The sequence below is a fragment of the Triticum aestivum genome, chromosome 1D, assembly GCF_018294505.1.
Source record: "Triticum aestivum cultivar Chinese Spring chromosome 1D, IWGSC CS RefSeq v2.1, whole genome shotgun sequence".
NCBI classification, from domain to species: Eukaryota; Viridiplantae; Streptophyta; class Magnoliopsida; order Poales; family Poaceae; genus Triticum; species Triticum aestivum.
In genome coordinates, this window is record NC_057796.1 from 321,832,656 (window position 1) to 321,902,524 (window position 69,869).

Consider the following 69,869-nt stretch of genomic DNA (forward strand, 5'->3'; position numbering starts at 1 on the left):
GGTATCGAAAATATACTTCACTTAATGTTTGGTATCTCATGGTTATTTAGCTTGTGGACTCCTGGACAGGTGAATCTTCTCATAGGGGATTTTATCTTTATAATGATAAGCGACAAGCTTCTCCAGATCCTGATATCAAAAAGTATGTTGAGAAATCAAGAAACATGGCAGGTGTTGCACAAGATCCTAAGGTCATGTTATATCTAACTTAATTATCTACTTCTGGTTTATTAAAGAATGATTTGAAACCCCCCAAAAAATCTTGTTATCGATACATCGCCTGCATGAACACACATCAATCTCACAGATGTATTCGTCTTAGTTTCGCAGGATACCTTTTTCTATCCCTGGCCTGTGTCGTGTCTTCTTTTATGTGTTCATTTTCTTTCCATGGTCTGTAAGATGCAGAAAATTTGGCTATGATATAAACCCAACTTAAATGATTAGTTCAAGTCCAAATTAACTCAGGGCCCTATTCAGTGCACTATAAGCTAGTATATGAGAATTACAAGATGTGAACATTGTACCATATCACAATTAATCAAGTACATATTGTCTGCGTGTGCATCTTTTGTCTATCATCGGTGTACATACCAGCCTGTCGACTCAGTCTTTCATTGGTTTTGCTCAAAGAAATCTGACAGTCGATTTCATTTCCCTCAGCTGATGAAATTAACAGACAAGGACATTGTAGAGATGGTCTTCTTTCCCGTGGTGAATGAGGCCTGCCGAGTGCTGGATGAGGGAATTGCACTGAAAGCATCTGACCTTGATGTAGCATCCATTATGGGAATGGGCTTCCCTTCTTTTAGGTCCAACTGCTTACCCCTGAGCTGATATATATTTATCCTAACTGATATATTTATCTTAACTGATCAGTTCTATGTGATCTCTTTTTACACCAGGGGTGGAGTGATGTTTTGGGCCGACTCTCTCGGTGCGGAATACGTGTACCGCAGACTGGATGCGTGGTCCAAGGATTACGGAGAGTTCTTCAGACCCTGTGAATATCTAGCTGCCAGAGCTAGTCGCGGCACATCCTTGGTAAGATTCTGTTGCATTTTCGTGTCGTTGATGTAGCTTTGGGATCCTGAACGGCGCCTCTTCTCATTCTACTGAATTTTGTGCCCGTGGCATCGCCTGATTGTGCATCCCCTGAAAACTGTTGCAGGCTGCCACCACAGCTGATGGCACCAAATCGCGACTCTAGATCGTGTACCTGGGTGTGCTGCCGTGTCCAGTCGGGATGGAGGAGCTGCAATGTTCCGGATACAATCGTGTGTTAGATGTAATAAAGTGCACGGCAAAAATGCTAGGTTGGTTTTGAGTGTTGGTGGGTGCGGCTTTTTTCCTTCTGCAGCAGCTGCTGTGTGATGTGTTGCCGTGGTCTTACCCACTGTGCAGTAGTTTTCTGCATCGCGGATTCCCCTGGCGCGCTGCTGCGACGTGTCCGCGAAACCTCTATGGGCGTGTTTGGTTACCGTTTGCTACAGTATCTACATCGCATACACTTCTCAATCCAGTCTGGTTGAGCAAAAACAGGCCCTAATACGCCATCTGCAACTTGTTTGAGCAAAAACAGGCCCTAATACGCCATCTGCAACTTGTTTGGTTGCCTGCATCTAATGTCTCTGCATTAGGTAATACGCAAGTGCATTTTGTTTGGTTGCATGCATTGGCTCAAGCGGCACATGAACACGGCATTTGGTTGCATACGACGTACATGTTGTGCTTACCTTGTGTACCCTAGTTGGTGAGCTTACCCACACCTAGCACACCAACGACACATCACATCAATGGCGATGAACTGGGCGAAGATGATGAAGTTCTTCAGCTTCAACCCAAACTGACGATCCACCTTGACACCTCCAACCTTGCCACTGTCAACACTGCTGCCTCCGTGCTGTCGCACCCAGTCGGAGTAAGCTTGTTTTGCTGCTTGTCTAGTCTTGAACCCTCTATAGGTGCTGTTGCTATATGATGCTACTTGTGCACTGGCTTCTTCCCATGAACTATAAACCCCTGAAACCTTACCGATGAACACGGCATACCACTTGCCTTAGCAATGCACAAGAGTAAGAGTTGAAGCAGCAAATCAATGAAGCACACAAGTAGCAAGCAAAGTAGCACACAAACAACAATGGAGCAGAAGAGAAGAAGCATGCATGATCATACAGCACAGCAAATTCTTCCTAGCACTACCTTGGTGTTAACCTACCACCACATCCAAAAAAGGGTGTCGTCCTACCACCGCAAGTTCACCATCAGCGTGAGGGGTTAGTATATACCACCTCATCAAAATATACAGACTATCAAATAGTTTTTGAGCCCTAGCTACACAAAATGTATGTCGTCGTCGTCATCGTCGTCGTCGTCGCTACCGCCATCGCCGTCGGGGATCATGCACGCTCACAGGCAGCACTACTCTAGTAGTAGTGCTTGCCCAGCCAGCTCGTGAGCCACAGCACCCTGTGAGCGTCGGCCATGGCAACGAACCCAACACCCTGGGCCTTGTTGTCAAGCAGGTGGCTGAGAGCTGCCATGAGAGCCTCGTCGCTGAAGCCACCCTGGGTCATGACAGCGCCATACAGGTCAGGGTGGACGTCGTGGGGCTTGCACTCCCTGATGGCTGTTGCCACCTCCTTCACCGCCTCAGTCATGCTGCAAAAGATATTGATCTCCTCCTCCATCAGGCCTCCTCTCTTCCTCTTTCTATCATGGACGGGGTCAAATGGCTTGTCGAAGGGCTTCGCAGCTGGCTTGTCAGGGCCATCAAGGACCTCGACTTCCGGGGTCCCAGGGAAGTCTGGCATGGGAGAACCAAAAGGCTCCCCCGAGCCCATGACATGCTTTCCAGTTGCCATCCCGAAGGAGAAGATGTGCTGCATCTGGCTGTAGTTTTGTATGGGTGTGTTGAGGAACTCGGCGTCTCTTGGGTGGTCCTAAGAATGAAACACAAGTGTTGTTAGTTGCGATTAGGAGTAGACAATGGTGGACAGTATGAAAAGGAAGAGGGCTGTGAGCTAACCGCGGCATGGCCGGCGTAGTGCTCTGCCTCCAGAACTATGGAGCAAGTTGTTCTCATCCCATGAGGCACCGCTAAGGTCTCTTAGCTTGGACACTTGGATCCATCGACCTCTCCATTTCCTCAGGTGGTTGTACACCTGGGTGGCAGACACCTCCTGCCCACAGAACTCGAACACCTGCTTCGCAACGGTGTTCAAGTGCACCTCCTTGAAGCCCTTGTCAGTCCTAAATCCACTAGAGATGAGCTCACACATCTTGTTCAGCACGAACGTGGACATGGACGGCTGCCACTTCATGTTGTTCGACCTACCATCTTCTTCGCCTTTGCTGCTGCTACCTTGAGTGCAGCGGCAGCAGCAGCAGCAGCAGGAGTTGGCTCAACGAGCACTACTGGCACATAGAGGGAATCAGACGCGAACACCTCTGAATCAGGTGCCATCTCGGACATAGGCTGCGAGTCCTCGACAAACGATGGAGCAAACTGGTTGTCGGACAGGACAAGGGCCTGAGTAAGATCTTGCGTCTGCGTGGTCATGTCCTACAATCGTAGCATGCATTGATGGTAAGCATAGCACACAACATACCGGACAATCCATGAAAGCAGAAGCATACATGTACATGGTTCATCACTATCATACTAAGCACATATGGTTCATCGCTATCATACTAAGCATACCGGACAACCTATGAGCACGAACATACATTTACAACAAACAACATGCTATAAATGGACCACCAATAGGTATAAATCGCAGATCTAAGCACGAATCAACACAAGCACAAGGTTCAACTTCAAACCCTACTACTAATCTAGCCTACCACATGTTTGAACATCTAGCCCTACCATAAATTGCAACCGCAACATAGCAATCAATCGTATCAGCTCACAGATTAGACCACTAATCAACCATGCATCTAGATCAAACCCTAGCTGCAGCTCAGATCTAGCTACAGGGAACAGAGAGAAAGGGGGATTGAACTCACAGAGGCCATGGCTGCAGCTCGAGGACGAGGGGGGACAGTCGTGGAAGATCAACGCCGGCCGGTGAAGGAGCGCTGACGCCGTGGACCGCCAGCCGATGAAGATGCGCTGCTTACCTGCTCGTCGGTGCCGATGCGCGTTGGCGAGAAAGCTCGAACGGAGGAAGAATGGTGGCGGGAGTTGGGGCGGTGAGGGAGGGGGCTAAATAGGGGTGGACTCGGCGGGAGGTGAGCTGAAATCCTCCCGCCGATTTTTCGGCGACGCGGGCGAGCTCGCGCCATCTCCCTGCTCGCACGAGGGGAGAAGCGCGTCGCCGTCCCCTGCCTCGCCCGAGCCAGGCTCGCGAGCTACTGCCGATTCGTGCGTTTCCTCTGGATCTGGCTTGGACATGCTTTAAGTTCCATGCGATGCGGGCCGCACAGTGAACGCGGGCTACCAAACGGACTCAATCTTTTTCGCACAGGCCAGGCTGGACCATATGCCAGCAACCAAACACGCACTGTGTGTTTTTACAGGGCCAGGGATAGTGCATGCGATCCTTGGCAATTCTGGAAATAAAGTGCCGACCCTGTGTCGTTTCCTTGCGTTGATTTCATATATACCAGACCTCTGTTGAAGCGCTGTATTTTTGCGACTGCGGAAAACGGAAATGATGTGCTGAAATTTTCACCGGCCGTATGCAGATGCAGAAAATGATGTGCTGGTTCATGTACCGAGAGCAGAGGCGTGCAGCACGTATGCAAACAAAAGCGGAGCCCTCCACGTACCGGACCAGCTGTGGTTCCAACGTCGACGTGTCCAAGAGGCGTTTATCCCCTTGAGCAAAGCAAACCTAGGAACTTCCCGGTCCGTAGCTACTGAGGCGTGAATTTGTGCAGGGTGACGAGTCCCCCTGACTCCGCGCGCTACGTGGATGGACCTCCACGGCCGCCGGCACTGACACATGCTCCGGCCGTTTCCCGAAGGCGCGCGGGCGACGATTGACAAGCGGGTCGTGGTTGTTCGTTTGGCCAACGCTTCAGCAAAATATCTGGTGCATCGAAGCTTGTAGTGCTACCGGTGCATCGAGCTCATATTATTTTTTTAAAATATTTAGAAAATTCTGAAAAAAATTAGCACACTTACACAGCATTAATGTAGGTAGTCACAAAATTTCAAATCAAAATTTGAGACATAACTTGACAAACAAAAATGACAAATTCAACACTGAATAGTAGTAACATAACTTGGGTTTTATATTTGGCCCATTATCACACTGATATCAAATTTGTTATTTTTGTATCTTAAAAAATATTTTGAAAATACGAAATGTAGTGACATCCTACATTGATGTTGTGTTAACATGCATTAATGTAGGTAGTCACAAAATTTCAAATCAAAATTTGAGACATAACTTGACAAACAAAAATGACAAATTCAACACTGAATAGTAGTAACATAACTTGGGTTTTATATTTGGCCCATTATCACACTGATATCAAATTTGTTATTTTTGTATCTTAAAAAATATTTTGAAAATACGAAATGTAGTGACATCCTACATTGATGTTGTGTTAACATGCTAGAATTTTTTTTAGATTTTTTAAAAATATTAGGACATATGCCCGTGCGTTGCAACGGGAAGGATAAATTGGCTGCATCTGCAAGCACAACACCTTGTGCTTCGGTACGAAGAAAACACTAATTGCCCGATCCTTCAAAACGCCCACCCACGCGGTACGACATCCGGACGGTGCCACCGCCGGCAGGCAGGGGCACGAATCGAGGTTTAGAAAAATTGTGGGGGTCATGTTATACTCTCTTTGCAAGGTATTATTAGACTGGTGGACCACTTGGTCTCAGTTGCACAATGATCACAAAATGAGTTTTTTGCCGATGGTAAAGACATCTCCAATGCGAGGTAATACATATTTTGCCCTTATATAGTTTTGGAGCGTAATACACACGTTCGAACCGAAATGCCTCAGACATTTTTAGGACTCTCATGCTACTTATTTGTCCGCTCGGCTTGCGGTTAGATCATGTTTTCTCGTCTCAGTATTCCACTGTCAACCCACATTACCCAAAAAATAAGGATTATGTGTGTTAGAGGACCTCTTAGGAAAAATAGTTTTTTTTGGCAATCGAAGTTTAAATGCTCTACTGTTTGCAGCCCCGAAATCCTGGAATGCATCCTTTTCTTATAGAAACATCCTTCCATCTTTCCTTTCATCTATGGCAATATCCTTCCTTTCATAGCCCGAAATTCCTTTTTTTACAATGCACGTATGCAACGTCATACACCTCATTTTCCTTTTAATTATCCGTTTCGACCGTCTAATCCCAGACCTCATCTTAGGGCTTGTTAATTGTCTACATACCGACGTATATAAATTGGTGCGTTCTGATATACTATAGCGAGGTGGGACTATTGATTCAGAAAAGAACATTATAACACAAGGAAAAGCTAGCTTGCTGGTTGCCTTCTTAGAAAGGACGAAGAGGTTGTGAGTTCGATACCTTGCCAGCGCAATAATTTTTGCCTAAGCCCACTCTCCTATTGCCGGGCTGCCACTTCAGCTCTGCCCGAGGCCCACGAGAGGAGGGAGATTTAGAAACGGAATAACCTAAAAGCTGGGTCTCGGAACAGAATTTGTACCTCACGAAATATTCTAGTCCTTTTGCTAACGTGGACTCTTGGCGTGTTGGTATGGCATGTGTCTCATGTTCTGGTCGGGGGTTCGATTCCATGACCTTTTCTTTTTCTATCGGAACGAAACGTTTTATCTCTTCGCCACTTAAAAAACAGTCAATTATAAAAAAACACAGAGACCTTTAGTACCACCTTGAATATGTTTTAAATTTAAACTGAAAGCGTAAAATCACGGGAAGAAGCGTATTGTGACAGTGAACCCGACAAAGTCAATCCGTGCTTTATTATTACTATATTATATAGTAAAAATGCCCGTGCGTTGCAACGGGTATAAACAAAAAAATGTATGTGGTGAATTTTTATTGAGCAAAACTGTATTAAAAATACTTAAAAGCACCAAATGTGATTTTTGAAAACAGGTACATATCATTAACGAGTACTTTTGAGTATTTTGCAATAGGAGAGGCTTTTGAGTATTTTTGAGTAATTTGCAATAGGAGAGGCAACGGGTATAAGCCTCTCCTGAAAGTCTAAGCCTCTCCTATTGCAAACCCTGAAAGTCTAAGCCTCTCCTATTGCAAAACCATGTAAGTTCAAGTAGGCTTTCCTTTACTTTGCTTGCAGGGGCATCAATAATTTGTTTTTTAACTTGATCTTCCATATCATTATCCAACCTCTCAACCTGTTTGTCTTTGTCTTATTTTTCAGATTTGTTTCGGTGGTTGCAACAACATCACTACTCATTTACCAAAACTGGAGCCTGCTTCTTTGAGCATCGCATTGTTCTCATCTTCTCCTTGACAATGTTGTGCAGCTGCCTGGTTGGATCTAGCCAATTAAGCTCAAAAGTTGATTCTTTCTCTTCATTAGGCCCAGCAGAGTTAGGAAGGAACCCGACCACAGTCTATATCACGTGCTCGTCAAATCAGCAGGGAACTCACCTAGCGACGCCAACCTGAGCCTCTGAATCTCCTGCTCCTTCTCGTCACACATAGGAGGCAAGTAAATAAGCACGAGAAGAGAAGCATCATCTTGGCGAGTAGGCCCCACGCTGACCTCTCTTGTACGTTGCTGAGCAGGCACTTGCCTGTAGATCATGGCATGTAGAGGCGGCAGCGACGACTACATGTACTGTGGCATCGGGGGTGGGATCGCTCCCTAGTGTTTGATGATTGGCATGCCTAGCACGCGCCTCTGTGTCCGTCGTCTCCAATGATCCTGCCCCTTTGTTGGCTCATGCGCCGCTGTAGTCGGTGTCGACTTGCTTCTCTCGTTATGCTCCTCCAAGGCGGCGCCCTTCTTGGAAGAGACGTAAGTGGCTGCTGCCGCTCGCCTGCACGGCAACCGGACTTTGAGCCTGAGGCGTGCCTGCGTTGCTTGCGATAGAGCTTGGAGACGATGTGTGCCCCTGATGCACCAGAATGTTGTCGTTGTTGTTCTCAGGCACCACCAGCTCAGGGACAAGTACGCCTTCAAATTCGAATCTGGCGTCACCGTAAAAGAGGAATATGCTAGAAACTCTCACTTTAGTCTGAAACATTTGACTGTTTATTAGATAGGAATATGCAATGTTGAACTGGAATTTAAATGTTTTGGTTGCAAGTTAACTCGGGACCACTCTTGTTGTCAGATATTTGTGATGTGAGCAAAACCATTGTACTACATATATAAATTGCATCAATACAGTTTATTTTACAAAAGCACACAATACAGTAATTTAGGATATAGACCAGAGGTTTCTATATAATCTAAGCATTTAAAGGAACATATTTTCACTCATGCTGCCATAACAATTTGACAATAAGAACTACATTTTCGGCAATATAATCGAGAAATTATCAATCGCTAAGACCCTAGCTAGAACCCAATAATGATTTATAACAAGGATGGTCAAGCAAGAACAAGATCAACACCATCTTTGAAGTTTCGTCAAGCATGTGATGTACAGCAACCAACAATGGTGGAGCAAAGTGAGTTGTACCTGAATAGTGCCCGACCGAAGCGACTCGGTGTGAGATTTCGTAGCCACAACCATGGCAAGCGTGCACAGCCTCACCATGAGAGAGAGAGGGCACCAAAGCCATTTTGGCTCAAATAGGATGAAGGTGTTAGTGGTAGGAGAAGAATATGCCCCCTGGTCGTTGCGTAGACAGCTCTGTGCATGCAAATACAATACAAAAAAATGTTGAAATTGTCAGCTGAATAGCAAATTCAGTTAGAATTTCGTGTCAACATAAAACCCCAATTTAATGGGATCAAGAAATCTTCTTTTTACAAAAATAATAAACGTAAGCGCTAGAACAATAGTTGTACCTAAATAAAGTTTATAGATGCACATGAATAGATCCACACGAACAGAGCCAAACGAAGGGTCGAGTCAGTAACCTCACCATGATCCCGAGATAATTGCTATCCATCTGGAGGTGACTCCATCATTGCTATGGAGTAGAGCTACAGAACCGCAGAACAATATCTCTCCTCATGAAAACCGGGGTGAGAAGAACATGTAGAGGAGCATCATATCAGGTCACATAAGGTGCGATGTCAGGCACGCCAGCAGCCGGCAATGGCATGGAGAAGAAACATAGCAGAAGCAACTGAGCGAGGATGTAGTGGATCAATGGGAAGGTCAACGCAGCAGCTTGGACCAATTGAATTGATGGCCATTAGATAGGTCGGTGAAAGAGAATTGGGTGGCGCTTGGCTAGGGTCTTTCTTTGCAATGTTCTTCTTCTTCGGGATTGCACTCCATCGCCACACTTCCTCGTGGTCTTCTCCATCCCCCTAGACCCCCCCCCCCCCCCCCCCCCCCGCGCGCGCGCTTCTTCTCACGCCGTCCCGCGGTCTCGTGTCGCTCGATGGCCTCACTGCTCGGTAGCTACTTCACTGTAACAATGGGAACCAATCTTGTTTAGAGAGAAGTTTTTGTCAGTGAAAAGTACAAAATGCATGGATCATCATGAAAACGAATAGCAGTACATCATAACCAAGTGAAGAAATAAATAAGTGAAAGGAACTTGCAGAAATCAATTGCTTATGCAAGGATAATCTGCAAAATATGTTTGTTAAGACAAATCTAAAAACCAAACTGCTTGTGTGACTCTAATTACGAATTAAATTGCTGAACCAAATATGTTTGTCAATACAAATCTGAAAACCAAACTGCTTGTGTGACCTTAATACGAATTAAATTGCTGAACCTCAGTAATAGTGGAAAATATATTAATAACCTACAGGGTAAGACTTCCAATCCTATTGTTTGCTAGCATGCATAGCAATGTGACTCCCAGCATACACCAACAATGCAAAAAAAAATTAGAGCTGGAAAGCATGAATACCTAATACAAAGAACATAATGATGAAAAACTAATCCAAGCTGAACAGAATCAAATCCTACAGCTCATCCATCTTATGAGGAAAGGATTCCTGCTTCCAAAATCTAATTGTCTCTGCAAATTCATATGACCATTATAAGAATAATTAATATATCTCACCATGAGCGCCCAGATCTTATTGGAGCTGCTGTGTCTAGGCATAAAAAGGGCAACACCTAACTGTAACTTCTTTATACGATTGAAGAAAATTTGATATACATTTGTCAAACAATAGGAGCCGGCATACCCATGTGTCTTGAGATTCCACATGATGTAAATTAATTAGCAACCCATTATTCTAGTAACCCAATTAACTCCCACCATCATACAATTTTTTGAATCATATGGAAGGAGAGTTAGTCTCATATGTGGGATTTACCTCAAGGATCTGTGACTGAAACTGGCTAGGACAAACACACAAACACCTTGTGTGCAAACAATAACTGAGGACATCCACAAACACATGTGCGTCTAAATTGAGGTGGAGGGTGGTGCAGAGGGGGCGGAGAGGTCGCGGGAAAGTGCAGCGACGACCGGCCGGTGGTGGCTCTGGTAGAGCGACGAGCGCGAGCCCTCCCGGGCGGCATACAACGAGGAGCTCAGGCGCGCGAAGGAAAGGAGGAGATGAAGCAGACTCGTGGTGCAGGGTGCTTCGATCACCTCCGTCATCCATCGGCCGGCGGCCGGCGCGGCACCGGACCAGCTGGCGGTGGCTCTGGTCGAGCGGCGAGCGCGAGCCCTCTTGGGCGGCGTACAACAAGAAGCTCGGGCGCGCGAAGGAAAGGATCAGCTGAGGCAGACCGGTGGTGAAGTGTGGTCCGATCACCGGCGTCGGACATCGGCAGGCGGCCGGCGCGGCACCGGATCGACCGTCACGCAGGTCGTGCGCCTCCTGGCGGCTGGGATCAGGAGGAAAGGGAGAGAGAGGAGAGCCCGTGGTCGTGTCTGTTCCTGGGGACGAAACGTTTTTAGTACACATTGGAAAAAGACTGCGGGTTTAATAAAAAAAACAGCGGGGAGTTTTTTTTTTTAAATCTGCGACGGTGAACCCGACAAAGTCGATCCGTGCTTTATTATTAAAATTAAAAATAGGGAAAGATAGCAAAAAGGGCCCGTGCGTTGCAACGGGTAACAAAACCGTGGTCTTCAAATCAAGCCATTGATGAGAACATAGTAACTATATGAATCATGCATGTGTGTTGCAACGAGAAAAAACATCACACGCTCCTATCCGCAGAAGTATGACGCAAGACTCTCTCCCAAAAAGAAAACATCACACGACTCTAACACTCCATCCACCCGCCCCGGGCGCACACACATAGGCACATGTCCTCCATTTCAACATGTTACCTCACCCGTGTTGCTGCTTGTCCTCCTCCCCGTCGTAAAAAAATAGGTTAATGTTGGTGTTGTGATTTACCCAAACGATAAAAACATAAGAAGTAACATGCTCTAAAAATTCAAAGAAAAAAACAGGATTGAAGCATACACGGTTGCTATACATTGATTTGCTGAAAAATTATGTATTTTGTGGCAACGAAGGAGAAACTCAAAAACCTAAAAAACCTACGAACAGGCAAATCAATTACATGACTAACATATGTCGAGACTCAAGTCGAATCTACAATAGCAGATCCAATTTCATTGCAATAAATAATGCGACCATATCGACATTGGCAGTAATTAAAATCATTTATATGTTCGAGATAAAGATTAGTATCCTATTTGCAATCCACATACCCATACTAAAATATACTCCTTCCGTTCCTAAATATAAGTCTTTTTAGAGATTCCAGTATGGACCACATACAGAGCAAAATGAGTGAATCTACATTCTAAAATATGTCTATATACATCTGTATGTAGTTTGTAGTGGAATCTCTACAAAGACTTATATTTAGGAACGGAGGGAGTATTACGTTTTCTCATGTTTTTGTTATTATGAGTTAGATTGAAACGGTATATTTTATCTTTGTTACATTATATCTAAAGAAAAACATTCACACTCGATCACTCCCTGTTAGCATTTCTAGATAAATGTTGTGTTGTTAAATCCACATGCATACAGTTGAAGATGCTATCATGTGGAGCCGCAGGGTCTCATACAGTTGGTGTAATACAGATGGCATTGGCTTGAGGTTAAAATATCATTTAATTTTAATAGGTTTCATACCTTGTACGCTTTTGCACCAACACCATCTAAATCTCTTCGAGCATGATACTTCTGGTCAGAATCAACCGATACCCACCTGGAAATTGCAAATCAGCTAAAGGTAAGTAGTGAAGAATAAGACATGATGGCAGAATTCTAAAAAAATTCAGCAGAGCAGAGACTTGATGGGAATTTTGCCAAAAGTCTTACACTGCCTTATACGGTTATATTGCCAATTTTCTCAGATTAATCGGCCTTTGCCAACACCAGCAACATCGCCAATAAAAAAACTGTGCTCTATCACCAGTACGGAGATGATGAAGGTGCAGCTGGCATACATACAACAACAATAAGGATTTACAGGAGGTGTGATGGTACAAATAAAATAATAGGCAAATCATGCATGTACACTACCCGACAAACTTAAACTATTGTCTCGATTTGTATGCATCGTGCAGTTCCTGGGTTGAGTGACTGTTGTTGCGCCGCTTAGGGACAACGTTATACTGGCGTGCTCGCGCACTTCGTCGTCTCCTCTGCCACTCGTTGTGGAACGTCGGTTAGTGCTGAGCGCCCCTGGCGCCGATGGTCGATCCTGAGATCGTTGTTGGCCGGAGGCCTCCGTCCGTGCGCCATGGAGGGCCATGCCAGGAGGGGCACCCGCTCAAGGAGTCGCGTCTGCCTTGGATAATGATCCTGACGCCGTAGCTGCCTAGGGCTGGAGCGCATCGAAGCTCGTCGTCTAGCGCGCACAGCCTCCGTTTCAAGTTCGGAGCGTGCTCTGCCTCCCGCTCGTCTCTGCCTCCGCTCGCGGGTAGCGCTGCTGCGCCCCGGCGATTCCAACTTCGATCGAAGAAGTAGCCCCGCCACGTTCCCGTCGTCGTCCGCCTCCACCTCCAGTGCGCCTCCCACCTCCTTCGTCGTTCTTCAGCAGCTTCGGCGACCAATGCCAGGATCTCCCCTGTCCTTGTGCACACCGTGAGCACAAGCAGGTCCGACCCCGCGCTCGCCTTAGGGGAGGACAGAGCTCCGGGCAGAGCGCGTCGTGCGCGACGACGATCGAGATGTGTGCCATCGATGATGCCGCCGAGTAATGGCCTCCAACCGCGGGCACGAAGAAGACGATCTTAGAAGCATCAGGCCCCTCCCCTCTCTTTTGTGCCCGGCTGTCGTGGAGGGCTTAAAAAGGAAAAGAAAACAGGAGTCAGGACTTCGAGTCATATTGGACTGGAGCAAGGACTAATTTAACGCACTGGTGGGCCGGGTGAAGGCCCAATGAAGAGATCACGTGAGCTGGTACACAGACCGAACGCAAGGAAATCGAGCTTGGCAATAGTACCACCTCGTAGGAACCGCCCAGAGAGACCACGTACGGAAGACGTGAAAAAAAAAGAGAACGACGGTGAACCCGACAAAGTCGATCCGTGCTTTATTATTAGGGAGAGATTAGGGAAAGATATATATAGGATAACACTATTCTAATATCAGGATTAAAATAGTTATTTGAATCACCGTCACAATACGCTTTTCTTTTCGTGAATTTACGCTTTCAGTTTTTTGGTGTGCTTGGTTTCCACCGATCAATTGCTAGGTATGGGCCGGCCCATTTAATTAGGATACTAATGCGATGATGCGTGGATATTTTTGTTTGAATAGTCCCACCTCGAAGAATCAACAATGTTCTTAATCGAAGAAGAATTGAAGAGCTAAGTACTAAATTACTAAGACATAAGGAGCTGTTAATTAGTACCACCTCGCCTATATGTCTAAATTCAAACTGAAAGCGTAAATTTACGGGAAGAAGCGCATTGTGACGGTGAACCCGACAAAGTCAATCCGTGCTTTATTATTAGGGAGAGATTAAACTGAAAGCGTAAAATTACGGGAAGAAGCGTATTGTGACGGTGAACCCGACAAAGTCAATCCGTGCTTTATTATTATTACTAGCAAAAATGCCCGTGCGTTGCAACGGGAGAATGCAAGGTGCGAGAATCAAGCTAGTGGCATAAATATTGTATTGGTGCAAATACTTATCATGTATTTTTTTACCATTAAATCACTATTCTTTCTTAATTACAATATACCATGAATAATATTTGCTCTCCTCCGTAGCTCAGAAATAAATGGTTCAAACTAGCAATTTAGTTCGGGAAATCAGCCAAATAAGTTAATAGTACTCCCTCTGTTTCCTTACGTTTTGGTGGTTCAAATTAAACTACCAAAACGTCATATATTTAACAATGGAGGGAGTACTTCTGAAATTATGTATAGGAAAAATTGCGCCCTTGTTGACATGTTTGTTACCACAAATTATTTTACAATGTAAGATTATACAAACAACAATATATGTCCCAGCCTTTTTCCAACAAATGACAGAGTGGAGGCCATGTACACATTGTTAAAGAATGAGAATATCAGACTTATATATGGTTGGATGGATTGTACCTACAAAAATTCCCTACAAATAAACATATCTTCTTTGCTGAATGTAACTTCACCAATCAAACCTGAAGAATCCCAGAAAAAATCAATCATAGACTTCACATGGAATCAAACTTTTTTTTTCGAAACGGAGGCATAAGATTTCCCTCATCTATTAAATAAGGAGAGAATAGAGTTAGAGTTTTACAGGACACCCCATACAAGCGACATGACAATTACTCACACAAAATTATAGTCCCTAGTTTCTTTGCGCCGGCAGTAATCCATAACTTTGCCTCTCCAATGATGGTTTGGAGGAGAATAGGTGGTGGCGCAAATTTTTGCCGAAATACCCTAGCATTTCGCTCGTTCCAAATGGTCCAAGAGGTGAGCATGATGAGAGAGGTCATGGCATGCCAATTCGGGTTTGGGTCATCGGTTCTCTTGACCCACCACTTCTTGACGGAGTCATCAAGATGCCATTCGGTAATGTTGACGTGAGGTAGCCCAAGCTTCTCGATGATAGATCTCCAAAGCCTAAGTGTGACACGACACTTGAAGAAGAGGTGTGGCCCCGTTTCTTGCTCTCTCTTGCATAGTGGACAAAGACCACAATTGACCCAACCACGCTTCTCCAATCGATCGGCAGATGAATTGATGCCTAAAACTGCTAGAACGAACATGTTCAACTGAATTGTTTTCGGCACTGGATCAACTCATAATCTTACTTATACATTAAAATGTATGATGCTTATAAACCGAGATAATTTTTTAGAGCAGCTAAAAAATAATGTACAGGGACTGCCCGTAGCATAATTGATGGTTACATGAAACATCTAAAATTTTAAGAATCAAACATGATCCAAGGAAGTGACACACATCTGCAAGTATCTAATAATAAAATCCATATGAAAGATAACCTCCACTGATTGAAAAATTGTGAGTTCCACTCCTTTGCTTCAATAGCAACGGCCACTTAGTCCAGCACATCCCCATTGTCATAGATCAGTAGAAGGCAAAAATGGATACACATCTATATGGGCCTACTCCTATCATAGTTTATACATAGCAACAAACTGAGATTACATATGGCTACATAATAAGATTCCTTTGCATCATAGTGTTCTTACTTTGAAATATGGTAGCACCAAATTGGAAGATTTTAATTTGTTAGTTTTGGCACAACGGAAAATTCAATGCATATACCTACTCAACACCAGGATCAAGCAGCAGCACGTTGAGTGAAACTAACAAATTTCAGTCACTGTCTGCTGGATTTTTTTAGCCATAAGAGTAAGGAAAGCATCTGAATAGATCTCAGTATTCAAAATTAAAATTAACAGACCTACAACATGCATGTTTATGTATAACATGTCTGCAAGCAGTATCTTTTTTGAGGATTACATCAAGACTTAGGCCGACGTCAAGGCTGCATTGTTTTCCTTCCAGAGCTGATCATGGAGTTGGTCCGGGACACCATACGCAACCACAAGGTCTCCATGAGCTTTAGCATCATTGGCTAGTTCATGAGCCAGCCCATTGTTTGTCCCTCTTGACAGTTCTGATGTGATAATGCCTAAAAATTACTCAGCGCAGATTTAATATCAACAATAATTGGGTAGGACAACGATCTGCTTACAGAATCAGCCCCTAGCTCATTTCCCCACTGCGTAGTCGATCTCCACCACCAAGGAGCCTCAGAATACGTTATACAATTCCTTCAGTCCAACTGTAATAGCGCTGGCTTCGGCCTCCTTGACAATTATTCATGCATCCAGAAATGCAAACACGCCACCAAGCTCTAGCACCTTCGCCTCCGACATGGCAATCAAGCATACTCGGAGCCCATGCAATGGGCCCCACGATGATCTTGCACCCTTGTGGCTCAACCGGCGACGTCGTCGGCGGGTCAAGGCAACGGCAGAGCAGGCGTGACATAGATGCCACGAGCTGCTTGGCCGCCTTTCCTCAAAATTCAACACAACAACAAAGAGAACTTGGCTAGAGATTGCACTTGAACACTTAGTTGCAATAGAAATGATTAAAACTTTCAAGAATACAAATTTGGCTGTCCGTTACAGTGGGAGATGCAGTGTATACGACGGCGAAAACAGGCAAGGAAAAAAACAGAAAATGGTTAAATGTGCTTTTACATTCTGACAGCATCCTTTTGCCCTGCATCACATATAGTAATGATGTCACAAGCATGCTCTTGACGAGAACGATTCACATGTGCTGGCGACCTGTAGAGGATGGAGAAAAGGACAGAAGAGGGAGGCTTGTATCTATCAAGCATAAATATTTACTGAATAAAATCGATCTGATCCGTACCAACTTGAGCAGGATTGTCGAATAGCTTCCTCTTATATAGCATCTACATCAGAAAATCCGGCACACCAAATATATACATATGTTCAGAGATGACACAGATATCATTCTGACAATGTAAACCGTAATAAGTTACAACCTCCATTACACATGTAATTTTATCAAATTGACAAGGCAAGTTATAGGAATCGTAGCCTCAAAAATGGTATGTTCCTGTTTGAGATCTTTTATAGAATCAATAAGGTATAACGACATTAGGGATGAAGCATCAAAGATCAATTAATAAAATCAGGGATTAGGGAATCATACTTACCTTGTTAAGAATGATACTGATGGAATTAGTGAAGGGATGTGTGGTACGCAGGCCAATGGACCCGTGCATCCTTGATGCACACATGTACGTACACGAAGGTTGCTGGGTTGATACTTGAAAGGAGATCGATTCATCTGTCAGCCGGACATACACGAACACGATTTTGTTTTGTATCTTTCGGGAAAGGCATCCTTTCTTGACTATGTATCCATTACTAAATGAAAGTTATTTTCAGATTTTTTAACTTGGAAGATCAATAATTAGCCTCGATCCATATCGAGTATGTAGCAGTCCCCTGTTTTCCTTGAAAAAGCAAGATTGCGATTGCACATTTTTTATATTTAAATAGTCAAATTAATACATTTTGTTAAGAAAAAAATCCTTTAGGTGTGCCTTTTGTTTCTCGAGGGTCCACTGGTTCTGTAGTATTTGTGTCTAATTTTTTCTAGAATTCATTTTTTACTTTTTGTGTGGTGTATACAGTCAAACTAACTAACATATGCGTTCAATAGTGATTAGAAGGCACTTTCAGTCAGTTAGATGGATAAAGATCAAGCTTGGCACCACAAAAATTGAGAGGAGAACTGAATATGAATTATCCTCCATTAATCATTCATATGATCCTTAGATCATCGATCTACCAGTACTGGCAGTACATGAGTCTAAACAACATACATCTTGTGTGAGGCAAAATAAAATAAGTTTCATGAGTATCTTATGGCCATACCTGACACATAACATTATCTCACCAAATTTATCAAATCCATGGGAAGCACATTTGAAGAATAACAGGTTGAGGAAAATAAGTGCCAAACCAAATTCTTCTGAGATACTCAATTTCATGAACACAGCACTCCCACTCCTCCCTATATTTGCAGCAAGCAGTTCATGAGAAAATCAACATGCAGTAAATGAGAGGTAGTTGAAGAAATATATCAATAACTTGCGCTGAATATAGCTATCTGATATGGATGTGTCGATCCAACATGAGTTATCTCTGTCTCATGCACTGACTATTGTGTTATAGTTGAAAAAGTCAATTGTGAACCCCATAAAACTAACCACTTGTCATTGACGGGAGCAACTTGAGGCCAAAGTCGGAATCAGCTCACGTGTTCTAGCAAAGGAATATGTGATCTGAACAATGGCAGAGAGATCAGTCCTAGATTTTTTCAAGCAGAACAAATACAAAGATTGCAGAAAAAAGGTGCAGTACTTTCTGACCAGACCAAGAAGAACATTACTTTTTATGACTGTAGATGAAAATTTTACAGAATAATTTGGCAAAAGCTAGTACATACCTCTGGGGTAGCATGTTCGGCAGGGGATGTTCTTCCGGCTCAGATGTAGTACGCTTGGGCGGCGGATTTTCTTCCGGCGAACTCGGCTGAGACGATCCTGGACGACTCTTCAAAAGTTGCGATATGAAGCGATTTAATGGAGATTCCGGTCGAGGGCTCCTTCTAATGGCAGCCAAGTCCCTCTGAAATCTGGGTCGGGCACGCCATGGATTCGTGTTGCAGCACTTATCCTGGGGGAACACGGACTCCGATCCAAATCGGAGACATACGGCAGCAGGAGGTTGAAGATCGTGGTGGTGCGGGAGAAGATTGAGATGGATAGGGAGGGGAACGAGAGCAGGGCGGCGGCGCCGCCAGAGAGGAACGGGCGCGCGGCGGCGGCCCTACCGTACGCATTGAGGAGCCCGTGCTCCTGTGTCCTACACGTATTGTTTTTCTGCAGGCCCATTAAAAAAGCCCCAATCTGGAACGAAACACAAACTTTAAATTGTACTGCGGGTTAATTACCTAAAATTACAGGAGGGTTAGAACGAATCAGGTCGAACGGACGGACGAACATGATATTAGTACCACCTTGTTTATATTACGATTTTGTTCATATAAATCGTAAAAACGTATTATGACATGAGAAAAAAGCGTATTGTGACGGTGAACCCGACAAAGTCAATCCGTGCTTTATTATTATTATATATATTATTATTATATTATTATATTATTATTATTATTATTGTTATTAAAGTAGCACCGTGCGTTGCAACGGGGCGGCATTCAAATCAATCCATCGAGAACATAAATATCATTTGGTCAAAAAAAGAAAGAACATAAGTGGCTGGGAGCACTTAAGAAATAGTCGTGCTAATATAGACAAACTAGAGAGGAGGGGCGCCCGGAACAAAGGGAATTGTATGTGTCTAGGACACCCCTCTTTAAGATATATAGGTGGTGGGGGGGGGGGGTGGCCGACCTGGGGAGGAGGATTCCCTCCCCTTGGCGCACCACCAGGGAGGAGTCCTCCTCCAACTTGGTTTCGCCCCCTCCCCCCCCCCCCCCAAGCTTGTCTAACAAGATGAGAGGGCGCCACTCTCCCCTATTAGGCCTTTAGCTAATTCTATTAGACCACAACCCCTAAATAAATACTAGGAGCCTCTCAATCAATATTAGAGCCCTCTATTATTTATATTAGGTCCCCGAAAACAATTTCCGCCTATATATATATATATATATATCATTTTTCGGTATTCCCCGAAACATTTCTGGTAACCCCAAAGTGCTTCTGGTTTCTCTCGAAACTATTTCTTATGTTCCCGAAACTATTCCTAGAATATTTTCTCATAACTCTCACTCCACAAACACTCAATTAATTGTGATTCTCTTAAGCGTGTGACCGTATAGGTTCCATAAAACATAGACCTGAACAAAACTCCCTTTTGTTCAATGATCAATAGCAGAACCATGGACATCCATATTTAGCCCTACGAATACACGAATGATATTCGAGTGAACATTTGGTTATCATATGCTATTTCCTTTGCTTCATGATACTTTACAAAACCCGAGGTGAGATATATCGGTATCCTCTTCAGTCATGCTCATGCTCACTATACCGGTCCCCTTGTTACCGGTTTTGTTCTTCTTTCTCGTTGACATCTTCTGGCATCCCTGTGACACGGTCACCCATGCCTGTCCAGACGACGACGGATGCCTTCACATCGAGAGGGCCCTAATAATATATCGACGAGCAAACCCCACTCTTGAGTCATCTAGCTCCTTGTCCAATGAACCTAAAAGTTGTCATTATGATCACCGTGTTACAAATGATGTTTGAGCAACCTCAAAGTCCATCGTCCAGTATGAAGTACTATGATACTCTCATGGTCTAAAGAACTAAAGCATACGTTAACTCTTCATGTTATATCAATAGACTTGTGACGATTACATCTCAAAATATAACAAACAAGTTGGGTCAATTGAATATAATCAGTCTTCTAACACCATACTCTCAATGTTGTTTGGTACCCTTGTTACACTTGACCAAATACCCATGATCAGAAAAACATGATCACACAACACTTGAACTAGTCCTAGAGGCAAGACTAGGAATCAGATTTTACCGTTCCAGGCTATACAACATGGCAACGCGTCTAGGCTATACAAACGTGTTGATTATCAAGTTACATCAGTGAATGAATCCATGAATTGACCAACATATAGAGTAACAAGAAGCAAAATTTATGATCTCCATGATTGACGATCATGATGGCCATATTGTCTCCACTCATGCAATCACACTGCAAAACTTCATGATGAAGTTGGAGATGGTGTACCACCGATGCGCTAGGGACTTTACATTGCGTTCATGGATGATATGCATGTCATAGGGCGTGAAGATTCTTTTGCTCGTGAAATGAAGCATGCACATTTTGCCAAACGGCCCAGCCTTCGCTCATGCCTACAAAGTCTGCAGATACGGCTAACCACGCATCTCACAAAAAGTCATCATCGATCACCGAATACCCCACCATCGTGCCTGCCGGGCGTGATGACTGCCATGGATGGCGTTGGCAGGGGCCGGAGGGTACAACTACAGAGGGAACCTGGGTGGGCGACGGCGTACTCCAAAGCGGGCAGACGCGTAGGTGGGGATTGCGGATGTCCAAAGATGACTGGGCAGCTGCCAGAGAAGTACAATGACGCAGCGGATATGGCGGGTGCGAATGAAAGCAAAGGGGAGCAAGACGGAGTAAAAAAAAGTGGACCGAAAGATGGATTTTAATGAGCCAGGTTGTCAGAGTCCTACGCCGCTTCGGACTCCCGCAAAGTTCCCTCAATTGGCTTCCAGTTAGTGGAAAAACAGACAGCCAGTCTTCAACAGATCAAAGCAGGGCTGCGGTGGATGACAAAACTCGAATTTGAGAGTTCACGTTGAAGATGCCCTGAGCACGGCAAAAGACCTCGTGTCATACGGGATGGGGACGAATCCATCCAGTACCGGATCAGGCGATTTGTTTTTTCTCTCCGCACCGTGACCCTTGGTACACTCCGTGCTTATCCTCTAGAGTCGTCGCTCTCAGAAATCTACGTGTTAGGAATTAATTAGTAGATTAATTAGCACATGCTAATTAATGAATAGTCATTAGAAAAAGGTGTGTCCAACCCCGAACAGTCATGTCCCCTCTCTCTTTCTATTGTCAATACTAGCAAAAGTGCCCGTGCGTTGCAACGGGAGAAACAAATTATCACCCCTAGTGCTTCCCTCCTTGTTGCCACTTCTTTTCTTTATTATCATGTCAGTCACGATGTTCACTACACAGCGAACGTTCCACCTGAGCTTGGAACCAATACAAAATTGCATCGCCTGCATGGAAAGACCAGCGAATGGTCGCGTTTGAGATCCCGGACACATCTGCACAATCTAATGCTTGCGCCTTGTGTTTGTGTTATCCGGATTTACATGGTAATAGTTAAGTACCAGTCCGTGAAGGACACAAACAACCATCAAATTTAACTTTAGTTTAAAACGATCAACACCTTTTTTTGCGGGCTAACACGATCAACACAAAAAACTGTGCAGGTTATGAGTTAGAGGTCAACGATTTTTGCCTCATATCCTAGACGGGATGTCGGGTTTGATTTGTTGGGCCGGGTTGCACGGATAGGTTGGCAGGGCACTGTGTTTTCTATTGGTGGAATGCTACACGGACCAACGGGGCAGAGGCCAAGTGGCCCAGGACAGATGATCGGTAGAATAGCCTAGCTCAATATGAAAAATGCCATGGACATACGAAATGGGAGGACCAATAAGATTATACCTCCATTTATATAAATATAAAAAATAGTACAGATGCCCATGGGTTACAACAGTTGAAACAATTGACATAAATTTAGCGGGGACTGTATGCGCAAATATAACGTTCAATGTGTTATAAATTTGGCGCAAATTTAGTAAGGATTATAAGTGTAAGGAAAATATGTCACACTCTGTTGCAACGAAAGAAAAAATGGCATGAATTTAGTGAGTATCAAGCACGAAAAAGACGGCACGTCGTTTTATTCATAAGATATATGCCACGAGCTGCTTGGCCGCCTTTCCTCAAAATTCAACACAACAACAAAGAGAACTTGGCTAGAGATTGCACTTGAACACTGCAATAGAAATGATTAAAACTTTCAAGAATACAAATTTGGCTGTCCGTTACAATGGGAGATGCAGTGTATACGACGGCGAAAACAGGCAAGGAAAAAAACAGGAAATGGTTAAATGTGCTTTTACATTCTGACAGCATCCTTTTGCCCTGCATCACATATAGTAATGATGTCACAAGCATGCTCTTGACGAGAACGATTCACATGTGCTGGCGATCTGTAGAGGATGGAGAAAAGAAGGACAGAAGAGGGAGGCTTGTATCTATCAAGCATAAATATTTACTGAATAAAATCGATCTGATCCGTACCAACTTGAGCAGGATTGTCGAATAGCTTCCTCTTATATAGCATCTACATCAGAAAATCCGGCACACCAAATATATACATATGTTCAGAGATGACACAAATATCATTCTGACAATGTAAACCGTAATAAGTTACAACCTCCATTACACATGTAATTTTATCAAATTGACAAGGCAAGTTATAGGAATCGTAGCCTCAAAAATGGTATGTTCCTGTTAAGGATATAGACCTTAGAGTCACCCGCCAGGAGGGGCCGGGTTACTCGTACGGTTATTGCCAGAAGCCCGGAGCCAAGTTTCAAGAGATGGGACCGAGATGGGCTGAGACCCGGATATGGCTTAAGGCTCGTAGTTATAATTATTATTATAGTAGAACTTGTAGCGTAAGGCAAGTATAGTTTAGAGTCCGGGCCGGATACTCTTATAAGCCGGCCGGGACTCTAAGGGCTACTGGGCGTCAGCCTCCTTATATAAAGGGACGACCCGACAGCGGTTTAAGGGCGACAACAATCTCATCGAGAGCCGGGCTTAGTGGTTTAACTCCTGGCGATCGTAACCCTAATCAATATCACCCCAAACTGGACGTAGGCTTTTACCTTCACTGTAAGGGGCCGAACCAGTATAAACCCTCGTGTTCCTTGTCCCGCATAACCCCTTCAAGCTTCCTAGTTGTGATGGCTCCACGACTAAGTCCTAGCTCAAGGACATCTGCCGTGACAATTCCACGACAGTTGGCGCCCACCGTGGGGCCAGCGCACGGTGGATTTGAGTTCTTGAAGGGCAGCTTCGAAGGGCTCAAGGGATACGTTGTGGGCCGGATGACCAAGAGTCGTCGCGGCAAGCTCTACATCGATGATGCGGATTGGGGCCCCGACGCCGGCTCAATTGAGTACGGGTACCGGGTCCCCTTTGGCGGAATTCATATCTTCATTGGCAAGATTGGTGAGCCGGGCCCCGAGCCGGACCTCTGCGCCGATCTCATCGAAACGGCTCAGCGTGCACAACCCGCCCGGGCCCGGCCTGCCTTAAGGCGCACCTTTGTGGGATGCATCCATGGAGGGCCCTCTGATCCATCTGGGTCTGGTGACGAGGCGGCCGCCGGCTCAGACGGCGAGTCGGCCACCGATGAATCAAACTCGTTGTACCAACTTCAAGATGGCAGGCTCATGGGTTGTTCCGACGGCGACAGTATTCCGGACCCTTTTGAGCCGCCAAGTCAGGTTGGAGTTTTTATGGCTGGTGCGCAGCCTGTTCAGAACCCCGCTGCTGGATCGGGAAACCCGGTGCCTTCTCCGGCTCAGGTGCTGATGGATCTCACGGACAAGATGACGGCCCTGTTAACCACCGCGGTTGACCCGGCGAATCAAGCTCAGCATGACGCGGAGGTGGCACAGTTAAAATTGGATTTGATAAAAGCTAAAGAGGATCTTGCAGCGGAAGGGATCAGGCTGGCTGCGGAGCGGGCGGCTCTCGACGCCCGGACTCAGCTGATTCAGGCGCAGTCCTTCCAACTCACGATGGATCAGAACGCGGCCAACGAGGTCATGAGAAGGAGGCATCAGAAGGCCCAGTCTCGACTCCCACCGGTCTACGATCCACGCAATCTCTTCAACACGCCGGGTGCAGGGTCTAGTAACCCGCCAGGGGTCATTGAGCCCGGGTCTGGACCCCTTATTCAGCCACGAGTGATGGGGCCTCCCCAGGTGCCCCCTGCCCCGCCTCAGTATGTGCCAATACCCCCGGGTCATTATGATAACCCGCTGGAGAACATGGTGGCTGCGGCAGCACGACTGGCGGCTCTCCCCGTTGACGGCGACTCTCCGGCGGCCATCGAAACCCGCCGGGTCAGGGAACTCCTGCATACGGCACTGGCACAGCAAGAGGCGTACTCTTACAGCCGGGACAGGATCCACTCGACCCCTCGTCCAGGCCAGAGCCCGAGTTACAGCCGGCACATGGTCTCAGCAACCGGTTCAAGTAATGTCCGACGCCATGACCCGCCCCCTGGCCATGGCCCGGCTCATAATGGAGCCTTCTACGCAGCAGACCAAGCACGGCAAGAGGCAGAGCAGGTGCCTCAATTAACGGCTTACCAGACCCCCCCGGTTTATCCGACGACTTCCGTTGATGTGGGTATCCCTACCAGGACCGGGGGTGTCCCTTGTTTGGTGCCAGCTATCCGTAATGAACGACTACCTAAGGACTTCAAGGGCCCTAGGAAGGTGCCTAATTATACAGCTGACTTACAGCCGGCAGCCTGGATTGAGAGTTATGAGATGGCTATGGAATTGCTAGAGGTCAGCGAGGCGGCTATGGCCAAATATTTCACCATGATGTTAGATGGAACTGCCCGCACGTGGTTGAAAGGGCTACCACCGAATTCCATTGGGTCTTGGGCTGAGCTGAAAGCCCGGTTCATTCAAAACTTCAAAGACACCTGTAGGCAATCTATGTCAATTGTGGATTTGACTAACTGTAAGCAGCAGGAGGGTGAGTCCACGACCCATTGGGTTCGCCGGGTCAAGGAGATCATACATTCATCAGATAAGATGGATGCCGGCTCTGCAGTCTTAATGTTGGAACAGAACTGTCGCTTTGTGCCCCTTAAGATGAAGCTCGGGCGGCTCAAGCGCGACTGCACCGATATGGGTACCCTAATGGCGGCTCTTGTCAAGTACGCCGATTCCGATGGTACCAAGGATCCCCCTTCAGATGATGAAAGGGCAGGGAAGGGAAAGAAGAATGGCAACGGCAAGGGTCCTCAGTTTAACCCGGGGAACCAAGGAGGAGGCAAGCGTAAGGCCGATGGCAGCCTAGAGTTTGTAGCCAACGCCAACTCCCAAGGTAATAACCAGCGACGCAAGGGGAGGCCCCCTCCCCGAGGCGGCGGGTCAGGTCCAACGCTGGAGCAGCTGTTAAATGAACCTTGTCCAAGGCATGGCTCTAGAGAGAAGCCAGCGACTCATCTGTGGAAGGATTGCGCGATCATGAAGGCCTTTAAGAGCTACAATGGCCCGGGCGGCGGCTCAGGCGCCGGCGGCTTTCATGGCCCGGGCGGCGGCTCAAATTCCGGTCCTCAGAACGGTCAAGGGGGCTTTAATCAACAGTCTGGTCAGGGTCATCAACAGCAGCAGGGGGGTTATCAGACCAACCCAAAGCAGCTTAGCGGTGGACAGTATCATGTGTTCACCACTAGTTTGTGCAAACGAGATCAGAAGCTTCACAAGAGGGCTGTTAATGCTGTTGAGCCGGCGGTTCCACGCTACTTGCGGTGGTCTGAGCAGCCTATAGTGTGGAGTAGGGAGGATCACCCTCCCCGGGTGGATAACCCGGGCCACTTGGCCTTAGTGGTAGCTCCTCAGGTGGGAGGTTATAAGTTCACAAAGGTACTCATGGATGGAGGTAGCAGCATCAACATCCTCTATTATGAGACTTTTCGCCGTATGGGGCTGGTTGATAAGAACCTCAGCCAGTCAAACACTATCTTCCATGGTGTGGTACCTGGTAAGTCGGCTTATCCAGTCGGCAAGATCGAATTAGAAGTGGCTTTTGGTGATGAGAACAACTACAGGGTGGAGAAATTGACCTTTGAGGTGGTCAAGATAAGAAGTCCATACCATGCTATATTTGGACGGCCGGCTTACGCCAAGTTCATGGCACGGCCGTGTTATGTGTACTTACAGCTCAAGATGCCGGGTCACAATGGGACCATTACGGTTCACGGCAGCCGGAAAGTGGCTCTCGAGTGTGAGGAAGGTGATGCAGCTTATGCAGAGTCTGTTTGTGCAACAGAGGAGTTGAAGTTTTACAAAGACAATGTTGACCCAACAGACATGACCTCTCTAAAGAAGCCGACTACGGAGACTGAGCCGGCGATGAAATTTAAGTCGGCTGATGAAACTAAGCTTGTTGATTTTGTTCCAGGAGATTCATCTCAGCAGTTTAGTATCAGTGCCAATCTGGATCCAAAATAGGAAAGCGCGCTCATCGAGTTCATCCGTGAGAATAGGGACATCTTTGCGTGGAAGCCTTCTGACATGCCAGGTGTACCTAGAGAACTCGCTGAGCATACTCTCAATGTTGATCCAAAATTTAAGCCGGTCAGACAGTTCCTTCGACGGTTTAATGAGGAGAGGCGGAAAGCCATTGGTGAAGAAGTGGCCCGGCTCTTGGCGGCCGGGTTTATTGTTGAAGTTTTTCACCCAGAATGGTTGGCTAACCCGGTGCTCGTACTCAAGAAGAACGGCACCTGGCGGATGTGTGTGGACTACACGGATTTGAACAAGGCGTGTCCGGCTGATCCTTTTGCTCTCCCCCGTATTGATCAAATCATTGATGCTACGGCAGGTTGTGCACGCTTAAGTTTCTTGGATGCTTATTCCGGGTATCATCAGATTAAGATGGCAGTTAAGGACCAGGAGAAGACGGCGTTCATCACTCCCTTTGGAGCCTTCTGCTATGTGTCTATGCCCTTTGGACTCAAGTGTGCACAGGCGACTTACCAGCGTTGTGTACAGAATTGTCTTCATAAACAGATCGGGCGCAATGTTCACGCTTACGTGGACGATATTGTGGTTAAATCCATCAAGGAGGAAACCCTGATAGATGACTTAAGGGAAACCTTCGATAATCTCCGGGTCTACAAGATGATGCTTAACCCGGCCAAGTGTGTTTTTGGTGTTCCTGCAGGCAAACTATTGGGTTTCTTGGTTTCTGACAGAGGCATTGAGGCTAACCCGGAGAAGATCAAGGCCATCACCTCCCTAGCTAAGCCGGCGTGTATAAATGATGTTCAGCGTTTGGCGGGTCGCATCGCTGCTTTAAGCCGGTTTATAAGCCGTTTGGGTGAGAAGGCTATGCCCTTATATCAGTTGATGAAGAAAACTGATAACTTTGTCTGGAATGATGCAGCTAATACCGCTTTTGAGGATTTGAAAAAGCAACTGGCAGAGCCCCCCGTCCTTGCTGCTCCGGTTGATAAGGAGCCCTTGCTACTGTATGTGGCGGCAAACGCACGAGCCGTCAGCGTGGCTATTGTGGTGGAGCGCAAGGAGGCGGGTAAGGAGCATCCGGTTCAGCGGCCGGTTTATTATGTCAGCGAGGTGCTCATTGAGTCCAAGCAGCGATACCCGCATTGGCAGAAGCTCGTATATGGTGTGTTCATGGCGAGCCGGAAGCTCAAGCATTATTTTCAGGGTCATCCCATCACTGTGGTCAGTTCTGCCCCTCTTGGTGATATTATCCAAAACAGAGAGGCTACAGGGAGAATTGCTAAGTGGGCTATAGAACTTGGACCTCATGGCCTCAAATATGTGCCACGCACTGCTGTTAAATCTCAGGCTTTGGTGGATTTCATCAATGATTGGACGGAGTCACAAGTGCCTGAGCAAAAGCCGGATAACACTTATTGGACTATTCACTTTGATGGGTCCAGACAGCTGGAGGGCTCGGGGGCTGGTGTTGTATTGGCTTCCCCTAAGGGTGACAAGTTCCATTATGTGCTGCAGTTGATGTTTCCTTGCACTAACAATGCGGCTGAATACGAGGCTTTGCTCCACGGTCTTCGGGTAGCTAAGGAGATGAGCTTAAGCCGGGTAAGGTGCTTTGGTGACTCAGACTTGGTGGCTCAACAAGTATCAGGCACCTGGGATTCTAAGGATCCTCTCATGGCGGCTTATCGCCGCGAGGTTGATGCCATTGCTGGGCATTTCCAGGGATACCAAGTGGAGCACATTGATCGCAGGAAGAACGAGGCGGCTGATGCTTTAAGCCGGCTAGGCTCTCAGCGAAAGCCGGTGCCGCCTAACACTTTCCTGGATGTCCTGTATAACCCCTCGGTTAAGTTGCCTACAGAGGAGGACTTGGCTATCCCTGACCCGGAGGCACGACTGGTGGCGGCTCTTCATGTCATACCAGACTGGACAATGCCATATCTGGCTTATATAACCCGGGGAGAGTTGCCTGAGGATGAAACTTTGGCCAGGCAAATAACCCGGCGGGCTAAGTCAATGATCGTCATCGATGGCGAGTTACATCATCGCAGTGTTTCGGGGGCATTTCAACGTTGTATCTCCCCTGAGGAAGGCCAAGAGATCTTGCGGGAGATCCATGAAGGGGATTGTGGTCATCATGCCGGCTCAAAATCTCTTGTAGCCAAGGCTTTCCGTCATGGTTTTTATTGGCTGACGGCTCACGCTGATGCAGAGGACTTGGTCAGTAAATGTGATGGTTGCCAAAGGTTCTCACGACGGGCTCATGTGCCGGCTCAGGAGTTGAGGATGATCCCAATCACTTGGCCCTTTGCGGTCTGGGGGCTTGATATGGTTGGGCCTTTTAAACGGTCCAAGGATAAGAAGACCCACCTCTTGGTGGCAGTTGACAAATTCACAAAGTGGGTGGAAGCTGAGCCAGTTAGCAAGTGCGATGCAGCCACGGCGGTTCAATTTATGAAAAAGGTGATTTTCCGCTTTGGTTTTCCGCACAGCATTATAACTGACAATGGCACCAATCTCTCCAAAGGCGCCATGGAAGAATTTTGTCAACGAGAGCATATCCGACTTGATGTTTCTTCAGTGGCTCATCCTCAATCCAATGGTCAGGCTGAGAGAGCTAACCAGGAAATTCTGAAGGGTATCAAGCCCCGGCTTTTGGTCCCTTTACAACGGACGCCGGGTTGTTGGGTGGAGGAGTTGCCTTCCGTCTTATGGAGCATCAACACTACTCCTAACAGGTCTACAGGCTTCACGCCTTTCTTCATGGTTTATGGAGCAGAAGCAGTCCTCCCCAGTGACATCCGTCACGATTCACCTCGCGTGGCGGCTTATGTTGAGACGGATAATGAACAGGCGCGTCAAGATGCTCTGGATTTGTTGGACGAACAGCGTGATGTGGCAGCAGCCCGTTCAGCGATTTACCAACAAGACCTGCGCCGTTATCATAGCCGCCGGGTCAAATCCCGGGTCTTCCAGGAAGGCGACCTTGTGCTCCGGCTCATCCAGGATCAAACAGATGCACACAAGTTATCCCCACCTTGGGAAGGGCCCTTTGTGGTCAGCAAGAACTTGCACAACGGGTCTTATTACCTCATTGATATTCGGGAGCATAAAGATTCGCGTAAATCTGAGGAAGAGACCCGTCGGCCGTGGAACATAGCTCAGCTTCGGCCTTACTACACTTGAGTTACCGGCTCTCGTGGTGTAACATATTTATCTCAGCCATGTATATATTATGATAAGCAATAAAGCAGGACCTCTGTCCTTTTTCTCCTCCAAATATGCGTGTGTTGTTTTTTACATGCTGACTTAAAGGAGGATCCGGCTTATGATCGTATTCGAATCTAGCCGTAAGCAGTAAAGTCACTTGGGGGCTTCCTGTTCAAACATGGGTCGTATTCGAACCAAAGAGAACATAGCTGTCGATACCCACTTGATTGGCAAAGTGCCGAGCTCATTGGGAAGTTGCCTTTGGTCATATTTGAATCACAGTTTAACCCCTCTGAGAACCGACGTGGATCGTATTCGAATCAGCGTCGTTAAACAATTTTAAGAATCACTTGGGGGCTTCCTGTTCAAACATGGGTCGTATTCGAACCAAAGAGAACATAGCTGTCGGTACCCTCTTGATTGGCATCGCCACACCCACTGAGGGCTATATGATCGTATCCGAATCTTAGCTTAACCCCTTGGGGCCGGGTCTCTGGTCGTATCCGAACCGGAAGCCCCTAAGTTCTTCTGCTTTTTCACAAGTTTATTCTGAGGTGTGCATGGTCGGGTCTCACTTGCCGGTTTAACTTTGGTTTACAGTGTTAGTTGCACGTCATGGGTGTCATTAAAGCAAGTAAATCAGAGTCAAGGTGTCAACCTTACTGCCCGGGTTATTTAAACCGGAAGATGCTTACAGGCTGTTAAGTGTGTCATTTTGGCTATGTTCAGAGTATAATTAAGGACCAGTCTTTTTTTTCATATTCCGGGTGATTTATCTCAAAACACCTGATTCTCAGGGCGGTAAGCCGCCTCGAGACTTGTGATTTGCCTTTTCTATGCAGATACTTACAGGCACCTTTTGAGGTTGAGAAGAACAAAGGGATGATTATGACCCGGAAAAACATCAAAGAGACAAATTCAAAGGGCTTTCGCATTCAAAAACGTGCACGATGGCACGGCAGAGATAAACTGTTGCACCTACTCTATTACAATAATTCTTCAAGTCTAAAAGATGGAACAATGTTTGATAAGCCGCCAGCTAACTTATGATGCCCGCTGAGTTGAAGTCCCCGGCTCATTCCTGTCTTCTCCTCCGGCTGATCCTAAGACCTCGAAGGTTGATGATTTCCAGTTGATGCCGCTGAGAGCTTCGAACTGGGCTTCTTCGTCAATTAACCCGGCCGGGTCAATCTCCGGGACGAAGGTGTGATGACGAGCCGGAGGGATCAGATTGAGGGCTTCATAGCGAGGGGTTGGAATCCTCTAATTCTCCGCATCATAACCCGGCTGGTACTTGGTTAAGTCGGTGTCGTTCCCGATGAGGGTGGCCACCGGGCGTACAACCTTTACACATGCCGCGAAGTCCTTCTGGTCGAAGGCTGAGCCGTCTTCCTTCAGGCTTGGGTAACCTAGGGCGATGTCTGCCGGGTCTAGCTCCGGCAGGAATGCTTTGGCCCGGCTCAGCGCGGCAATTGCTCCGGCTCTCGCGGAGGCCCGTCGTAGCTCCTGGATCCGCTGCGGCAGAACAGCGAGCCGGCGCAGGACTTCGGCCAGATGAGTTGGCACCTCGTTAGATAGGGCCACCACAGCTAAGGCACGCTGTGACCCGGTGTAGAGCTGTTCCACCAAGGTATACACGGCCTTTAACTTGGTGACCACGCTCTGGTTGAGGTTGGCACTCTTGGGACCTGCTTAACAAGATCAGATAAGCCGGTAACAAGGAAGAATCATGACATATACAGACTTGATGAAAGCCGGTGAGGCGACTTACCGAAGATAGCAGCCACCATTTAGGAAACCTGGTGTTTTAGGCCGGAGAGCTCGGCAGTCTTCTCAGCGAGAGCCTTCTCCTCCTGTTCCGCCCGGGTCACTAGTGCGGCCTTCTCTTCGACCCAGGCTTTCCTTTCAGCATCAAACACGGTCTTCAATTTTTCGTGAGTGGCGATGCTGGATACAAACTTGGCGTTTGCCTTCCGTGTCTCCGTCTCCTGCATCTTCAGCCGGCTCTTGAGATCCGCAAGATCCGCCTCTAGTTTCTTGCCAACAGCCTGCATATATTTCCGGGTTAATTGACAGTCATTATATAAGTCCCAAGCGTTTTCCAAGCAAAGACACTTGGCACTTGGGGGCTAATGCATATTGAACGCATCTATTTCCAAGCGTTTTTCAAGTATAAGGCATCGACTTGGGGGCTAGCATGGCAAAGGTAACTATGCAGTAAAGTAAGAAGACAGCAGAAGGGTACCTCGGATTTTTGTTGGATCTGGTTGACCATGGCAACCTCGGCGTCCCGGCTCTTGTGGGCTTGGCTGATGTAGCCAGAGACGAGCTCTCCAATGCTCAAGTCGATGTAGCCGGAGAGGTCCAGGTTCACCCGGTGGGGCTGCAGTAACTCCCCCTTCGCGGAGCATTTGGCCAACGCGGTCGGTCTCCCCGGCTCAACGAATTCCGTCCGGGTGATTACCACGTCCGGGTCGTCTACTGGTGGGGCTGAGCCGGAGGCCTCCGGGTTAACCGACGCTTCGGTCGTTGTCTTGTTAGTCGGGGCAGGGGCCTCAGGCGCCGTGTCCATTGGAGTGGTGGCTTCGGGGGCGGAGGCAGCTGGCGGCTCTTGAGCCGTCGCCTCCGGGTCAGGCAAGTCTGGCACTCCGGCTGACCTGGTCTTCTTTGCTCTTTTGGTGAGCTTTGCCTGGGCACTGCAAAGACAGAAGTGTTAGGCGCACAAAGAATAAGTACAGATAAAGATAGTGTAAGAAGATTGTTGTTACCCGGGCGCAGTCTTGAAGGCCGGCAGATTTGACTGCATGGAGTCACCCGAAGAGGGGGAGGTCTCCTGATAATTGGAGTCAGAAGAGTTGAGTGGCTGACGGATAACACCCGTCAACGGATGAAAAGGGTACAAGTGAGAAAAAACCTCAGTGCGACGCTTCCTTGTTGCGTCGGGTAACCCGGCGGAGAGGTCGGTGTCCTTGCGGGCCCGGGTGTGACGCCGGCTTTCGTGAACCTGCTGCTTCAAAAGAAATTGAGGGTCTTGATGAGCTAATGGATGTGAAAAGCTTACTTTCCGGGTTACTCTTCGGACTTTCAGTTGTGGCAAAGGCTCCGAGTCGGAGAAAAGTGACATTACCTCTTCAACCACCAGGTTACTGGCGCCGGTGTCATCCTGTCAATAAGCAAAGTGTTGATAAGGCGGACAGCAACAAGCAACAAATATAGCAAGAATTTAAAGGTTTAAGGGTTACCTCTGACTCGGAGCTGTCGCTTAATTGCATTAGCTCCGAAAGCAGTGGGTCGGCTTCCCTTCTTGCGAGGGGCGGCTTTCTTGGCGGCTTTCTTCGCCTTTCTGGCCTTCTTGGCCGCTTCATGGTCATATTTGACCCGCCAGAACTTATCATCAGCCTGAAAGATACAATGATTGATTCTTAAAACGGTTCAGATGAAGGTTATATGCAAACGAAGATAAAAGTTAAAGTCAGCGGCTTACCGCTGGGGCTGGATTGGTCTTGCAGAAGGGGGCTAGCCCGGTTCTTCCGCAGTCTGCCAGGCTCTCGTTTAGAAGAGCCTTGGTCTCTTCCTCTGCAATGTCTTCTGGAAAATCATTGCGACTGTGCCTCTGCGGGTCATCCTTTCGCCCGGTGTACTCACACATTAAGCCGGGGCGGCGGCTCAATGGGATCACCCGCCATGAGATCCAGACCCGGACCAGATCAATTCCGTTCAGACCGTTGCCTAGCAGGGCCTTGATCTTATTGATAGTTGGAAGCAGAGGTTGGTGTTCCGCTGCAGTCAGTTTGTCCGACAGCGGATGAGTCGGCTCTAGACGGGTTGGGCGAAAGCCGGGCAGCGGGTTCTCGTCAGCCGGGGACGTATCTTGGCAGTAGAACCAAGTCATATTCCAGTCCTTGGGGTGGCTTGGCGGCTCTGCGTAAGGGAACAGACAGTCCCTACGCCGCTGGATGGAGATGCCGCCTAATTCCCGACTTGGCCCGTTGGCACACTCGTTTTGGCGGTTTAAGTAGAACAGCTCTCTGAAAAGCAGTAAACTGGGCTCTTCTCCAAGGTACACTTCGCAAAAGACTTGGAAGTTGCAGATGTTGGATACGGAGTTGGGTCCTATATCCTGAGGCCGTAAGTCAAGAAGTTGAGCAACGTCCCTGAAAAACTTTGAGCCGGGTGGTGCGAAGCCCCGGCTCATGTGGTCTGCGAAGATCACTACCTCCCCGTCCCTTGGCTGTGGTCTCTCTTCCGACGGGTTAGGGGCACGGTAGGCCATGATTTCCTTCTTAGGAAAATATCCGGACTTAACGAAATTGGCCAGGGTCTCGTCGGTGACGTTGGACTTCATCCAGTTGCAAGTAATGGGAGCCTTGGGAGGCATGGTGAAGGTTGGGTGGTCTATGATAAAGAGAAAAGTGTTCGGTTAATTATAGCCGGAGATCTATCGTTCAAACTAAGATGGCGGCTTATGAAGGGGACTAATGATATATATTCAGATACGGTGGGTTATTTAAGCCGCAGGGGGATTCAGAGTAAATTGGTTATTTACGGCTTTACTACAGTTAAGCCGGAGGATTCTACAGAGCATGGTTCTCTTTAAACCGGAAAGTTCTACGGTGCGTGTTTTCTTTAAGCCGGAAGTGTAAGCCGCCAAGATTCAATGGTTGCAGTTTTTACTAAGTGTGGTAAAACAGGTTTCGCATACTACCGTAACTTTTTTGGATCAAAATGGTCGGAGCAAAGAAAATTTTCTAGACCTAAAATGCGGACGCAGGGGAGTTCTTGAGCTTGAAGGGGATCTTAATGCAGTGGAAAGAAGTGCGTTTTCAGGTAAAATGAGTAATAAACAACTACTGCAGTAAGTCTACACATATCCAAGATCAAACAAGGGTGGCAACTACAAGAACTACTGAAGCCTGCGGACCATGGCGAAGAACACGGATGAACTATTTGAACTCTACCACAATCTGTTCTAGCAAGGCAGAGGAGACTCACCGGAGTTCGGGGAAGAGCGGAAGTCGCCGCCAGTTATCTGGTCCGAGTCAGGGTGATGCAGCGGCCGGGTTGATGAAGATCAAGGGCGCGACGGCGGCGGCAGTGGCAGAGCTCGGGCAAGAGGAGCGACGACGCGAGGAGGAGAAGAGAGCGTGAGAAGAGCCTGTTGGGGCCGGCCTATTTATAAGGCGAGGTCATAAGTGGGCGCGAGATTCAAGGAGACCACGGCATGGTTATCTCCCCCCACGACGCCTCGATTTTCGGAATGGCAGTAAAGCAAAGATCCGTTGCGGATCTGGCGGAGTAAAAAACGGACTTAATGGAGAATGATGTCACGGCGGATTATCTGGAGTCTAGAGGATGACGTCACTCCGGGTTATGGCTTTCACATGAATGATAATCCGGAGATTTTTTCTGTCAGAAGAGTTGAAGATTGACATGAGCCGGCTCAAATCAATCTGGGGCCTAATGTTGAGGATATAGACCTTAGAGTCACCCGCCAGGAGGGGCCGGGTTACTCGTACGGTTATTGCCAGAAGCCCGGAGCCAAGTTTCAAGAGATGGGCCAGAGATGGGCTGAGACCCGGATATGGCTTAAGGCCCGTACTTGTAGCGTAAGGCAAGTATAGTTTAGAGTCCGTGCCGGATACTCTTATAAGCCGGCCGGGACTCTAAGGGCTGCTGGGCGTCAGCCTCCTTATATAAAGGGACGACCCGACAGCGGTTTAAGGGCGACAACAATCTCATCGAGAGCCGGGCTTAGTGGTTTAACTCCTGGCGATCGTAACCCTAATCAATATCACCCCAAACTAGACATAGGCTTTTACCTTCACTGTAAGGGGCCGAACCAGTATAAACCCTCGTGTTCCTTGTCCCGCATAACCCCTTCAAGCTTCCTAGTTGCGATGGCTCCACGACTAAGTCCTAGCTCAAGGACATCTGCCGTGACAATTCCACGACAGTTCCTGTTTGAGATCTTTTATAGAATCAATAAGGTATAACGACATTAGGGATGAAGCATCAAAGATCAATTAATAAAATCAGGGATTAGGGAATCATACTTACCTTGTTAAGAATGATACTGATGGAATTAGTGAAGGGATGTGTGGTACGCAGGCCAATGGACCCGTGCATCCTTGATGCACACATGTACGTACACGAAGGTTGCTGGGTTGATACTTGAAAGGAGATCGATTCATCTGTCAGCCCGACATACACGAACACGATTTTGTTTTGTATCTTTCGGGAAAGGCATCCTTTCTTGACTATGTATCCATTACTAAATGAAAGTTATTTTCAGATTTTTTAACTTGGAAGATCAATAATTAGCCTCGATCCATATCGAGTATGTAGCAGTCCCCTGTTTTCCTTGAAAAAGCAAGATTGCGATTGCACATTTTTTATACTCAAATAGTCAAATTAATACATTTTGTTAAGAAAAAAATCCTTTAGGTGTGCCTTTTGTTTCTCGAGGGTCCACTGGTTCTGTAGTATTTGTGTCTAATTTTTTCTAGAATTCATTTTTTACTTTTTGTGTGGTGTATATACAGTCAAACTAACTAACATATGCGTTCAATAGTGATTAGAAGGCACTTTCAGTCAGCTAGATGGATAAGATCAAGCTTGGCACCACAAAAATTGAGAGGAGAACTGAATATGAATTATCCTCCATTAATCATTCATATGATCCTTAGATCATCGATCTACCAGTACTGGCAGTACATGAGTCTAAACAACATACATCTTGTGTGAGGCAAAATAAAATAAGTTTCATGAGTATCTTATGGCCATACCTGACACATAACATTATCTCACCAAATTTATCAAATCCATGGGAAGCACATTTGAAGAATAACAGGTTGAGGAAAATAAGTGCCAAACCAAATTCTTCTGAGATACTCAATTTCATGAACACAGCACTCCCACTCCTCCCTATATTTGCAGCAAGCAGTTCATGAGAAAATCAACATGCAGTAAATGAGAGGTAGTTGAAGAAATATATCAATAACTTGCGCTGAATATAGCTATCTGATATGGATGTGTCGATCCAACATGAGTTATCTCTGTCTCATGCACTGACTATTGTGTTATAGTTGAAAAAGTCAATTGTGAACCCCATAAAACTAACCACTTGTCATTGACGGGAGCAACTTGAGGCCAAAGTCGGAATCAGCTCACGTGTTCTAGCAAAGGAAGATGTGATCTGAACAATGGCAGAGAGATCAGTCCTAGATTTTTTCAAGCAGAACAAATACAAAGATTGCAGAAAAAAGGTGCAGTACTTTCTGACCAGACCAAGAAGAACATTACTTTTTATGACTGTAGATGAAAATTTTACAGAATAATTTGGCAAAAGCTAGTACATACCTCTGGGGTAGCATGTTCGGCAGGGGATGTTCTTCCGGCTCAGATGTAGTACGCTTGGGCGGCGGATTTTCTTCCGACGAACTCGGCTGAGACGATCCTGGACGACTCTTCAAAAGTTGCGATATGAAGCGATTTAATGAAGATTCCGGTCGAGGGCTCCTTCTAATGGCAGCCAAGTCCCTCTGAAATCTGGGTCGGGCACGCCATGGATTCGTGTTGCAGCACTTATCCTGGGGGAACACGGACTCCGATCCAAATCGGAGACATACGGCAGTAGGAGGTTGAAGATCGTGGTGGTGCGGGAGAAGATTGAGATGCATAGGGAGGGGAACGAGAGCAGGGCGGCGGCGCCGCCAGAGAGGAACGGGCGCGCGGCGGCGGCGGCGCTACCGTACGCATTGAGGAGCCCGTGCTCCTGTGTCCTACACGTATTGTTTTTCTGCAGGCCCATTAAAAAAGGCCCAATCTGGAACGAAACACAAACTTTGCGGGTTAATTACCTAAAATTACAGGAGGGTTAGATCGAATCAGGTCGAACGGACGGACGAACATGCTATTAGTACCACCTCGTTTATATTATGATTTTGTCCATACAAATCGTAAAAGCGTATTGTGACGGTGAACCCGACAAAGTCAATCCGTGCTTTATTATTAGGGAGAGAATCGTAAAAGCGTATTATGACATGAGAAGAAAGCGCATTGTGACGGTGAACCCGACAAAGTCAATCCGTGCTTTATTATTAGGGAGAGACTAGCAAAAGGGCCCGTGCGTTGCAACGGGGCGGCATTCAAATCAATCCATCGAGAACATAAATATCATTTGGTCAAAAAAAGAAAGAACATAAGTGGCTGGGAGCACTTAAGAAATAGTCGTGCTAATATTACACATTTAGTAATTGACTACACACAAGCTTAGAGGCCACAATTTATTCTAAAAGCCTTAGTTTAATTTAGCGACTGAAACATCTATTATCCAATGTGTAAATACAAACAATGATTATATTGCAAAGAATGTATTACTGGTACAATCCAGTAGCTTACTCAATCAAATGTTTGCCACTACTTTCCATCAGTTTTCATTAATCAAATAGTATAGCGTACAAACCCGGCATCAAAAAATAATTCAAATCTCAAGCAAATCTGCTTCACTCTCTCAGTCTTATACAGACTTCCGAGTAATAGAATAGAACAAACTTGGACAAGAAAGAAGGATGTACTTAGTTAATTTGATGTAGCAGCTTCTATAGAGAAGACGATATGGGAAAACAGGAAGAACTTGAAGAAAAAAAATGAAGTAAGATGCAAGTAACAGCAGAAAAGAATTCGTAGCCTCAAGCAAATCTATGTCGCTCACTCAGTCCCAACTCCTCCGTAAAGACTTCCGATGAACATAATAGAACAAACTCACGTGTTTTGCCATGGAACAATGGCTAGTTTCTAGAATTAGTATTTTTTTTCCTTCCCTTTCCTTATCTCCCGCTCTCCACTAATAATAAAGTGAAACTTCTTATAAAGCCAAATTGCATAGTCTGGCTTTTGAAAGGAAAAAAATACACTACAACATGAAGCGATGTTTGACACACAACCTGGCAAACAAATAAAGATTAATTTGGTCAAAACTAAGGTCAAATTCTGCCTGACTCCGTAATATGATTCTTCATACACAATTATCTTTTACTCTAATGTGTTAATGCACAACACTTAAGAAATGACTTACACAACAACAGAACCATTAATAGTGATAGCAGAAGACCTTCATTCAGTATTAAATATATGTGCACAATGATCATGTCACAAACATGCAGAAGATTGCTTGAGAAACTACATGTTGTAGATATTCCCACCACTTTTTTGGATTTGCAAAGATTCATCTATATTTAAACAGTTTAAAAATTCAAATTAACACTTCTGAAATAAAAAGTCATTTTCATAAGATCTAGAAATCTAAGATTTACACAAAGAGAAGTAACATAATTTGATATATAGGTGAAGAAATTTTGCTGGAACTATCACATTGCATCAGATGATTATGATTATACTGTGAGCAAAGTATGTAATATACTACTTACTACTGCTTGAACTTTGCGGCCATTGAGAAATATAAGCAGAGTTAAGTGCAGTTACATGTAACATGCCCGTGTGTTGCAACGGGAGAAAAACATATAATGAATACGCAAACGGAGAAACAATATATCTAAATCTCATACTAAAACGTGGAAATATGATGTAACTTACAAAGCTTATTTTTTCCGATTATCCCAAAATTAGTACCTGAATAACACATCGAATAAGGGCAACAGGTCATAGAGAAGTCAAATGAAAAACAAACTGAATTTCCTGGCCTTAATACATTGCATGGAGCTCCTTAAGAATCAGAGGGCCCTAATGTCTCATTTCCTGGATCTCCTGCAAGGCTGCAACAATCAATAGAGGCTTTTGCTTCTCTTATAGTATTGTAGTAGTCACGATAGCAGCGAAGACCACTGTGACACTAATATTATTATATCAGCCAAGATTTTAAGATTAGACAAAAAAAAGTACCTTCGGTTATTGAAGGCACAAATTATTAGTTTTGGGAATGCTTGGATTGAGAATTATATTTGTGGCCCATTGATCATGTGGATGGAATAAGATGGACATGACACACACTGAAGTAATTCTCAGGTAAATTTTGGGTAAAAAATAACTCTTAATCTTCATATAAATTAGATAGAAGGAAATATCATGAAGATGTATGCAGAATTGCAGACATATGTTCTCACTTAGCAAAATAAGCAATGCAATTCGAAGTCAACATTGGTGTCCGCCCATATTGTAGTATAACAGATAAAGTAATTCGTCTCATGTTCTAGTATTGAAATAAAGTAATCTTCAGAACTGATGTACCACCCTTATCCCACGAACTGCATTTGACAAGATAATTAGTAAAAGAACCAAGCAGATTCTTTCTGGTGAAATAAAATATATTTGCATGCTTAGACGTGTATTGAACCCTGCATGTTTAATTCAATCGTGCATCATGTTTTCTGCTAACCCTGCTACATCCCTTGTCAAAGTTTTGACTTTATTAAATCGTCAGGAAAGTAGTTTAAACTCTGAAAGAGGACAGGAAGTACCACTGTTTCCACCAAAACATTAATATACGTTAGGCATAATTACGCATAAAAGAGTGAGAAAAATGGTTTCTTGTTCACTATAAAATATGAGCCTGAAAACCATTAGAGTACCAGGTTTGTGGTTTTTGACATTCAACTCCCCTTAAACATTCTGGTGCTTCTGTTTTGCTAACTGTACATGCTTTGTTTCTGTATCAGTACTGTTACATCTGTACCATGTGACATGCTTTCACTGTTCTGATGTTTCTCCTATCCTCAAGTTTATTAGTAAATTTTATTTGTACTAATAAACCCAGCAGTCATAAAAGAACTGAAAGATTGAAAGAAACGTATAAAGATGATCTTATAAAACTTGTTCAAAGTTTTCCTCATGGCATCATTTTCTCTTAACTCGGTAAAATACGTTTCCAGTTGTACACATATGGTGCCAGCAGTGTGAATACTTTAAGACGGAATGATAAAATCACAAGTGCTGCAACATTTAATCCTACAAAAACAATTCAAGACATGTTTGTACTGAATATGTTGGATGTCAATACCAAGAGCATACCAATTTATCAAGAAGGGTGGTGAATTGTGAGCAGAACACGCTAGAAAGACAAAGCCTTTAAGATGTCCCTTTGAACATGAGATGCGGATCGTTTGTATTTACTGAATAGGTTCTGCTCCTGCCATTTACCTAACAAATGATTCAAGTTCCCCAGTTGCATCTAATTTTTTTAAGTAAAGATGCCAGATGTTAAGTTACTCACAGGGAATACAAATCTGCATCTCAAGCTCAAAGGTGCGGCACACAAGATTTCGTTCACTCATAGTCACACAATTTTTACAGAATTCATACAAACAATTGGTCGAATGGCACGCTCATTGAACGAGGCATTATCAAACACAATCATAAGCACAGAAGAAACTCACCTACATCTATCTCTGTGAACCAGCAAAGACATCCAAAATCCCACAACAATTCCACCATATTGCCCAATGCCATGCAGCAGCCATAAAATCCCAGTCACACATATGCAGATCCGCAATTGTAATTAGCGTTCATGATCCAGGGGTCAGTGGAGAAACATCCCTGTCACATACTTCCTGAGTAGTCATTAGAGTAAATCAGTAAATCTCTTTGAATTAATTGCATACATACTTGGCCTTCGTCTCTGATTGATGCGCAGGATGCACCTTGGCTGTGTCCCGGACCATCACCTCCTCGCTCTTCACCTCTGGTCCACGGACGGCCTCAACGCCAAGGAGTTCGCGCTGCTCCGCTCCATCGTGGCCGCGCGCGCGCCCAGCAGGCTGCTTGTGGTCGGCCTCTCGCCGCAGCTCCGCGCGCTCGCCGCGGTCAACTCCGGGCGCTCGCCGCGGTCAACTCCGGGCAGGGCGTTGCCACCGCCTCCGACAGCGTCGAGGACGCGCGGGGCGTGCTCGTTGGGCGTGGCCCCAGCAGCTCGGCGGCCGTCCATGTTTCAAGGTACCCCGACCCGGCCGGGGAGGCGTGGGCGGTGCTGCGGCGCGCGAGGTCGAGCCCGGTGTGCCGGCGCCCGACGGGGACGGTGCGCAAGTTGGGCTGCCGGCTGGTGCTGACCTACTTGCCGCGGGAGGTGCTCGACGCGAGGTGGGACGTGGTCGTCGTGGACGGGCCGAGCGGGGCAGGTCCCGGGGAGCCGGGGAGGATGGGCGCCATATACACCACGGCCGCGCGCGTGACGGGGGGCGAAGCGGTGGACGTGACGGTGCACGAGATGAACCGGACGAAGGGAAGATCTGACGCCACCGCCAATCTTCTCCACCCAGCGGCGCCATGGATGCCGACCGACGAGCGCCTCATCGCGGCTGCTGGCCGATGAGGACAGGGGAGCTCAGGTGCTGGGATGGAGACGCACCTACAGGGGGGCCGGGGACGCCGGAGGCGGAGGAGAGGCCGAGAGGGCCAGAGGCGGAGGGGAGAGCCGGACGGCCGACGAGTTCGCCGACGAGAGCCCCGCCGGAGCCGTCCCCCCTTCGACCTTCTCTGCTCGGCGGCGCAGCTCACGCGCGTATCCATGATGGCGTCCACGATGTTCGATCGGCATGGTTCAGCGGTCTCTCAGATCTCGCTACTTATAGGTGTGCCGCTCCTATCCCGATGGCTACGGAGGTGAAGGAGTCTCCGAAACGTTTTAAGGAAATTTTAGCCAGAAGTTTGGGCACGTAAAACATATAGTACCACCTCGTGTATATGTTTTTAATTCAAAGTAAAAGCGTAAACTTACGGGAAAAAGCGTATTGTGACGGTGAACCCGACAAAGTCGATCCGTGCTTTATTATTAGGGATAGACTAGTATAGTACTAGTACTAGTAAAAGGGCCCGTGCGTTGTAACGGAAAAAAAATAACACACGTTCAAGATTTTAGCAATCCAATCACCGACTTGCATATGTCTAGTTCATTCAAGCACTGGCTCTTCTGCCATAACCTCTAAGCTCATCATCGCTTCACTGTGAAGTTGAGAGAGTATCCATATCAACACATATGCCAGATTATTGCTATATCTCACCCTTAGTCTTTTTAATTTTGAAGAGGCTTGTTGATTGCCTATTTGGGAACATATATAAATTGATGGGATCATATGTAAATTTGCGAAGTGGTACGCTTTTTTTGGAGTAGATGATACTTCTAATTAATAAAGAATTTTTTATGGTATCGAAAGCTGGCCAATGACCCAATAAAGAGAATAGTAAAATGGATGTGGCTGATCATCTTCTAAAAAAAGGGATGTGGCTGAATCATAGGCAGCCCGTGGCACTGAAATAAAAGGTCGCTTTCCATTAAAAAATGAAATAAAAAACATTCTTTCTATAAAAAGGCAGCTTGTAATGCGCCCAAGCGAGGAGAGGCCGAGCTCTTCCCCGTGATGCCATCTCCGCCGCCTTCCTCTCGGCTCCAACCGGCGAGCCCAACTGTCTGCTATAACCTCGCGTGGCCGCCCTTCTCTATGCATTCTCCATTCCCTTCCTCCCTCTCCATGGTCCCCTTCTTCTCCCGTATCTCTCCTCTCTCATCTCTCTCTCCTCCCTGTTGTTCCTTATCCCTACTGCTCCTGTACAATGAAGCAATTTGATGGGTAAAGAAGCGTGTCTATCGATTGGAGAATAATTTTATTTGATCGGTGATTGATGTAAAAAAATCCTATTCGGTGAGTGCTCTCCCGTGTCCAGCCCGCTCGTGTGCCCATCGCATTTGCATCTGGCTGTAGACAACGATTCCATGAGCCCTCTCGCACGGACGACGAGTGTCGTCTGACCCCCACACGCATCGTTGTTTGTCCTCCGATATTATCTTTCTTCTTAACCGCCCTCATCCTCGTCTCTCCCCCCATGCCTTTTCTCCCCACACTCTTGATTCTCTCTTCCTTCTCTCCCCTTTTCCCTGTCCAGCGGGGAACTACCACCGTGCGCAGCACTCCCAGTCCCCCCTCAACGGTCGCCACTGCTTCAAGACCTTCCCCGTAGGCTCTCATTCCAGATCGGATCGGATCGAGGCCACCACCGAGCCTCCCGAGCGCCTCCTTTCTCCTTCTTCCTCCACCATATTTCTTTTTCGGTTGGCCATGAGCCAGCCAGCAGGGGAGCCTAGCCGCTGCCTTCCAGGTCGCTGGAAGCCGGCACCCGTCCCGTCGTCCCCCCTTCGACCGACGCCGATAGAGCTGCCATCGACCGTCCGGAGCCATCCCTCGCGCGGGGGGAGGGGGGTTGTGTCTCTGCTTGCCATCGATCGTCCCAAGCCATCCCTCGCGGGCGGGACGCCTGTGTCTCTGCTTTTCCTGTGTCTCTGCCAATTATTTGGTATTCCCAAGGTTTTCCATCTGAGTCGAGGGATTTGTAACCTCCCCCTGCGTTGCAACGAAAGAAAATAAAAACACATACCTCTAGTACAATATAAGCACAACTTAAGATTCCTCCACAGGTTCATCTTATATTTCAACATTGGCCACATCCGTGTTGTCGCTTATCCTCTTTCCTGCCAACCATGGTCGTAGTGTCCACCTGATCGCAATGTGTCTGAACGTGGCCAATCCCAAGGTGATGGTCCCGGCCACTACCTAAACGCTAAACCCATACACACTTTCCGTTGAACAACATCGTCGCAAGTGAATGTCTAACAATTCTAACCTAATATCGTCGAGCTGGACATGCCCTTCCCGAGCCACGGCCTGCACCTAGTACATACACCATCTCTCATACGCCCATTCACTTTTAAATTGTATATTTGTTTTTAAAAATGCATCGACATTCTTTTTGAAATACATAAATATTTTTTAATCACATGAATTTCTTTAATTACAAAATATTAGTAAGCATGTGAACACTTCTTAGAATTTTTTTTGCGAATAGAACACTTCTTAGAATTACATGAACAAACTTTTCTTGATAAAAAGGTGAACAAATTTCAATTGGTGTGAGCATTATTTTGATATATGAACACTATTCTTAAAACTACATAAACATTCTAAAATTCATGAACGATTTTTAAAAATTACTACATGGCATTTTTTTAAAGGCACGACCACATAAAATTAGTACATGCGTAAATTGGATTTTAGATGTGTGGCAAGTGATCAGATTACACGTCTGCACGTCTAATTTTTTTTCTTGCTATAGTGAACGGGAGGAGAGCTATTCTCAATGATTTACTCTAGTTGTGCCCTGAGCCTGTGCAATTTTCTCGTTCGTGACTACGTGGCTCAGTAAGGAAAAAAAGGGCACTACGTGGAGTGCTACACGAAGGATATTTTGCTTTGACTGGTCAAAGCCCATCGCCAAGCGAAGCAAACCGTACAGCGCCGGAGCATTGCGCGACTGCCGGCGTCCTCGCCGCGCACGATAGTTGGGCTTGATTTGCTGTGCCAGCTCATGGGCTTCGTTCGCTAGGCCTATTCTGGGTATGGAAGGAAACTGAAACTGTGACAACGAAAACTGGACGGACGAAATTTAGTACCACCTCATGTATATGTTTTAAATTCAAACTGAAAGCGTAAATTGATGGAAAGAAGCATATTGTGACGGTGAACCCGACAAAGTCAATCCGTGCTTTATTATTAAGGAGAGATTAGGGAAAGATTATACTAGGAAACATGCCCGTGCGTTGCAACGGGAGAAAACCTAAGCAACGGATGGGAAACTCATCACTCTCTCCTTAGCCCAATAAGCACCCACATCAAATACTCCAGCATGAAGAAGAATTGTGCTTTCAGTGAAAGCATCTTTGCAAAGTGGCTATTTAGTGTATGAATTGTTTAGTTCATGGTTTTTCTTGTAATCATAGCATCACATCCTAGCCATCTCTGCAAAGCGGCTACGAAATATATAAATTTTTCAGTTCACGGCTTTCCTAGTAATCAATATCACATGACATTCTAACCATGTGTTTTTTCCATCTTGATAACACTAATTCATAGAAGAAGGCATATCATTGGGTGGTATCTTATTTGATATTTGTACTCCCTCCGATCCATATTAATTGTCGCTGACTTAATACAACTACAAAATAAATATGAGAGTTTGTGTGGTATTCGGGAGTTTGTCTGTCATGGTGAATAATATGGCCAACGTCGTATGTGTAGCAACGCTCAATTTATATTTATACTTTCCCACTTTTAAAATATGATAGCCGGAAAGTAAAAAGTTTATACTGCTTGGCCCTCTTTAGTTGACACGTTGCTGCCAGTATTAGTAGCACATCCTTCACACCAACATGACCACTTCCCTGGACATTATCAACGGGCCCCGATGGGTACGCAGAGCTACGGTATAGATGGTACAGTGAAGGGGAGTGTTTCCCCCTCCCAACCCTCGTGCATGGTGAAACAGGACGCGAGCAAGATGCACCGTTGTCGCACTATCTCTCTCTGCTTTTCATCCCTCCCTCTCTCCTCCATATCTCATCAAGACATTGATGACATCGAAAGTTGAGGAATATTTTTTTTCAATATTTCACTCATTTTTAAAATATCATATCTGGTATGTATTTGTAAGATGTGGCATTAATATTAAACTATGACATCCAACAGCAAGTAATAATGGGTGCTCATCCGAAAAAAATGTAATCGATGCATGCATCCAGCAGCTTCCGGTCCAGCACTACATCTAGCCACAACACCCACCGCCGCCCACTACGGGCCCCCTTATCCACACAACAGAACCCCTCAAAAAAATCCACACAACACAATCGTCTTCCTCCTCTTTTTCTACATGCACCAGACGCTCTCCCTTCTTTTCTTCTCTATCCAGGACAGCAACCCCCTGTACTGTCGCTGAGGAGGATTCCGTTTTGGAGTTGCTCTACTGTCGCTCGATCTGGCCTCCCGCTTAGTCGCCGCCTAGTGCTCCGGATTCAGCACCCTCACGCCCGACCAACAACAGCCCCCGCGCGGTGGCCAGGGGGTAGCGTCCCCATGCCGTGGTGGTGGAGTGAGCGCGGCCTCGGCTCGGCCTGCGGCGGCGGGCCCAGCGCACGGTGGCCGACAACGGTGATTGTAGACTTGGCGTTCGTCGGCCGGTTGCGGCGTGGCTGCGTGTCCTGTGAGGCGGGCCTGTGGCGGAGGCACGTGAGGCTGTCCGGCATACTCATGCTTGGTGGCTGCCTCGGTTGCTGGTGTCGCAAGCTCGTCGGCGCTATCAATCTTTTTCTGAGATCCTCCGGCTCTGTCTCCTTATTGGCACACCCCAGCCTACTTTATTGGATTCAATCGCTTCTCCTCTTTGATTGGTCGTATCTCACCCTTTGGCTTGTTGATTCTTGCAATTTGGAAGGTATATAAGTTGCTAGAATTTGATACAAAGTGGCGGTGTGGGACTATTAATTCAAATCTGAAATCTTAGCACAAACTCTGGTTTCTGCAGTAGAAAGGGAGTGGAGGGCAGGTCGCGAGGACAAACTTTTTTAGCGGCCCATAATATAAAATTCTGGCCCGTTGACTTTTGCAGCTGCAAACGATGTTCGGAAGCACAGACGAAAATTAGAGACAAAATTTAGTACCACCTTGAATATGTTTCAAATTCAAACTGAAAGCGTAAATTCATGGGAAGAAGTGTATTGTGACGGTGAACCCGACAAAGTCAATCCGTGCTTTATTATTAATTATTTATTATTATTATTATTATTATTATTATTATTATTATTATTATTATTAGGGAGATACTAGCAAAGATGTCCGTGCGTTGCAACGGGGGAAACAAATTCTTGCACACTCCTAATGACACATATGTGTTTTGCCGTTTCTCCTTTTTCGTGTCCCTTGGTCATGTTAAAAAATAGACACATGGGAACATCGAGCCATGAAGACCACATTAAAAATTATTTTTCTTGTATGAGTAAATTATTAATTAATGTATTTCACTAAACGAAGGTGGAAATTAATAGATTAATTAATTTATGATCCACAACCTATACAAAATAAGAAACTCTTACAAAGCATACCTTATAAAGAAATCTGCATAAAATCTCAACTGAACAACAAATATATAGCAGTTTTAATAAGATGGACGGAAATCAATGGTAAACTGATGCAATTATAAAGAAAGGTCAGGTAACAGCACCAATTGATCAACTGGTCAACATGTATTGTCGGTTCTACTTTGTCTTGGAATGGAAGCCGTGGCAATAATAATCCCCTCGCAAAAAAGACACCGATTGTCGGTGCAATGCGCATAGTCAGTAGTTATTTGAACTGACAATATTTCCCTATTTACTTTATTAGCAATTGATTCCTGATTGAAGCCATATGTTCAGATAGATAATCCATGCCTTAGGACTGAACCCGTGGCAATAATAATTCCACAAACATATTGTCCTACAGCAAAAAATGTTGAGAAGGGATAGAAGTCTGGAATGATTGAACCTAAGGAGAGAAGGTAAACGGTACCTTTGCTATTGGCCAGACAGAGCAGTACAGCTCTAGCAGGTCAATCTCATCCGCGTCGAATTCATCGAGCATGGTGTGTCCGTTATTCCCTAGCAGGGTCGGCCACATGAACGTGTGCCTCTACAATACAAAGCACATCTCTATGCCTTGCCTCCACTGTTTTAAGTTTAACATGGAAGCTATATGCCTGTAGCTCCCCTCCCTTTCCTCCTGCAGTCCACCATGGAGTGTGTATGCCTTTTCTGTGTCTTCATGAGCCCCTCCGTCAAAGTTATGTACGTTGAACAATCCCTTTTGCATCATCTCATCCAAACTAACATTAGCTTCTTTGAATTGCTCGCCGGTGCATAGCTTAGTATCATACTTTGCACTCTTCTGGTCACCCTACCTCAGATGGGCAAATAATGCAACATTGTAAGTAAGTACATCAGGATGCAATACTTGGCCAGTGTGTTCGTACTGCCGTTCCCTGGCTGCGCCGTCCACATGAATGCAGGCACATCCGGATATGCACGATGGTCTTCGCCCTCGGCCACTAACCTGGGTTCAGATGGCCGCTGCTGCAGAAGGGTTGCCCTTCTGGAACTTGGCGGCGGCGAGCCTCAGGTTGACGGCCTTGCTGATGCATCCCCCCTCGGCGTCGTGGAACACGATCGCTAGGCTTGGCAGCAGGAGTGTTGCCTTTCTGGAACTCGGCGGCGGCAAGCCTCGGGTTGATCACCTCGAGGATGCATCCCTCGTCGGCGCCGTGGCAGACGACGCCCAGCAGTAGCAGTCAGTCCGCGTGGGCCTCCTGAAGCTCGCAGGCGGCGAGACTTGGGTCAGGTGCGTCGAGGATGGACCGGCGCCGTGGAGGTTTCGCCCAGATTTCTTTTGATTCGATTTTATTATTATGGTGCAACGTGAGGGAGGAAATCGGGGCGGTTAAATTATTTATAGCGTTTCGATCAGTTTCCGAGTTGTAATACAAGCTTCGTTCTTCGATGGAGTCAGACATGAACTCATGCTATGGACGAACAGATAGGCGGTGGGCTGGAAGCAACGGGCTGGGTGGGCCAGATCAGGCTGGACGTGCGGACATATGCGGTCGAACGATTTTTCTGTTGAATGTTCAGGCCGAAGCAATAGCTGCTTTATTATTAGGGAAATATTAATACCACCTTGGATATAGAAAATAAGTATAGATATGTTGAAGAAAAAAAACTGAAAGCGTAAATTCACGGGAAGAAGCGTATTGTGACGGTGAACCCGACAAAGTCAATCCGTGCTTTATTATTATTAGGGAAAGAAAATAATATATATATATATATATATATATATATATATATATATATATATATATATGGGAAAGATTCTATGACATCCGGTGCACCAGTAGCACCATAAGTACGCGTGCACCGGATACATATCCCACCGGACGTCATTCGGCAAAAAAAAAAGGAAAAGAAGAGAGCAACACACCGGACGCCCACGTCTGGATTTTCTTTTTCTTTTTTCAAGTCCCGACCCTCCTTGCAGTTTGCGTGAGTGCGCGTGAATAAATGGAGAAACCGAAACGCAACCGTAGCCGGCTCTCACAGCTCTCTGTCCAACTCCAAGGGAGGAAGGCAGTCGACATCAACCTGCAGCAGCGTCGACCAGCTCCAACTTCCAACGAAATCCTGGCTCGTGTGGGGAGAGCGTGCATGTGCCGGCTCGGCCCTCGCGGCACCGTGCTCTCCGCTCGTCTCAACAGAGCGCCTACGCCGTAGAGACTGGTGGAAAAGCGTGGAAAGCTCACTCAGGTCCTTTTCACCGCCCAAGAAGAAGAGCTTCGACTCTTTGTTTGCGCCATTGCGGCCTTGAAGGAAAGCATATTCTCGTGATAGCACATGCCAAAGACCCAGGAAATGGTTAAAACTTACACGTACGCCATTCTATCGACCCACCTGCTTCGATGGGAAATACCAGCATGTATATCTATGAATTGAGATGACATGCATATTCATCTTATTTTATTTTTTGCGAGGGAGCACTGTTAAACATGTGTCACGGGTCACGGCTCCACACGGCTCCGCATAGAGTAGTTAGGAGATATATCTTCAGGTTGTTAGCATGGTTATCTTTTATCTGTTTATTCTTCTCTATCTCCATGTATTTCTCTGGTTGTTGAACAACCTAATCTTGTATGCCTCTGTGAGAGCCGGTCTCACCCTAATCAATACATATATCATGCGGGCTCCCATGTTACGGGAGTTGAGACGCTTCTACAATTTTCACATGGTATACAGAGCAGGCCTCTTCCATAGCATCTAGCTCATCTTCCTCCATCCTTTCCATCTTCAATCCACCACGCCCCAGCCATGTCCTTCTCCACCGCAATCATCTCCTCCGGCCTCAACTACAACACATCAGAACCCCTCAGCCGGACGAACTACATTCTCTGGCGAGCCCAAACACGATCCCAGATACTGGGCGCTGGCTTGTTTGGCTACATAGATCAAACCATAGAGGAGCCTCCCAAAACAATCACTAGCAAAGACAAAGATGGTAAGGAGCAGGTAGTTCCCAATCCTGCCCATAACCCCTGGTTAGTTCAAAATCAACAAATCATGGCATATCTCCTTCGTAATCTGTCCAAGGAGGTGCTTGTTCAAGTGGCTTCGCTTGAATCATCACATGCGATCTGGACTGCATTAGCAAATATGTTCTCTGCAGTTTCCTTGTCCCGCGTGAACAACATCAGATCTGCCCTTACAAACGCCCAGAAGGGTTCTCAGTCAGCCTCCACCTACTTCGGGCAGATGCGCGCCCTCTCTGACGAGCTTGCGGCGGCGGGCAAACCGCTTGGGGAGGGAGAGCTCATCTCCTTCATCGTCGCCGGGCTTGATATGGAATATCAACCGATCATCTCTGCACTCGACGTCCGCACCGAGCCCATCACCGTCGACGCGCTCTTCTCGATGGTGGCAAACTTCGATCAGCGCGTTGAGATGTTCAACGGCGCTTGTCGTGGAATTGTCACGGCAGATGTCCTAGTGCGAGGACTTGATCGTGAGGCCAATGCATCTTTGTAGTAGCTTGAGAGGGGTTGAGCGGAATCGAGATACGCAACACAAGACAAGGATTTAGATAGCTTCGGGCCCCGGGAAACATCATCCGGTAATAGCCCTACATGCTGTTTGTGGCTAGGTCTCATTATGATCATGAGGGAGTCGCCGGTAAGCCGGCTCTTTGTGTCTAACCCTAGAGATTGTTTCTTCTTGCTTGTCCCTTCTTTGGGGAGCCCTGCCCCTCCTTATATATGTTGAAGGGGCAGGTTACATGACTAGTCCTAGTAGGATTAGGATTGCTCTACTACAATTGGAGTCCTAGCCTTGCTTCCTTGGTAGGAAATATTCCTTATGCCTTTCCTCATAAACCGGCCCACCATAACATGAGCCGGCCTTCTGGGCTTTGGGCCTACTCTTCTGTCTGACCCGCCGTTAGGGCCATCCGTGAGTCGCCAGGCTCGTGAGTCGCCACTCCGGCGGGTTATCAATGAAAACGCCAAGCCCGGCCAGGTCATACTTCCGGCCGGGTCATACCGCGGGGTATATCCCCGACATGAGCCCCCAATTTAATTTGGATTCATCCATATTAAACCGATCCTGTAAAATAAACACAAGAACAAACTTGATAGGTTGTGCTACGGGTTAAATATTTTCCTGAACCGACACCTGATCATCTTTAAGTCCTTGTCGTTTTCCTCCTGGATGCATACTCAAGATCTTATAGCAAATCTCTTTTAACAGATATGTCTAAACCTCGCCAATGCAAAAAATCCAGGCACTTCTTCTAAAAAATCCGGGTCAATAAGCCAACTTCATAACCAATCTGCTGACATTGGCTCTTGTAGAGAAATATTATAAGAAATAATCCATTTGAGTCGGCCTTCAATGCTCTGACTTGACAAAAATATTGGTCTTGAAATATTCAACTGATATTCAGCCGGCTTAAAGATGTAGATCTTGCCGATGATTGCCAAAATTGCCGGGTTATAAATAACTGATGCCGGGTCATGATTGTTGCAGACACCGGGTTAATCTGGTCTACTCCAAACTGGGAATTAGTCATAAACTGAATATTCCACATATGTAGCCCCCAAGTGCCGGGTTGTCATGCTTGCAGCAACCTGGGACTTGTAATTGTCTTATGCTCATAAAAACTTCAACCAGTGGTCATTATGCAATAATGAGCAGGGACTTTGTAAATATGATCATGTAAACTTGACCAACAACGTGTAGCCTCCAAGGGCCGGGTCAGTAAGATATTACCGAGCTGGGACTTTGTATATGATTCATTGATAATCTCTACTCCTAATGGACGACTTGGTGAATAGTCCGCGCGGTTTATTTTCGCTGGGTTTTTCCGTCATCCTCCCACCTCCTTTTTTTTTCGTCACTCCTCCCACCTCCCCATCGACGCTGGTTTCTTATTCACCGGTTTATTTACCCCTCAGCTCTTTCCTTGCAAATCAGCACTTTCCAAACGTACACGCAATCACGGATCTAACTTTACTAACTTACCCAAATCAACCGATACCTTCCATTATTGCAAATTTCTTTAGGAAACAAATAATAGATTTTAAAGAAACAAATAATAGATTTTAAAGACGCATCATACACCATAGAAAAAAAACTCATTATGAAAGCATTATGTACCTACTTAATTTGTTATGAAAGGTTTTCAGGATCCTCTCTATCCCATATTCCCATCCCTATGAATCGAAGTCCCAGCTTCGTTGCCGCCGCCGACGTACGAAGTCCTTCGTTGCCGCGATCTCGTTCGATCTCCCTGCCGCCGACCCTTCGTTGCCGCCGCCCACGTACGATCCCCTGCGATCCCACGTCCGGGATCGCCACCACCGATGTAAGGGATCTTCGCCGCCAATCTCCCACAGGAACGCCGCCGCCGCCGCCGACCTTCGAGGGGAGATGCCGTCGCCGCCTGCGCTAAACCCGAGGCGCACGATGATGCAGGGGCGCGACCTGGCGACCGTCGGAGCATGGCGGCGCCCGATGTGGCGCGGGGTTGAGGAGCTACGAGGGGTGCAGCAGATCCGGCTGGAGTTGTGCACGTGGTCTGGTGATGGTGGCCTCCGCCTCCGGACCAGAATCCGCCACCGCGACCTCTCATCTATGCGTCGAGCTCCTCTTCCCGTCTCTCTGGTATCCGTTGGCGCAACTGCTGCCATGGCCACAAGCCCGCAATGAGGACCTCCGCCGCAGCCGTAGCCATGTTGAGGAGGTCAGTATTCTTCTGCTAGCTCCGTGCATGGCAAGCAGGTTGGTTGGCGGCTTCCTTGAACAAGCAGGAACCATTCCCATCAGCAGAACAGAGTTTGTTGGCTTTAGCATTCGGGTCAGTTAACCTATTTATGTTTAGGCAATTCGTTCTCCCATGTAACCATTGATACAATTTGTATGTCTTGCAACTCATGCAGGGTGAGTCACCAATAGGAAAAGAAAACATCCGATTCAGATGCTAACCTATGTTTATTGCTGATTTCACCTACCACCTGTGTTCAGGCAGAGATGTAGCCAACCCTCTCTAATTTTGTTCTTGGAAACCATGAACGGCCACTGATGGTGATGAAAAAAATAAAGAACGGAAGCAGGTAACTGGACCTATCTTCAGGCCTGGACTGTTACATTTTGTCATAATCTGTCTTATTGGTACCTTCCTCTTTGTTTCACAATGTCATAATCTGTCACCATTGTTACTCTGAATCTGACCGCAGCCAGACGGTCTTGATATTTGCACCAGTCTGTGTGTCGTCTCAGGGGACTGCAAGCACGAGGAGGGTGTCAAGCCCCGGTGCGGCACCATCAACAACAACACCTCCCAGCTCCTCACTTACGGATCATCATCGCCATCTTCTAAATCTTCCTCTTCCTGCCAATGTAATGCTCAGTTAGATTATACAAACTTAGCAAATCTCTTTGGTATACTGACGCGCTGAACAAGAACATAATGGTGCTGAATAGTTCTCAAGAATTTTTTCGTATGATATGTATATACAGTAGCTGGTTCGTCACGTGGTGAACTGCTTTGTAAATTTGTGATATTGTATTAACTGACGCTGATTGATTGAGAGATTGCAGGGGGTGTGGTCAGACAAAGTGCAGGAATGGGAGGAGTGCGCCAAGAATGAGACGGCGTGCCCTGACATGTACATATGCTTGTTCTTTTTTTCATTTTTTCAAAGGAAAAGGAAAAAATGTTCACTAATTATTCGGTTGTGTATAATTAGGAGCGCTTATTACCTCAAAAAAATAGGATCGTGTAACTGTTTATTTATGGTACAAATTATCATTTGCCGTTCTATATTGCCACAAAAGTTTCTTGAAAATCACAAAAAGAGGGCCAGTGATGCTTATGGGAAGAAGGAAATAAAAGCACGTAATGTGACCTACCATTTTGTTCATATTCTTTGTATTCTTTGAAGTAACTGCCTTTCAGAACTCGAGCGAATGTGCCTGGAAATGCATCCACCCTTCCCTAAGGACGAAGTCCAACACTCCAACCCCGGCTGGTGTACGATGGGAACAACAGGCTATTTCATCACAGACTCACGGTAACATACTGATTCTTCCTCTTTTTAATCAACAGTTTTCCGTTCATCGACGAGAAGGAGCTATTTGCATTCCTAATTATTGTGTGTGCGAGAAGTAATTGAAGAACAATACATCAGCTAATCTTAGTGAATTTCATAATGCATGACGACAAATGCAACCATTTTTAGATAACAAGATGCATGTTGTTGCGGTACACAAAATTGAGAACTAATCCTACTTAAGAGAAGCAAATTACAAGATAGCAAGACATGAACTACTTGATGTATATCTGAACAGTATTATAGGATGGACAATTTAAATCCATTGCTGGACTTTTGGACCAAGCGATATAGGATGTCCAATAAAAAGCTTGACTGAAATAAACTTTTGGCTCGGTGGTCTTTTGAGACCTAACTTACAAATTGTATAACTTTTGGCTCACTGAACTTGGTGTTTTTTTTGCAGCATGATGATTTCAGAAGTACAGTTGAAACATTCTTCTATATGTTACCCTCTGCTATGAGACTGTACTGTTGAAACTGAGCAGCAAAACTTCATTGATAATGCATTGATATATCTTATTAGGATTATCGTGTCTCATGTGTTAGCTTATTAGTTATGATAGTGGAAAATGGTTCGTTTATTTAACCAACCATCACACACCCATTATTCTGGTGTGTCCATATGCATTTCTTCTTTCTTTAGGCTTGGAACTTTATACATGAAAATAGATGTTGGCCAGAGTTAGGGTTGCTCTACTAGGCACATCTTATTTCAATGAGTATCTATAGTTTCAGCTCATTAGCTTGTGATTTTCTCTAAAATAAAGTATGGTACCATGTCATGTAATGAATGTAATATTGGTTGTTTTTTGTTGTTCCTTTCCTTAGACATCTTTCCTCTTCAGTGATTTACTGCAAAAGTATTATTGATCTCCTATGTCGAGTGTCGACAAATAAGCAATTTCAATGCCTTTCCAGTGATGAATCTCAATGAAGTGGAAGGAGAGAACATGATCTCGGTAAAGATATTGTACAATTTTTTTTGTAGAGCAATAGCAGATTTTATTGCTTAGTTTTTATATTCTCTTTCGAATGTATTTTTACGCATTATTGACTTGGAATAGACGACATCTCACAATCATGTTTGAAGTAACTCTACAAAAATCATAACATGGTTGCCTGTTGTTGTCCAGTACATTATGTTCCATTTTCTCCATAATTATGCTCCCTTTATGTGTGGTTCTATTCTGTTTACCATTTTTTTAATTCATTCATCCAATATTTGTTCTCGGGTCATTGTCTATTCTATGAGCAATAGGACCATAAGCCCTCCATGGATCTAATCGTGGGTACTACTTTTTATTGTTACCCAACTGACAATATCCTAACGAGCTATACATGGTAGCTATTATATTCAAGCTCCCTGAGTTTTTCCATTCGACCTTTAAATGTGTGTTATTTGTGGTAGATGTATCATTCAAAAGAGTATTGGTCAAGATCGTACATTGCACGTGCAAACTTAGTAACTTACTAGGCAAAAACACTTAGTCACAGTCGGATCTTTGTACTGCAAAAAAATGATAGTTGGATAATTCATGATAAACGTGTATTGATGGCAAAAACATTTAGCTATCTATACTTGCACTTAATTTTTGGGTTAATTGTAAAAATTGGGGGGGGGGGGGTGGCGGGCATGGTTCACCTATAAAGAGGTAGCGTTTCAGACTCTCGCATGATGACATACAGAAAAGTGTCTAGCTTTGTTGCAAGTCAGTTAAATTTCAGGTTTCTTCTAGCGCTTCCGATAAACATGAGGAAGGACTCCCCACAAAAAAAATTGAGAAGGATTACTATTGTTGTTCATGGGAAATTATCTTCCTTCGACATACACAGGCACTCATGCAACCATGAAATTATCTCTCTGACAAAGTACATATGTCAGCACGAGAAGTATCTTTCTTAGGTGTGCATTCGAAGTCTCTACTTAATAATGTTTTTTTATGTCCCAACCTGAATGATGAGAGTCCGCAAGTGAATTTTATAATAATCCATTTTATATTCTACTTACAAGTTCAAACAATAACCCTAATTTATCATGTAGTAAATTAGTTGTACTACATATACTCCATTTTTCTTATGTACCTAGCTTGCTCAATTTAAATAAAGGACACCATTTTGTTAATTTTCTTGAGCTTTGAAATCTAGATTTATTTGATGGAATATGTTGCAAATAAGATAGGAATGTGGAGGCGAATGGAGTGAGTGCAATAGGGGACAAGATTGATGGCGGGGAGAAGAGGTGCCACCCAATGCTATGGAGGGCCGGGAGAGTATCAAGGGAAGTGAGGCTGTAGGGACAGGAGCGGATGGGCTCCGCCAGTGGCGTGGAGAGGAGTGTTGCTGCCGTGGAGGGGAGAGGAGCTTGCGGTGAAGTTGTCGAGGGAAGGGAGGCGGCAAAATTGATGAATCATTTCATGTTCGTTTTGCAGTAATTTGTACATATTTAAGTTGAAGGGCCACCATCTTACTAACATAGGTCAAAAGGATTTTGTTTGCCCACATCCAGGTTGTGCTAAGGTAGGGATTCACTAAGTTTCCATTTGTATATATTTAAGTTGAAGGGCCACCATCTTACTAACACAGGTCAAAAGGATTTTGTCTGCCCACATCCAGGTTGTGCTAAGGTAGGGATCACTAAGTTTCCATTGCATGAAAACATATTTGCTCCTAATTCTCACCATACATCTTGAGTTCATAGCTGCAGTGTTCTTCTATCTAATGATGCTATCAATTGTACCCTGCCTAATATGTTTCATTGATTTGATTAGATGAAATAGCATGCCAATTCTATCTAACTGAAGATGTTTCACTGATTTGATTACATATACTTTCCTCTGACGGGTGATGGTGATTCCCAACTCCTCCTGGACCTGTTTATTGATGGCTATTTTTAAAGAATCATGATGTGATATCGTCCTTTCATTTGTTTCATGGATCTTTATTGCAGCGGTTCAAGAACCTCGAAGATGGCTACCTCTCCTTCCTCAAGATCGTGGCGAGAACAAGAGGATCAAAAGTTGAAGATACATCAGCCACTGCATATGGCGAGGGGGCTGGAGAAGAAGTGACCAATACAACATGATGGGGGGCTTGTCGATGATGGACGAGATGGTCTTGATTCGGAGAAAAACAAGGACGACAACACAACAACGCAGGGGTTAAAGAGAGTAAGAGAAACATGAGGGCAGGGGGACTTGATGTTCCCGATGGTTTGCGTGCTTTGCTGTTGTGTGTTTGTGCTTGATGTGTTTGCAAAGGCACCTGATTTTGTATTGGCACATCTAAAAGTTTTTAAATTTTGTTTAGTAAATTGGCCACACACTCGCATCTTTTCTAACAATTCTTGACCACCTCAATACTGTTACTGATAAAATTATAAGTATTTGCTGAAACAACGTTTTTTACTAATAGAAATCACTTTCTAAACACAGAAGGCTTGCTTACGTTTTACTAAAATAATATTAGTTCACTTGCTTATAATTGTTAGGACACTAGGACTGAAATATTATCCAAAAATGTAATCGAGAGGAATGCCATCCATGCCGCAGCAAATGGTAGGGTGGGTGGGATGGGCAGGGCGAAGCTAAGAGTCAGTGGTGTTAATATAATATTCTGGTGGCCACAACACTCGGAGAAGGTGGTGACGCTATGGTGAGTAGAAAGTTGCTTTGCCATGACGGCCACCCTCGGCACAACGATGTGCACTCCATGGTACTGGGAATTGGCCAGGGGTCTCCTTGCCATGGAGATTGATGGCGCGACAACGCGACTATGCTTGGCGAGGCGAAGCTCGGGTAGAAGACCGAGACCGACGATGAGGGCGACGTCCCACCTTCTTGCCATGCCACATGGCTGTTCCCGTGGTTGTCCAACCCACATACAAACATGTCAGCTACGTTGCTCGAACTAATGGGGAGCTGTGAGCCCTTCTCTCCCCCCCGACTGGTGGGTAAGCTGGCTCGGTACCGATGCTGCGAAACACTGGCTCAATGCCGAGATGGCGAACCAAGAGGTTGGCGGGGAGAGAAGGAGGCGGGCCACACTATTGTGGGGACAGGAGTGGCCAGCAAAGCCGTGGATGGGGGGAGGCGTTGGAGAGAGGAAGGGCGTGTTTCTACATGATGTGGATAGGAGGTGCCAAGGAGAGATGGCGGCGTTCGGTGCATGGCGAGGAGATGAGATGCGGCGACACTCGGTGGCTGGCTAGCTCTACGAGGTGAGCAGGAGGCAGCTGTGTGGTGAGTTACAGTGAGGGTGGCATTTTTCCTTCAAGAAAGGGAGAAAGGGGTAGCTGCTATGCACTGACATAATGTCACATAGCCTAACAAGTGATTTTTAGAGAAAATACCATCCATGTGATATATAGGTAGCCAACAATTTATAGCTCATTAAAATCGGGATGCAACTCACATCGTACCATGCAAATAAACCTCGCCATGGCAAACTCTGCCCGGTCGACCCTGCCCAGTCTTGCCCACGGGTTGGGCCCGAGCCTAGGTTTTGAGCCCGAATGACACGATGGGCTAGGCCTGGGCTTGCCATATTTGTGTTTTAGGGAAGAGGCCCGGCCCGATGCACGAGGGCCGACGGGCTTTTCACTGACGGGCCTGGCTTGGGCTTAAAATATAGGCCCGGGTGGCCGGGCCAGGCCCGGGCCTAGGTTTTCCGCATCGGGCTTTGTTAGGACGAGCCCGCCATCCATGGATGGCCACTATACATGCAAATGAAGTTGGACATATTTTAAACCCATCAATTAGATCTAAGTTTGGGACAAACAATTAGTTGAATTATGGCTCTCTATATACACAACTTTCTATTAGATTTCTTATCAATTACATCGTAAGTGAAATGGATTTCAATAAATTTTGGATTGTTAAGGGCAATCATTTCTATAGATACAAATTTTTGCATAAATTATATTTATATATGCAACTAGCGAATCAAATTTCCATGGCCCGTAGCAACGCACGGGCATTCTACGAGTAACATCATATGATGTAATCTCCACCATGGGGCTTGAACCCACGTCCACAAGGTTAAGAGCTTTGTACTCTACCAACTGAGTAGTGGATCTTTCAATATAATGGATTAAGGCTTGTGTACCTTGAATTTTCGATAGGAGCAATTGGTAGCCCCCAAGGGCCGGCTCATTACAATGGGATGAGTCGGGTCTTCAATAAGTTGATCAAAAAATGACTTTACATTAGCCCCCAAGTGCCATGGTGCATGTTGGCAGTGACATGGGACTTGCATATTTGATGTAATATCAATTTGAATAATGTAGCCCCCAAGTGCCTGGTTGTAAGCCTGCAGCGACTCGGGACTATTCCTTCCATTGTAGAATAATCATATCCATTGATAAAATAATAGCCATTGCGCTTAAAGCGACTTTGAAAACCTTAATCATAATACTGGTTATTGATAACCATAATAAAAATCCAGCCGTGTTGGCTATTAAATATTTGAATAATGTAATCCGGTTTGGAAAACCGGTTCCTGTGATGTTGAATCATACTGCCAGTTTAGGATACCTGTGCAGTAAGGGTGATAACCCAATCTTTAGAAGACAAAAACTTCCAAATGTTTATGATTGTCATATATGGCGATTTATCATCCAAAGTCAAGCCGGGTTAAATAGAAACCACTCATATACACTTTAGATATGATCAAAAAAGCTTCAAGTAAAATCCAAAAAATTGTTTGCAAAAAGAGACTTCAAAAATTTTGAGGCTTCTGATTCGAATATGATCAGAAAACCGTTCCAAAGGGGTTAAGCTAAGATTCGAATACGATCGTATAGCCCCCAGTGGCTTTGGCGTTGCCGATCAAGAGGGTACCGACAGCTATGTTATCTTTGGTTCGAATACGACCTATGTTTGAACAGGAAGCCCCCAAATGACCTTGAGAATTGTTTAACGACGCTGATTCGAATACGATCTACGTCGGACCCAAAGGGGTTGAGCTATGATTCGGATACGATCAAGAAGCCCCCTAGTGGGTTTGGCAGTGTGCCAATCAAAAGGGTACCGACAGCTATGTTCTCTTTGGTTCGAATACGACCTATGTTTGAACAGGAAGCCCCCAAATGACCTTGAGAGGTTTTTAACGACCCTGATTCGAATACGATCCAAGTCGGACCCAAAAGGGATCTTCATTTTGAGCCGGAAATTTTCTGACGGCCTTTAAATTTGCACCAATGTGGCAGTAGCCTCGGGTCCGGGTTATTTTTCCCTCCAATGACCCGGAGTTCTTGAATTTACTGAAAACCGGCAACATTTGCTGAGTCATGTCATCATAGCCCCCGAGTCCCAAGAGGATTCAAGGAGTTGTCATGAGATTCTCCACAGTTGACCATGATATAGACCGGTTTGAGTCCTGCATGGGAGAACTTGCAAACCGGAGTAATTGCTCTTTTAAAGAAAGTAATATGTAATATAAAATATACTGGATGGATTTCACCTGATATGTTAGGCCAGAGATTATCCGCCGTGGAGTTGATGATCACTACGGTGAAGCTGAAAGCCATCACGGGCAAGTCAGCCGAAGGTACAGATGAGTCAGCCGCGGCGGTTTAAACCGGAGCGGCGGGCGAGTCAATCGCGGGCGCGGTAAGCTGCGCGGACGGGCAAGTCAACCACGTCGTGTTGATGTAGCGAACAATTGTCCTGCATCAAATATCACCAACCCAGAGTAATTGCTCTTAAAAGAATAAAACATGTATTGATGAAATTCATAGGAAAAGTAACACCTGGTATTTTTTGTCGGATGACTGTGCTGGATAATGCATAACACTGCTTTGGCTTTTGACAGAAGAATTGCTCTGATGTGTGCAAAGATAGTGATTGGAGACTGAAATATGCCAACACGTCTCTTTTGGTTCCCTTGAAAACCGTGCCATACTGAGAGGAGTAGTAGTACTGGTTCTCCTATCTTCAAGTGCCTAGGATGATTGAGTTCTCTGTACGTAGTCTTTTGGTCTGCGACTAGTACTTGACCGTGAAATCTTTCGCACGAGCAGTGATAGGAGAGACTGATGGAACTTGTTGCTTTTGTCTTCTCATGCATGTATGGCAGATATTTCTTTCCTTTCTTCATCATTAAGTCATCCATGCAAATTGATAAACCAGTCTCTCCAGAGCTCGAGAGGCAGCGGCTTAGCAGCAAATGCGAGGCGGCTCTCCTACTGTAGCTTGAGGCAGACGGCTCAACTCTCCCGCTGCTGTGGTTGAGGCAGCGTGAGATGAAGCGGAAGCAACCAGAGCACATGTGGGGTAACATGACCCGGCCAGGCGCAGCGCGAGATGAAGCAGAAGCAGTTGCAAGGCCGAGCGGCTCATAGCTAGCGGAAGAAGCGAAGAAAACATATTGCAATGGTGACTCGATGACGACTCACAGTCCGACCATAGCAGAGGTGGACTCGGGCAGAGGGCGACGACGGCTCAGCAGGGTAGCGGCCTGACGCCAGCCGCAGGGGCGGAGTCTGAGCAGACCAGCATGAGGCGAGGGGGCGGCCGAGGTAGCTTGCTCACGCGGAGGTAAGGCGGTTCAAGGCGCGGCGGGTCACAGCGGCTTGGCGCAGCTACGGGAGCGACGCCGGTGGAAATAGCAACCCACAAGCAGGGGCGGTCCGATGTCTGCTCTAGCAGAGGCCGCGGCGGCTCTTGGTGGAAGAAGTGAGGCCGGCGGCTCAGGGACAGAACCCGACGGGAGCGGCGATCCGAGGCGAGGCGGCACTGCAGCCAGGGCGGCTCGGAATAAAATCGAGCGGATGCAGCTCGAGGGTACCCCGGTCGAAACAAAGGCAGCAGAAACAACTTGCAATGGCGGGTCGCGAGGGAGGCCAGGCGACTCTCGGCGCGGGGCGGTTCTCAGCGCGGGGCAGCTCTCAGGCGGCTGTTCATCACAAGGAGGCCCGGAAACGGGGGGCGGCTCACCAGCGGCGATTTAATGCGGCATCGTCTAGAGGTGCACGGCGGCTCTCCAGCGGCTTGGCCGGGGCCAGTAGCAGTGGGCGGCCCGTGGCGGCGACTCAAAGCCTGGTCGGCGCGGCGGCTCTGCAGTGGCTCACGGCAGCGGCTGTGGACTCAGCAGGGACCGGGTCTTCGTGCAACCATGGCAGCAGTTTTAGGCAGCCCGACGGCGCGCGACAACGACGGTCGAGCAAGGAGAGGTCAACAGAGACGCAGTAAGGCGTGGCAGAAGCAACGCTCGCAGGCGGCGGGTCAAACTTGAAGCAGGACGAGCACAACGGCGGTTTGGAACACGGGACAGCCCGGAGGGTGACCGGGCGACTCACGGCGCTGGGCGACTCAGCGGACGACGGGCTGCTCGCGCCGGGGCGGCTCAGTGGCTCGGCGACCGGCGGTTCGAACGACGAGGGCGCGATGGCGGCGACCGGCCCAAAGGTGATGGGAGGCCGTGGCGGGTTGGCGAAAGCGATGGCGCGGCCGGCTTCGACGAGGTTGGAACGAGGGAGGCGCCCGGTTCAGTGGCGGTGACTCAGGGCCAGCAGAGCGGCGCATCCGACGGAGAGGGCTAGCGGAGCGAGCCGCGGTGACGGGTTGAATCAGGTCGCAAGAAATCAACTCCCATGGCGGCTCAGTAAACAGGCGTGGAGGCGATGCGGCGACTCTGGCGGAGGATCGAATCCACGTCCGCTTTCCGTGTCGTGGCCGGCTTAATCGACTCTCGTCCGTGTCCTCCTTCCAGTCGTGGTTGGTTTGACTCTTTTTTTTCATGATACTAGTAGTACTTTGGAACGGTCTGCAGTTCCTCCTTTCCTTTGCCATGTACGTACTAATGGGGAACAGTGGAAGTGCTTGAGGACTCTTTGGACTTGGCTCGATCATCACGGCGCTACTCCAGCCCTTGGTTTTTTTAAATATGTGGGACTTGCAATCCATGACGCATCAGCGGAAAAGCCAAACTAATTTACCCGGTCGCGGCAGAGATCTGTTTTCTCGGTGGAAACTTGCCATGGACCGATTCCACGGCGTACGGCACGCCGCCTAATCAAATGAAAGATCCTCTGAATTCCTGTCAGACTCAACAATGTGCGGTAGAAGTGGTCTCCTCTGATCTCTGATTCGATGGCGGCTCACGGTGGAGGCGATTCATGGTAAAAGACAATCAGCAGAGGCAACCTACGGTGGCGGCTTGGAACAACCTGGCCTTGCGCCTGTTGATGAATTGCACCCATCGGATTTTGGTGAACCACCGAACAAAAACAAAACCTTAGGGATTTCCTCTAATAACTAGTCGACCGGATGAACTCCATTAATCAAAAGTTTCTGATCTTGATCAGGGCCGGAGTAGCTCCTTCCAAAACCGACTTTTCTTCATCCCGAAACTTGCGAACTTCTCGAAACCCTTGTTAAGATCCCTCCAAGAACTCAACACCACCGTGCGCAGGCCCCACGGTGGGCGCCAACTGTCGTGGAATTGTCACGGCAGATGTCCTAGTGTGGGGACTTGATCGTGAGGCCAATGCATCTTTGTAGTAGCTTGAGAGGGGTTGAACGGAATCGAGATACGCAACACAAGACAAGGATTTAGACAGCTTCGGGCCCCGGGAAACATCATCCGGTAATAGCCCTACATGCTGTTTGTGGCTAGGTCTCATTATGATCATGAGGGAGTCGCCGGTAAGCCGGCTCTTTGTTTCTAACCCTAGAGATTGTTTCTTCTTGCTTGTCCCTTCTTTGGGGAGCCCTGCCCCTCCTTATATATGTTGAAGGGGCGGGTTACATGACTAGTCCTAGTAGGATTAGGATTGCTCTATAACAATTGGAGTCCTAGCCTTGCTTCCTTGGTAGGAGAATATTCTTTATGCCTTTCCTCATAAACCGGCCCACCATAACATGAGCCGGCCTTCTGGGCCTTGGGCCTACTCTTCTGTCTGACCTGCCATTAGGGCCATCCATGAGTCGCCAGGCTCGTGAGTCGCCACTCCGGCGGGTAACCAATGAAAACGCCAAGCCCGGCCAGGTCATACTTCCGGCCGGGTCATACCGCGGGGTATATCCCCGACAGCGCTGGTGGCTTCAAGTCATCGGCAAACGCGGCCTCCAGAGGTCGCTCGGGCGGTGGCAAAGGCGGCTACCGAAACCAGAAGAACGGCGGTCGCGGCGGGGGCTATCCTGGCGGTGGCGGCCAAAACCCTAGCGGCGGCTATCCTGGCGCGGGTAGCGGTGCCTACAACCATGGTGGTGGCGGCGGCTACAACAACCACGGCAACAACGGTGGTCAAGGCGGTGGCCACCGTGGCGGCGGCGGCGGGGGCTACTACAACAACAACGGCCCCCCTTGCCACTACTACAACAACAATCAAAGTGTTCGCTTCGCGGGGTATGAGGAGTATGAAAACAAATGCCAAATCTGTAAGAAAACTAACCATATTGCAAAAGAGTGCAAGTGGCGCTATGCAGAGGACAATTCTCGAAGGAGGCGTGTTGCAGCTGCGGCAGATGCCTCATACGGAGTTGACTCCAACTGGTATCTTGACTCTGGCTCGAATGAGAACATCACCTCTGAGCTGGAGAAGATGACCATGCACGAGAAGTATCAAGGCCAAGATCAAGTCCACACTGCTGAAAACGGTCCAGGTATGATGATAAGTCATGTTGGCAAGTCTATTATTCAAACCCCACATCGTGATATCTATGTAGATGACGTTCTGCACATTCCCAATGCATCAAAAAATCTTCTGTCAGTTCATCGTATTACTCTTGACAATGGTGTTTTCATAGAGTTTCATCCCTTCTTCTTTTTGATCAAGGATCAGGTCACGAGGATGGTGCTTTATCGCGGTAGATGTGTGCAAGGCCTCTATCCGTTGATCCCCACAATTTCCAAGTTCAATAAGCAAGCCTATGGAGTCTTCAGAACGATGGCATAATCGTTTAGGCCACCCATCTTTTTCCATTGTTTATCAAATTCTTAGCAAAAATAAGCTCGCATTTGTTGACGAGCATGACCGTGAAACTATTTGTGACTCTTGCCAAAGAGCAAAAAGCCACCGGTTACCATATCCTATTTCCACTAGTGTTTCAACAAAACCTTTGCAGCTTGTGTTTTCAGATGTATGGGGACCGGCCCCTTCCTCTGTTGGTCGGCACACCTATTACGTGAGTTTCATCGATGATTTTAGCAAGTATACCTGGATATACCTCCTTAAGAAACGCTCCGACATTTTTCAAGTCTTTCTTAACTTTCAAGCTCTTGTCGAACGACAATTTGATTGCAAAATACTTGCCATGCAGTCGGATTGGGGAGGGGAATACGAGAAACTCAACTCCTTTTTTCCAACGGATAGGGATTTCTCATCATGTTGCTTGCCCTCACGCTCACCAACAAAACGGTTCAGCGGAGCGCAAGCATAGGCACATTGTTGACATTGGTCTTTCCCTCCTTGCCGGAGCATCCATGCCACTAAAGTTCTGGAATGAGGCGTTCCTCACCGCGGTGCACCTCATAAATATTTTACCTAGTTGTGTCATTAATCACGAGACACCCACTGAACGTCTACTTCATACCAAACCCGAATACTCACATCTTCGTGTGTTTGGTTGCGCATGTTGGCCCAACCTTCGTCCCTATAATAACAGAAAGCTCATGTTTCGATCAACACAATGTGTCTTTATAGGTTACAGTGCACGGCATAAAGGTGTCAAGTGTCTTGATGTAGCCACGGGACGTGTGTATATCTCCCGAGATGTCGTCTTTGATGAAACGGTGTTTCCCTTTGCCAAACTTCACCCAAATGCCGGCGCATTACTTCGCAAAGAAATTCTTCTTTTGCCCTCCACCTTATCCGGCGTTGATCATGGGGGAGAGAATAATAGTACTGACCAACTTGCATCTAATCATCATATTATGCCTGAGATTACTGCTGCAGATTTAAGTTCAGATGGAGAAGAAAATCGCAGTCAAAACAGACGTGATTTCTTGTGCCCCCTGACCGGCGACACATACACAAATCGAGAAGGATCTGCCTTGGGATCCCTACAGCCGGACCCAATATCTCCTCCGGGATCCGGGCGAACAGCACTTGGTCGCGCCTCGAGCCCCGAGCGCCTCAAGCGGGCGCGTGATCAGGACAGCGACGTCGTCGCTCCGCGCCAACCGGCTGACGACGCGTGGCGGACAGGCACTCGCGCGCCTCAGCCCAGCTCGCCTGGTTGGCCCGCGTCGGCTTCGCCAGGGCCCGCCACTCCGGCTGGGCTGCATGCACCAGATTCGACCGGGCCCGCCACCTCGCCTCGGAGGCGGTCGCCCATAGGCGCGACACAATCCTCCTCGGGATCTGAGTCACCAGCACCTGAGGCTGATGCGGCTGACGGATCCCCTGCGGCTTCGCCCCCTGTGGCCTCTCCTGTGGCGCCGCGCACAAGGCTACAGAAGGGAATCAGTACTCGTTTAAATTACAAAAATTTCTCTAAAATTGGTATGTCCTGCACAACTGGTGAACCTAACAGTTTAATGACAGCACTTGGTGATCCTAGGTGGAAGGCGGCCATGGAAGATGAAATCATGGCGTTGCGTAAAAATAAAACATGGCACCTAGTGCCCCCTCGACCAGGCAGAAATCTAATTGATTGTAAGTGGGTCTATCGAATCAAGAAGATGTCTGACGGTACCATAGACAGATACAAGGCAAGACTTGTAGCCAAGGGCTTCAAGCAAAGGTATGGAATAGATTATGAGGACATGTTTAGTCCTGTTGTTAAAGCTGCAACAATCCGTCTTGTGTTGTCAATAGCTGTGTCCAGGGGATGGAGTCTGAGACAGCTAGATGTCCAGAACGCATTCCTTCATGGTGTTCTGGAAGAGGAAGTGTACATGAAACAGCCTCCTGGGTTTGAAGATAAAGATGCACCATCTTATGTCTGCAAGCTTGATAAGGCCCTGTATGGTTTGAAGTAGGCACCCAGGGCATGGTATTCACGGTTAAGTATGAAACTTCAGTCACTTGGCTTTGTTTCATCAAAATCTGACACCTCCTTGTCCATTTATAACAAGCACAAAACATCCATATTTGTTTTAATATATGTTGATGACATCATTGTCACTAGCTCTTCTGATGGAGCCGTGACAGCATTACTTAAGGATTTAGGCTCTGAGTTTGCTCTCAAGGACTTGGGAGATCTGCATTTTTTCTTGGGTATTGAGGTCAAGAAACATAGTAATGGTATTCATCTATCTCAAGCAAAGTATGCCACTGAACTGTTAAGTAGAATTGGTATGCAGAATTGTAAATCTTCACCAACACCCTTGTCCAGTTCAGAACCTTTATCCTTGACAGAAGGAGAGTCTCTGCACCAAGAGGATATTACTGGTTACAGAAGTCTAGTTGGTGGACTTCAGTACTTGACTCTTACTCGACCTGATATTTCTTTTGCAGTCAACAAGGTGTGTCAGTATCTTCATGCACCTACCACAGCTCACTGGACAGCTGCAAAACGAATTCTCAGGTACATAAGAAACACTATACACTTGGGCCTCACATTCAGCAAGTCATCTTCCACACTTGTCAGTGCCTTCTCAGATGCAGACTGGGCTGGTTGTTTAGATGACAGAAGGTCAACAGGTGGTTTTGCTATCTTTTATGGATCTAACTTAATATCATGGTGTGCAAGAAAGCAAGCCACTGTTTCCAGGTCAAGTACAGAAGCAGAGTATAAAGCATTAGCAAATGCAACGGCAGAAATCATTTGGGTTCAGTCTATGCTCAGAGAACTTGGAGTGGTTCAGACTCAGCCTCCTTGTGTGTGGTGTGACAATCTTGGTGTTACGTATCTATCTGCTAATCCAGTTTTTCATGCCAGGACAAAGCACATTGAAATAGACTTCCATTTTGTAAGAGAACATGTTGCCAATAAACAGCTTGAGATCAGATTTATACCTTCCAAAAATTAGCTTGCAGATGGGTTCACAAAGGCATTGTGTAACACCCCGGATGTAACTTTCCATATTTGTAACTCCAACTCTTGCCATTTTCGGCTATGTGTTATGATATTCCCTTCGTGGTCGGGTTTTGTTTTTCGTTTTGCATTTTGTTCATGTCATGCATCTCATATCATGTCATCATGCGCATCTCATTTGCATACGTGTTCGTCTCATGCATCCGAGCATTTTCCCTGTTGTCCGTTTTGCAATCCGACACTCCCACATGCACCGGCGCGCCCCTCTTATCTCTTTTCGTGAGCGGGTGTTAAACGTTCTCAGAATGGACCGAGATTTGCCAAGTGGCCTTGATACACCACCGGTAGACCACCTGTCAAGTTTCGTTCCATTTGGAGGTCGTTTGATGCTCCAACGGTTAACCGGGTAACCGCATAAGCCTTTTGAGTGTGCAGCCCAACACCCCTCCAAAACAGCCCAATAACCCATCTAAGCCCCCTCTATGCTCTCGGTCGTTCGATCACGATCGTGTGGACGAAAACCACACTCCATTTGGAGTCTCCTAGCTCCCTCTACCTATAAATAAGTGATCCCCCGGATTTTTCGCGCAGACGAAACCCTAACCCCTTCCCCTCTCCGCCGCCGGACACGTCCGTCCCGCGCCGGACGAACCCGCGCTGCCGCCCGCAGCCAACCGGGGCGTGCCACGTCAGCACCCCGGCCACCCACCACCGCGCGGGCCGCCGAGCCCATCGCCGGCCCCGCGGGCC

The 69,869-nt window shown here is 46.5% G+C and overlaps 3 protein-coding genes, 3 long non-coding RNA genes and 1 pseudogene across 6 annotated transcripts in view; 3 read left to right on the forward strand and 4 right to left on the reverse strand.

Moving 5' to 3' along the window:
• LOC123181767 (glyoxysomal fatty acid beta-oxidation multifunctional protein MFP-a) overlaps positions 1-1,621 on the forward strand; it is an 8,649-nt gene extending 7,028 nt beyond the window's left edge. The window contains exons 14-18 of the mRNA XM_044594103.1: position 1; positions 70-191; positions 664-812; positions 906-1,044; positions 1,172-1,621. The exon at position 1 is cut by the window's left edge and continues 121 nt beyond it. Coding sequence (XP_044450038.1) covers position 1; positions 70-191; positions 664-812; positions 906-1,044; positions 1,172-1,210 — 450 coding nt within the window. The 3' untranslated portion in view covers positions 1,211-1,621. The remainder of the gene's footprint in view (positions 2-69; positions 192-663; positions 813-905; positions 1,045-1,171) is intronic.
• Positions 1,622-6,990: 5,369 nt separating this feature from the next.
• On the reverse strand, positions 6,991-9,434 carry LOC123181768 (uncharacterized). Its single transcript, XM_044594104.1, has 3 exons — positions 9,032-9,434; positions 8,623-8,796; positions 6,991-8,172 (listed from the first exon to the last, which is right to left on the reverse strand). The coding sequence occupies exons 1-3, from the start codon at positions 9,056-9,058 to the stop codon at positions 7,915-7,917; spliced, it is 459 nt and encodes a 152-aa protein (XP_044450039.1). The 5' UTR covers positions 9,059-9,434; the 3' UTR covers positions 6,991-7,914.
• A 27-nt stretch (positions 9,435-9,461) lies between these two features.
• Positions 9,462-10,994, reverse strand: LOC123159115 (uncharacterized). The gene is made up of 2 exons (XM_044576936.1): positions 10,395-10,994; positions 9,462-10,090 (listed from the first exon to the last, which is right to left on the reverse strand). Exons 1-2 carry the CDS (start codon positions 10,992-10,994, stop codon positions 10,028-10,030), a joined length of 663 nt encoding a protein of 220 aa, XP_044432871.1. The 3' UTR covers positions 9,462-10,027.
• A 6,132-nt stretch (positions 10,995-17,126) lies between these two features.
• Positions 17,127-18,368, reverse strand: LOC123169337 (uncharacterized). The gene is made up of 2 exons (XR_006484753.1): positions 18,292-18,368; positions 17,127-18,095 (listed from the first exon to the last, which is right to left on the reverse strand). It is a non-coding gene; the product is annotated as an uncharacterized lncRNA (long non-coding RNA).
• A 17,766-nt stretch (positions 18,369-36,134) lies between these two features.
• On the reverse strand, positions 36,135-38,126 carry LOC123169342 (uncharacterized). The gene is made up of 3 exons (XR_006484758.1): positions 37,540-38,126; positions 37,301-37,375; positions 36,135-37,104 (listed from the first exon to the last, which is right to left on the reverse strand). It is a non-coding gene; the product is annotated as an uncharacterized lncRNA (long non-coding RNA).
• A 2,359-nt stretch (positions 38,127-40,485) lies between these two features.
• Positions 40,486-42,709, forward strand: LOC123169349 (probable methyltransferase At1g27930; annotated as a pseudogene).
• Positions 42,710-53,230: 10,521 nt separating this feature from the next.
• On the forward strand, positions 53,231-58,589 carry LOC123181769 (uncharacterized). The gene is made up of 2 exons (XR_006491882.1): positions 53,231-54,195; positions 54,319-58,589. It is a non-coding gene; the product is annotated as an uncharacterized lncRNA (long non-coding RNA).
• Positions 58,590-69,869: the final 11,280 nt, after the last annotated feature.

Coding starts and splice junctions, on each gene's coding strand:
- LOC123181768 (XM_044594104.1), bottom strand. CDS start 9,058: ATGGATAGCAATTATCTCGGGATCATG. Junction 8,797..9,031: donor GCAATTATCTCGGGATCATG/GTGAGGTTACTG, acceptor TTGCATGCACAG/AGCTGTCTACGCAACGACCA. Junction 8,173..8,622: donor TTCGGTCGGGCACTATTCAG/GTACAACTCACT, acceptor CAAATGTTTCAG/ACTAAAGTGAGAGTTTCTAG.
- LOC123159115 (XM_044576936.1), bottom strand. CDS start 10,994: ATGTGTACTAAAAACGTTTCGTCCCCAGGAACAGACACGACCACGGGC. Junction 10,091..10,394: donor TTCAGTCACAGATCCTTGAG/GTAAATCCCACA, acceptor ATGAATTTGCAG/AGACAATTAGATTTTGGAAG.